We start from the raw sequence: 60,825 nt of genomic DNA, 5'->3' as shown, positions 1-60,825 counted from the left end.
AATAAACAGGAACTTTGTCTCAGAACAAAAGCCAAAAAGTGTTACAAAAGGTGAGGGGGGGCAGGGCTATAAAAATATCAATGGAAGTGTATATAGAAAATGTCCCCCCCCCAAAAAAAAGGAAAAATAAAAAGCCACCAGGAGAGAGAAAAAAAGAAAAAAGCAGAATCGGCAAATTATAATCCACTCAGACAGGCGCAAGTTAGACGTCTAAAATGGGTCCTTCCTCCATTGCAATATTTGTTAACTCTGCTGCGTACATCCACCGCAAATCCCAAACAGGCGTCTCGCGAAAGTTGAGAAGCCTGGTAGTTATCAACCAAGCGATCTCCGTGAATTGTAAACAATTCCTGCCGCTTTCTCTGTCGGTAAGGATTTAAGCTTTTCCTTCTCTCTGTTCTGCCCAGTGTATTTCGCTAATTTCCCTCCCGTCTGTGAAGAGCATTTCCATGCAAATTGATTAGATCGGGGGAGGCTGATGCCTAGCTTTGAAGCACTAGAAACAGACAGAGAACTCACAGTCTTTATGCTGATGATTCCGTTCCGTTCCTTTTGTCAGTCGCTCGAGCTGAAAAAGCTAGTCGAGAGGTGGAGAGAGTCGGCAGGAGAGATGCAGGATTTCATACAGCTGGTCGTCTCAAGCTTAGAGATTTACTTTCAGTTTTGGCTGCTGCCTGGGCCCCTGACACAAACTGCGGAGATCCGGAGAAATTATTCTCCACGGATCTGTAGGACCCTCTGGATGCCGTTCCCGGCTCCCGGGGCGACCACGAGCAAGGTTTGCGCACCTCGCTCAAGTCTGACAGGAGCTGCTGCCCCTGCCCCTCAGTTTGGTCTGAGAGACCATAAGATATGGTCTGCTACAGCGCCATCATTCCGAAGCTCTGGATCTGGGATTTGTATACTGTGCAAGAAGGATAAAACTTAGGTTGCTGACCAAAGGCCTCTGCAACTGAGAAGGCGGAACTGGTTAAGATTCCAGATGCCCCCATTTGTCCCCCCAAATTATGAATGTTCCATGAGATTTGGAGGTGGCCCAATAGGGGTCTGTACAGGAACCCTGAGTATCCCTGGCTGTGTCTCATCTTATCCTGGAGGAACCTTCTCTAACTTAAGTGGCTCTGCCTCTAGAGCAGGAATTAATGGCCACTGGAAGCTACAAAACATAACTTGTTTGAACATATTTGGGGCAATCTTGTTCCTGTCTATGTCCACTCATCAATCTCCCTGCCCCATTGTTTCGTTCATCCATCCAGAAGGAAAAGAAGACCGTGAAGATGATGTACATGTCCAAGAAGCTTCCTTTTTGGTACATCCCTGAACGCAAATGTCACATCCTGGAACTGCCATACGAGGGAAAAGAATGATCATCCTGTTTCCTGACGACATTGAAGATCATTGGCCTGGACCAGGTGATCTCCCCCGCCCCCCAAATATAAGATATTCTGCCTAAACAGTGATATATCAGAGATATGGGAAAATGCAGAAACAGAGAAGTGGGGCAATAGTTTTTTTTTTCTTTTTTTAATTCAGAAATGTAGGCAGAAAGTAGAGGACTCTTCCGTGAATCAGAAGAATGCTTCATCTGGCCCAATACTCCGTCCGTCCGTCCGTCCGTCCGTCCGTCCGTCCTTCCTTCCTTCCTTCCTTCCTTCCTTCCTTCCTTCCTTCCTTCCTTCCTTCCTTCCTTCCTTCCTTCCTTCATTCATTCATTCATTCATTCATTCATTCATTCAGCTCATTAACCGCCCCTCTATGTGTCCAAGCTCAGAGTGGTTTACAGCAGTGGTCCCCAATCCCCGGTCCAGAGACTGGGACTGGTCCGTAGATCGGTCGGTACCAGGCCGTGGCTCCTCCTCCCCGGCTGCTGCCTCAGAGGCTGCCCTGCCACTCTGCTGCCAGCTCACCTTTGGTGCTTTCCAGTGGCTGCCATGGCTGGGGTTCCCCCTTGGCGTGGCACAGCACAGCTGCTGCTGACAGTGCCCCCCAGCAGGCGGTGGGAAGTCAGGTGCACCGGCGGGAAAGCAAGTGGAACAGGGGCTCAGGTGGCAGCGATGTCCCTTGGCAAAAGTCTTCCCCCCCCCCCGGGCCTCAGTAAAATTGTCAAGTGTTGACTGGTCCCCAGTGATAAAAAGGTTGGGGACCACTGGTTTATAGCACATTTCAGAACAAATTTAAAATCAGAATATGAAAACTCTACAATAAACAATTAAAACTCAGTCCGGATCTTCTGCCTCAGTATATTGGAGTGTTATCAGTATTCTTTGGGGGGGGGGTGATTCGTCTCTGCAACCCACCCTCAGCCAAATGCTTGCTCCAGTTTGCAGGCCCTGCTGAACTTAACAGCTCCGTCAGGGCCTGTGTCTCTGCAAGTGAGGAATTTCACCATGCTGGGGCCAGGGCCAAAATTACCTGGTCAAGGCCAATTGCAATTTGAGAGGGCAGGGGCCACCAGCATATGCTCATCTGGAGATCTTAGAGTTGGTCTGGGGATGTATTGGGACAGGAGGTTTCTTAGATATGCAGTGTACTCTGATGGCTTGTGGAGGACCCAGATTTCTGAATTCTGCTGCTCAAGGCCCCTTTTCACTGAGTTCTTGTTTCTGAACAAATATGGTCAGCCACTGAGCTGTAGTCTCTGTGACAGCAGCCCCTTTCTGCAGTAGGACCCTAAAAGCTATTCTCCAAAATGATTCCCCACGCACATTAGTGCTTGTACCTTGCTAACTGAATGTGATTGTTTCTTTCATGACAGTACTGTTAGGGTTCTTGCGTGAGTGAGATCCTCTAGCAGATGAAAATCCTTAGAGTAGAAAAGGTTTTTGATAAGATCCACTAAGCATAACAGAACATAGAATGATAGGAACTGGAATCATTGAAAGAGATGAAGAGTGATCTCCCTGACATTTTACAGGTTAGGGGTTTAAGTGGGAATACCAGTTCACATCTAGAGGCCTTTGATCTTTAGCCTTGAAAGACATGAGACATCATGTCCCACTTCCCAAGCGCTGCCTGCAGGTGGCCTCTAGCCGCTCTCTTGTGAACCAAGGACACTAGGAGATAAGGCAGAGTTCTCACTACCAGATGGCCAAATGTAACCGCGGAATGAAAGAGAAACCAGGAATTCTAGAGGAAGGACGGTGAGTTAGGCTAATGGCCTAAAAACCTACTTAGCTGAACAGATGGAGGGGGGGCAGAACATGAAAAGTACTTGGTAATGAAGAAGAAGAGTTGGCTCTTATATGCCGTGTTTCTCTACCCAAAGGGGTCTCAAAGCGGTTTACAGTCGCCTTCACTTTCCACTCGTCACAACAGACATCCTGTGAGGTGGGTGAGGCTCAGAGAGCCCAGATATTACTGCTTGGTCAGAACAGCTTTATCAATGCTGTGGGGAGCCTAAGGTCACCCAGCTGGCTGCATGTGGGGGAGCGCGGAATCGAACCCGGATTGCCAGATTAGAATTCCGCACTCCTAACCACTATACCAAACTAGTGTAGCGATTTCCTCCCTCCCTCTCTCTCTCTCTCTCTCTCTCTCTCTCTCTCACTCATTGTACCTGGAGAATGAGCTCACTTTAGCAGGGCTCCAAGAATAGACAAAGCCAAAAAAGATTTCTTACTTCATTGATGTTCATTTGTATTTCCCGAAATTTAAGCAGGAAGAGATCTACAATCTACAGTCCAATTTTTCAGCTTTGGGTCTACTGGAAGCCTTTGTCTGGGTATGTCGGGATCCCATACCATTAAGTGTCCACAATTATTCACAAGACATTTATAGATGTGAATGAAGAAGGAACAGAATGTACAGCTGCAACTCCTGGAATAATTACATCTTGCAGTTTCAAAATGCCTACGGATTATTTCCTTACGTGGACTGAGAGAGAATGAAAATCTGAGAGAGAATGAAAATCTTTTACTCGCTGTGCAATCCTATGAAGTTAGTCCAAGTTTAAGTCCTACTGCTTTCAGTGCCTTAGGTGGAAGGAAGCCTGCCTTGGATTGTCTAGCAAAACCCTTGCTTTTGATGCCGCTTGGCTTCTCTTGTGCTTGTTTTGCTGATTCTGCTGGGATGTGTCACACCACTTCTGTGCTGAATGTTCATTGATGTAAATGAAGCCAAGTGGCGCCAAGGTATACATCAATAATTTTGGAGCAGTTCTTCCAGTGGTGAGAGCCAGCAGCCTTTTCTCTGGAGTTCCAGGTTTGATTCCCAACTCCTCCACAGGAAGCCTGCTGGGTGACGTTTGCATATTCCCAGTTCTCTCAGAGCTCTCTTAGCCTCACCTACCTCACCTAGGTGATTGTAAGCTGCTTGGATGCTCCTTAAAGTAGAGAAATATGAAGCAGAAAAAGCTCTTCAGAGTTGTTTCAAAAGTCAGAATACTATAACTATTTGTGCAGAAGGGATTATCTATGAAAGGGTAGAAGCAGCTTTGGACACACTTCCCCACTCATCGACAGAAAGGGCATGGTGTCATCTGCATACTGATGTGGTGTGGGTAGAACAGGATGGGGACTCATGTGGTTTACGATTCCCCAGAAAAATCACAAAATCTCCAGTTATCACCACTTTAAAATGCATCTTGTACAGATGTTTGAAAGAGGGAAGGGGGGCTCAGCCCCCCTTCAAAGTGCTATTCACAGCTGCCTTCTCAGCTGTAGACGGCAGTCACCACTACGCATCTGGTCATCTGACTGAGTGAACCTTCAGGGAACAAGTCAAGGAATTTACCTTCAATGAAAAGGTAGAAGAAATACTAGACTAATTTTCTACCCAATTCCAGGCACAGGGAACATTTATTTGTTCGGCCATTTATAATCCACCCTTCCTGCAAAGGAGCAATGGTGCCCCAAAGGATTACATCAAAGAAGTTTGGAGCAGTTCTTCCAGTGCTGGTCTTTCCTTAGACCTGATTATTACTATTTCTCAGGGTCAGCTGGTTCTGCCCCTGTCATTCAGTAGCGTTAAACTTGAAAATTGGAGGGCAAGGATTCCCAACCAGGGGTCTAAGGGAGCTTGAGGTGGGGGGCTCCATGACATTTCCCATCCTCTCTTAATGGACATGGCCACAAACAAGAGACCTGAACACTGAGTGAGTTCTCATTCTGTGCCAGGGAGGGAGCACAGCCTGCACACCTATTCCCACCTTATACCTACCCTATGCCCTCCCCGCTCCCTCCTTGAGACTTTCTGTAAACACAGGCCTTGATGTCAATTCCAGTGACATGCGATTTATGGGTGCTTGGCAGGGAGCTATGGCCAGTGGACATCCATTCCAAGGCTCCTTGAAACCAGGGGCTCCACCATGGTCAAAGGGCTGAAAAGGGCTGTTCTGGGGTCTTCTGGGAGCCAGCAACCTTTTCTCTTGAGTTTTGGGTTTGATTCCCAACTCCTCCACAGGAAGCATGTTGGGTGACCTTTGGATGTTCACAGTTCTCTCAGAGCTCTCTCGGCCTCACCTACCTGACAAGATGCCTATTGTGGGGAGAGGAAGGGAGAGGTGATAGTAAGCCGCTTGGATGCTGCTCACAGTAGAGAAATATGAAGTATAGAAACCTTTGTTTCAGAGTCATCTCAAAAGACAGGTAAGAGTCACATGCAGAAGGGAATACCTGTGAAAGGGTTAGAAGCACCTTTGGACAGAACAAAGCAAAATCAGAGTCCAGTAGCACCTTTAAGACCAACAAACATTTATTCCAGGCGTGAGCTTTCGCGCGCAAGCCCTCTTCCTCAGATTTAGTTCTTAGTCTTGAATCTAACCTTTGGACACACTTCCCCATTCCGTGCTGGGAAGGTGGGAGGCGACCCTCTTTGGAAAGGGCAGCAATTCTTCTTTCTTTGACTCGGAGAGGGAATTCCTCCTGGAGTCAAACCGGAGGCGCCTCTAGGCACGGACTGCCCCCCTGGCCGAACCTGAGCGAGGAGGGTGGTGCTTTCGCTGGGTTTTGTCCTTCCCGCCTGCGGCTGCCCGGCCCCGAGACGCGCTGTGCGGGGAGGCGCCTCCGCCTTGACCTCGCTGCAACTGCTCGGAGCCCGCACACCGGCGCCGCCATCCGGACAGGTAAGTCCGTCGCCTGCTGCTGCGCCCTGCAGTCCCGCCGAGGGGCTCCCTGCTTCGCGCCCGCCTGGCCTGGCCTGGCCTGGCGTGGGGCTCACCTGGGTGGCCGCAGCGAGGAGGGCGGAGCGGCACGTCGGGGGCGCGCTCGCCTTGGCAGCGGGGGGGGGGGGGGGAGGACCCGGGAGCGAAAGGGCTTTGGGGGCGGGGTGGTCGATGGAGACCTAGCTAGGCCGGGCACAAGGGGGGGGGGGATTTGGGGTGAGCTTTAACCCCCCCCCCGCCCCAAAACATAAAAGGTTAAATAAAAGAAGCAGTACAAAAACCTGCTTGTTGAATCGTTGGAAACCGATTCACAATGATGCGAGATAGAAAAAATAATGCAAAAAGCCTTTAAACATTCAAGGAAAAGTGAGAAAAAAGGAATCGTCTTTCTTTCTTTCTTTCTTTCTTTCTTTCTTTCTTTCTTTCTTTCTTTCTTTCTTTCTTTCTTTCTTTCTTTCTTTCTTTCTTTCTTTCTTTCTTTCTTTCTTTCTTTCCTTGCTCCAGTGCCCTGCCTGTCTCAAGGGACTCCGGAGTTTCACAAAGGCTCTGTAATGTACCTTGGCATGTATTCTTTTTTTTTTTTTGGGGGGGGGGTTGGCTGTTTTTCCATCTCTTTCATCTGCATACCATCAAACTTGCTAGCATTTCAATGGTGACTAGCCTCATTGGTCCCACTGTCTTCCTTTCTTTCCAGTGTGTCATCCGCAAAATCACCCCCAAAGCAAGAGACGCCGTAAGAAGAGCCAGCTGTGCTTGTGGATCCGGTAACTCTCTCCTCCTACTCCTCCTCCTCCTCCTCCTCCTTTTGCCATTTTTTGTTTCCTTTTCTTGGCAGGGTAGGGACTCCACCACAGGTGTGGGGGGAGGGGGGCTTCTTTTTGTCAAGAGCCGCAAAGGGAGAGGTGTCCTCCAACAGGGTCCATTCTTCTTCCAGTGAAAACTGGCCACCCAAGCCATGCCCTCACTTGGCGGAAGAGAATCTTTGCAATGCTGTGTAGCTAAAGGGGTAACCCATCTCAGCCAAGTCCTTCCCCTCTGACTTCCTCCTACGTGATCCCTTAGAATGGGCAGGGGCATTTCGGATTGTGTGTTGGAGACCCACAGACGGAGCATTCTCTGCAATGCAGGGGTTGGGTGGGGGCATTCCTTTTGAGGGGGGGGGGAGCTTTCCCCTTCTGCCAAACAGTTGGCTGACAGGGAAGCCACAGAAAAGCCCATTCTCACTTAAAATACTGCTCTGGCCGGGGGTTAGACAAGCCAAGCCATTCTCTGTTTCCCGCTTGCAGGTTGGCAACATGGAAGAGCTGGCAAAGGGACGTAGGCGTTTTGCCATCAATCTGTTCCGCAGGCTCATGGAAGTCAACCCAACAGGCAACATCATTATTTCCCCAGCCAGCATCTCTGCTGCCTTGACCATGCTCTCCGTAGGGGCCAGAGGAAACACAGCTGCACAACTTGCCAAGGTCAGCAACCTTCCCCTCCTCTCCCTTCCATATTTCTGGTGACATCTTCTTCTGGTGCTATCTGGCTGTTTTGTTACTGGGCACCGGCTGCTTGCCCTAAGTAAAACCACCCCTATCCTGTGAGGATGCTTTAAACTGTCATGTCAACATGAGAAGCTTTCCTTGCACTGGGTCCAGGTGTAGGTAGCTCTCAGCTAGGGATGCCAGCCTCCACGTGGGACTTGGGATCCCCTGGGAGTGTACCTCCTCTCCAGACTACAGAGATCAGTTTCTGGGAGAAAAGGGCTGTTCTTGGGGGTAGACAGCTTGGCATTGTACCCCTAAGCTCCCAAAGCCATCCCCAAGGATCCAGGAGTTTCTCAACCTGGATTTGGCAGCCCCTCCCTCCATACTCTCACACACACACACTTTCTCAACTGGGATTCTTGTCCCACAACTCACAGAGGCGTGACTCACAAAGGTGCTTCATGTTCTTGGGCAGGGTTCAGCCAAAGAGATCCAGCTAAGCAAGCAACTAACCAGTAGAAGTTAGTTAGCTCTTGATTAAGTGCTCATGATTAAGGGATGCATCTATCCTTGCCAAAGTTCCAAATGCAAACACTGTGGCTGTGTTCTTCTTGGGTCCTTATAACAAAGGTTGCATCAAAAGACTGCAGTCAACACATAGTCAGTCCAGGCAGGCCTCCTCAAAACTGCACCAGATGGAGCAAATGGAAAAGCTATTTTAACATGCTTTTAACATTACTGCTACCTTGTTTATCTCAGTCTACAAGCATTGGCTGTGATGTTAAAGAAACAGGATATGCGGTAAAGATTAGTTTTGCTATGATGCAAGAAATGCAGAATTCTGGAGAGTCCACTAAAAACACATATGGAATGGGCTTTTCAGTGTTTTTTGCAGCTGGAGTGTCGTCTGCGAAACAGGGAAATCTGCTTCTCAAGTGCATAAAAAGTGTGGAATGGGCCTCAGTCCAACATTTCCTTCAGTTCTCCATTTGGCCTTCACAGACATGGCTGCCCTGTGGTTTATTCACATTTCCCTCTTCATTCCTAAAGAGTTGGCTTCTCTTCTTTTTTATTTTCATTTATTTGTTTTATCTAATTTGTTTATTTATTTATTTATATTTTTATACCACCCTTCCATATGGCTCTGGCCAGTTTACATAAAACATCGTAAGGTAATTACATGGAACATCACAACAAATATAACAATCATAACATCTGTAACAGTGGACTTGCTGTTGTATAATAATTAGCTAAGGGCTAAGTGAGCAGAGAGTGAGTATGGCCTGTCCCGATTGGGCTTTGTGCATCCTAATTGGGCCCTGACTCAGATAGGTCAGGCCCACTCAGGACTTTAGCCCAATTATTGGGCCAGAGTTCTGACAGGGCCCACCCACCTAGCCCAGCCAAGGACAATCTGGCGACATCGCTGCCAGTTTGCCTCTGGCAACTGCAGGGAGAGGAGGTTGGTAGGGCTGCTGAGGGGGGATGAGAACAGAAGCTTGGACAGGCTGTGCCAGCCCTTTATACTTCAGGGCTCTCATAACTGCCGCTTCCAACAACTTCCCTCACTTTGCCTCACAACACTGACCAAACTGGCAGGTGAGTGCACTCCCTTCCCACTCCCTCCCTTCAGGCCTCCTGTGAAGAACCTTCTGACAGCCCCTAATTGAGGGGAGGGATGCATTTCCGAGAGCAATGCAGGGCTTGGGTGGGGGCATTCCTTTTGAGGGGGGGGGAGCTTTCCCCTTCTGCCAAACAGTTGGCTGACAGGGAAGCCACAGAAAAGCCCATTCTCACTTAAAATACTGCTCTGGTCGGGGGTTAGACAAGCCAAGCCATGTGTAATTTTTCTTCGCAACTCTCTGCAGATTTGAGGCCTACTGCGCAGCGTTATTCTGCAGATGAAACTGGATGCTGTTGCAGAGGTTCTTTTGTCTCCTGTTTCATCTGCACAACAACCCTGTGCAGTAGGACTCAAGTCTTTCCATTCAACAACAACAACCTGTGTGGGAGGCCTTAAATGTTTCTTCTGCACCACAACCTTGTCCAAAGTAGCCCTTTTTACCTGGGGAGCTGATCTTTATACTCTGCAGGTGAGCTATAATTCCAGGACCTCTCCAGGCCCCACCTGGAGGTTGGCTACCCCTGAGTTGGAAATATTCCTGGAGGTTTGGAGGTGGGACTTCAAAATCATACAATGCCTCATAGTCTGGCCTTCAAAGAGACATTTTTGCCCACACAGCTGATCATTATAACCTAGAGATGAGCAGCGATCTTGATACTAGACGCTTGCAGACTGCAGTTGGGAGGGAGTGGTGCGGTTTTGTCCCTCCTGGGCTAAGGGATATGGCCAGCCTTTACCAGCAGGAACTCAAAAGTTGAGCTGAACAATAAAAATAATGTAAAACGTATTAATTATTTATTATAGTGCACAGTTAAAAACAGAATAAAAACTTCTTAAAAATGATACATAAAAGCAATACATAGTTTCTATGTGTTGTTAGTTCGGTATAGTTTTTAAGAAGTTTTTATTCTGTTTTTAACTGTGTACTGTGCACTATAATAAATAATTAATAAGTTTAACATTATTTTTATTGTTCAGCTCAACTTTTGAGTTCCTACCTGTTACGGTTGGGTATTGTTCCTTTTTTGGTTTAGCACACTTTACCAGCAACTGTTTGTATTCTGGGGCGCAGGCAGACAGACCAGCATCAGTCCTGTGAGTCTGGAAAGTGCAGGAAGATCTAAATAAATATTTACAATCTGAAACTGTAAATAGTGAACAAGTAAATGGCTGGAGAGACATGGGGACTGAAGTGACATTTTTAAAGCTTGGCCTGTCAAATAAAAAACAGTATAAAAAACCTTACTAAGGTCAAGACTGCTGTGCACAGAGAGACCACCTCTTAGGGCTGCCAGCTTCCACGTGAGGCTCTCTACCTCCCGCATATGGAGTCTGCTATGGAGAGAGGAAGGGAAGACAATTGGAAACTTCTTTGAGACACCTGAGGACTGCTGGGTCACTACGGCCCATTCCCAGTTCTCTCACACCTCTCACAGCTCCACAGCCCTCACAGGTTGACTATTGTGGGGAGATGAAGGGAAAATATTTTTGTAAACCACTTTGAGACTCCTTTGGGTAGTAAACAACAGTGTACAAGACTCCAGTTCTTCTTCTTCTTCTAAGGAGCAGCTATGAAAGAAGGATGTGGGGACATAACATTTTATCAATAGTGAAAAAATGGAGACAGAAGGAGCAGGGTGGACACCTGTGTACTGTGACTACCCCATGTGTATTAGGGCAGGGGGACATTTCGATGTCTGTGACCTAATTAACACTAGAAGGGAAATGACACAGAAATGGGAGGAATTGGTTGCCATGTAATCTCCCCTAAGAAGAGTCTCCAGTCTGAATTTCCCTTCACATATCTAAAGACATGGCTCTGTAAAGCTCATCTGTAACCACTATGCCACAATTCCCAAAGGTCAGTCCTCTCACCCATTCAATGAACATTCCAAACCACAGGTTCTTGACACCCATCTCTCCACACCCATGCCCTCATTTGTCACCATGCCACCATAGCCTCCCCCACAACACACACATTCAACCCCATGCCCGTACAGACTGGACAGATCCTCCTCTTCCTTTTCCCACCGCCAGGCTCTAGCACCTGTTGTATTCCTGGATACAACGGGCTTTGCCCCTACTAACCTATAACATGTCAACTAGGATATAGCAACTTTACTGGAACCCTTTGATAGGTTATATTTAGTAATGTAAAGAGGGTGACAGGGGGAAACAGCGGATATTGTTCGATCGGTCAGCCTCAATCAAATGCCTGGTTGGAGGAGTTCACTTTCGCAGGCCCTGCAAAATTGTGGGAATTCCGGCAAGGCCCTGATCTCTTCAGGGAGCTTTTTACATTTATATCCTGCCACTCCCACTAATGTGGTTCGTGGAGGGTAACAGTTGTCGACTGGCATTAAAATTGCTCTAAAATAATAATAAAATCCATATAAACCACACCCTAGGCAGCTGAAAGTCCCACCTCCCCCTGGGGAGTTGCAGGTTACAGTGGATGAGCAATAAGATTGTGAGTGTCCTGCAAATTGCCTAACAGTGCCTAATCTAGAGAAATGGGTATGATTCCCCACTCCTCCATATGCAGCCAGGTGGATGACCTTGGGCCTATCACAGTCGTGTCAGAGCTGATCTCACATAGCAGTTCTGCCAGAGCTCTGAGCCCGACCTACCTCACAAGGTGGTCTGTTGTGGAAAGAAAAAGGGAAGGCGATGATAAAAACCCACTTTTCTTCCTCCTCCCTGGCAGATGCTTCATTTAGATGGTCTTGAGGACCTTCATTCACAGTCCCAAAAGCTCAATGCTGAGTTGAACAAAAGTGACACCCCCAATATATTGAAGGTTGCTACTCGGCTCTACGGGGAGAAGAGCTGCACCTTTCTGCAGGTAAGTTGATGTTGAGGGCATAAAAGAACTTTGGCTTTTGATAGGCCTGCAAGCTACATTCTGGGATAGTTCTTTGCAGTGAGAATCTGGGATTGAAAGTTGTTTGATCCCAAACCAAGCTCTGCTGTTCGAGCAAAGAGAAGTAAACAGGCAATGCAGATTGTTAAGAATGCTTTGGAGGATATTGGGGTTTTGCTGTTAAGGAGGCGGTGGCTTTTAGGATGTTGGGATTTTGGTACCAGTTGCCAATCAAATGATGGCCAAAAGTTTGCAGTCCCACAGATCTTAGTGAAGGGAGAGAAATTGTCCTTTATGGAGAGTCTTGGTGGGGGGGGGGGGGTCACATCCTGTGAAATACTGATATTGTTTCTGCTGATATTTCAGTGCTTATTATCCCCACTGAGAATTTCCCTGCAATGAGAGTTATTTTGGCCATTGAGGATTAATGCAAAGGAATGCAGTTCCTGCTGCCATCCAGAAATGTTATTGAGTCTGTAGTTCCTAGGTGCGAGGGGGACTGACACTATATATTTCTGGTGGTATCTTCTGCTGGTATCTGGCTTTTTTGTTACTTGGCACCCCCTGCTCACCCTAAGTAAAATTTTCCTTAGCCTGTGGGGATGCTTCAAACTGAACTGCTTAACTCCTATTTCTCCTCAGTCTTCTCTAGTGAGGAAAATAGTGATCAATGTGGCAAAAACATAACACAACACGGGGGATGGGAATGGTGGCCTAGAATCACTGTTGGAGCAGTCCACAAACACCTAGTTTCTTTAAAAGATCAAAGTTTTCTGGGCCAGATGCTGCATCCAAGGGTATTAAATGAACTTGCATATGTAATCTCTGAACCTCTATTATTTTTTTTATTTTTATTTTTTTAAATTTTATTTTTTATTATTGTATAAAGCATTTACAGAAAGTAAAGGGGGAAAAAAAGCGACCAGCTGATATGGTTTGCCATAACATACATATTCAGTTCCCATCACATATTAATCCTAATCTAGAAGTTTTTACCATCTTTCTTAACAAAATGATTGTTAATACATATGAGAATATGATCTGTTATAAGAATATATTCTATTATTATCTTAAGTGATATAAAGTCGGTCCCCTTCATATATTGGCCCTGACCTAAGAGTTACTGCTGCTATCTTGTTAGTACATATGTAGTATAGTTTGCCATCCTCTTTTAGCATACATATTGGCATACATATTCATTTCCCATCACATATTGATCCTGATCTAGAAGTTATTACCATCTTTCTTAGCAGAATAATTGTTGATACATATGGAAGTATAAAGTCAGTTCCCTTCATATATTGGTCCTGACCTAAAAGTTACTGCTGCTGTCTTTCCCACAGGAAACCAGGAGTATGCTCCACTGTTCATCACATCCTTCAGGTGGTCGCAGAAAGTGAAATTGTATTTTTTCCCATAGTAACGCCTGTTGATTTCTGATTGGCCTTCTGTCAGGGCCAGCAAAGTCTCTTGCTTGATTCTTGCTTGCAGTCGCCTTTAAGTAGGCTCTGTATACTTTGTCAATCCGGCTCTCTTCCTCTGGTCGCACAGAGATATCTCCTGATAGCTTCCTGCGTACTGTCGCCTTTGAATAGACTCTATTTATTTTGTTGATCCAAATCACTTCCTGCTCTGAATAGACTTCTAGGTTTTCGGTGCTTTCCTTCCTTAAATCTGTTTTCCCAAGTTCTTCCAAGGTGCTTTTGATTTTTACGTCCCTAGCTCTCTCCCCCTCCTGTTGCTTAACTTCCAGACATTGAATTCTCATTTGAAGTATTGTTGGCTGAGTTGTGTTTTCATCAGCTATTTTTTCCAAACCGTCGGTTCTGTCTAAAAGCTCTTTCTTGGTCTTTTGGATTTCCTTTTCGACCTTATTAACTGCTTTCAGTATCTTTGAGTTCCCTTCGCATAACAAATGAAGAAGCTGTGCCTTAGTTAATTTTTCCATAGTTCTAGACAGTCACAAACTATAAACAGAAAGTCTTGTGGGGTCTCGCGGGAGCACGAGCGATCCAAAATTATCAGTTTGTCGATCTCCGTATCAAGTCAGTGTCCTCCACTGAGCTCTCTCCAACAAAACTTTAAAGTCTCTCTTTTCTTTAAGCTCTCTCTTTGTTTGATTAGTGAGTGTAATTAGCTGGGAGCCTCCCGAAAGAATTCACTTGTAAATTGGTTGAGGAGGGGGGGAAGAGCTTGTAGGGGAAAAAAAGGAACAGCCAGAAAACTTACAGTCTTTACTGCTGTAGACTTCGGCTCCTGTCAGTCTGGTAAAAGATGATCTGGGAAGAATGTAGGGTCAGCTGGTCGTTTCAGGCTTAGAAAGTTATTTACGACAAGGGCGCCATCATGACCTTGAGCACATGCCGTGGTGATCCGGAGAGCTTGGTCTCCCTCCCTCTCCACGGATCTGTAGGACCCTCAGGATGCCGTTCCCGGTTCCTGGGGCAACCGGCGAGCAAGATTTGAGTATCCGCTCAGGTCTGCCAGGTGCGTTTGCTCCTGACCCTCAGCATGGCTTAAGAGCCAGGCAGAAGCCCAGCTGTTACGGCGCCATCTTCAGTCGTTCTCCCTCTGAACCTGTATTATTTTTGACACTTCTTGGAGAACAGGTGAGGTGCCAGATGATTGGAGGTGGGCAAATGTTGTCCCCATCTTCAAGAAAGGGAAAAAGTAGGATCCGGGTAACTATCGACCTGTCAACTTGATATCTGTAGCTGGCAAAAGTTTGGAACAAATAATCAAACAGTCAGTCCTTGAGTAGCTGGAACAGAGTGCTGTGATATCTTAAGACTCACAAGAACAAATCATGTCAGACCAGCCTTATCTCTGTTTTCAAGAAAATGACTACATTGCTGGATCAGGGGACTGATGTGGACATAGTTTATCTAGATTTCAGTAAAGCATTTGATAAGGTCCCACATGATATTCTTTTTTTTTTATAATGATTTTTTTTATTTTCATAAAGATAGAAATATAAGATGCAACACGAGTTATTGATACAAAAAGCAGTAAATAAAATATAATCATCATTTGAGAATATACGACCCCACATTGACTCCACAGTGATATAAACTTTTGCCCAGAACTCTAAGAGCCATAAGTCTAAGAGCCATCCACATTTCCACTACATTAAAAAAAAAGGCCTGTTTAGATATACAAAAGAAAAGTTATTATTAATCAACTTACTTGCGAGATCGTAGACCTCACGTTAGCTGCTTGATACAATCTAAGAGCTATCCTGGCAGATATTTCTAGGTTTAAGTTAGATGCTTAACATTAAACATTTCTTATAGAACAGTATGAGTTTTGGCCCTGTATCAATACCCTGATGAAGGGAGGGAAAAGTAGGGCTTTGCCTTAAAGGTAAAGGTAAAGGTATCCCCTGTGCAAGCACCGAGTCATGTCTGACCCTTGGGGTGATGCCCTCTAGCGTTTTCTTGGCAGACTCAATACGGGGTGGTTTGCCAGTGCCTTCCCCAGTCATTACCGTTTACCCCCCAGCAAGCTGGGTACTCATTTTACCGACCTTGGAAGGATGGAAGGCTGAGTCAACCTTGAGCCGGCTGCTGGGATTGAACTCCCAGCCTTATGGGCAAAGCTGTCAGACGGCTGCCTTACCACTCTGCGCCACAAGAGGCTCATAGGGCTTTGCCTTAAAGATGTACAAAGAAAAAAAATTACAAAAGGATTTCATAATTTCTCCTTATCCTTAATACAAATACATCTACAAACCATTTATACTTGACCCATTCTAAGAGCCATCCTGACAGGTATAAGTTGAGAGCTTTGCATTTTCTACAGATCACTATGAGCTTTGGCCCTATAACAATACACCAATAAAAAAAAAATAAGGGGGGAAAGCCCCGTTTTATATTTCCAACACTAACGATTATATTACCTATATGCCTACTAAGGAAAAGAAACAAGAGAGAAAAAAGGCACTGCTTCCCCTTTTTCATAAAAATAGCAATGTAGGATACAGTATATGATGTTAATACAGAGAATAATAAGATTTCCAGGTTTATATTAAATGCTTAACATTAAACATAAAACAAAAAGCTTTCCATCTTCTATAGCTTCTCATCCTTAATTCTGATACATCTACAAAACAATTTATACTTGACCCATTCTAAGAGCCATCCTGACAGGTATATTTTCAGATTTGAGTTGAGAGCTTAACATTAAACATTTTTTACAGGTCAGTGTAGGCTTTGATCCTAGGACAATGCAGTAATAGAAGAAAGAAATAATAAGGGGGGAGAACCCCATTTTATATTTCCAACACTAATGATTATATTACCTATATGCCTACAAAGGAAAAGAAACAAGAAACAAGAGAGAAATAGACACTGCTTCCCCTTTTTCATAAAAATAGAAATATAAATTACAGTATAACATTATACATAAAACAATATGAGCTTTCGGTCTTCTTAAGGGGGTCTCATCTCGAGGCTTGGTACATCTTGTCGTTCCCGTAGACTTATTTTCTGTCCCATTGGCCTTGGGCGTAGAAAGTGCAGCTGTTCCCGCAGAATATGCATCGATAAATCTTGAGGCCGTTGCACCTCCTGGACTCCAGTATCAATACAATTTTTTCCCCAAAGAGCTCCTTTATGTCGGTTACTTTCACTGCAGATCCATATTTCTTTTGATTGATTTTTGTACACTGTTGCTTTAAGATGGCTGTATGTCTTTTTAAAAAGGGTGTTCTTATCTGGGCTGCCGAACTCTGGCATCCCATTTTCCGTCTCCAGAATTTCAGATTTCTCTTCTACTGTTGGTTTTCCACCTTGTTTAGAGCTGTCATCAGCCCCTGTTATTGATCCATCATTCCTGTTAAAGACTTCTTCCTTGGCATCTTGGATCTCCTTGAAGATATGAGTTTCAGATTTCTCTTCTGCTGTTGGTTTTCCACCTTGTTTAAAGCTGTCATCAGCCACTGTTATTGATCCATCATTCCTATTGGAAACTTCTTCCTTGCCATCTTGGATCTCCTTGGAGATATTTTTGACCAATCCATCTAAAATACTTTGTAATCTTGGGTTTGTATCTCTATTAGATGAGCCAATCTTTTTAACATAGACATGTTTTTGACTTTAAAAAAAACCGGCCTCAAACAATTTTACAAGTGGCCAGTAGAGGTCCTCTGTTTTATCCTCTGGCATGTGACGTATTGAAGTCAGTTAAGGCAGATATTCTCATGTTGGCACAGAGTTCTCGTGAGATCTTTCCATTCACAGCTCTTATCTCTTATTTCCGAAAACCAAAACAATTACAATAAGAGCTTTTGCCAATTAATTCGAGTTAATTTGAGTCCTTCTTCTGCTTAGTTAAGAGAATTAGCCTGCCTCGTAACGAGGTGGCTTCAGGCAGAGCAGAGTAAGAGGAGGGGGGAAACAAAGGGCTTTGATGCAGGAAGAGAGACGGAGAGAAAAAAAAACAAAACGAGAGATACTTGCAGTAAATGATGTTTTGGAACTCAGCCGATGTCCTCCCCTCAGTTCAAAACGTTCATTTGTGGTAAATCATCGTGTAGGGTTGAAGCAGATACTTTAAGATTAAAGAAAGAAAAGAAAGTCCGAGATAGAAAATGGCAGTCGTCCTCTGGACCTGGAATGCTGACAGCCTATAATCCAGGGAGATATACTCCCTAAAGGATTGGAGACGGCCCCAAGAACTTCCTGGGTAGAAAGGTGAGGTGGGGTTTGCGTACCCCTCCTCTTTTCTGCCAATTGCTTGCACAATTGACCCCTGTCAGGCTTCAGAGATAGCAGAGCAGATGCCCTGCCACCCTCTCAGGATGACATCTTTAGCCACACCCCCCACATGATATTCTTGTTGACAAGTTGGTAAAATGCAGTATGGATCCTAATTCTGTCAGGTGGATCAATAACTGGTTTACAGTTCAGACCCAGAGGGTACTTGTTAATGGTTCAGCATTCTCTTGGAGAAGAGTGACAAGTGGAGTTCGCTAGATATTTGTCCTGGGGCCTGTGCTGTTCAACATATTTATAAATATTGGATGAGGGTTTAGAGGGGATACTTATTAAATTTGCAGATAATACTAAACTGGAAGGGGTAGCAAACACAACTGACGACAGAATCAGAATACAGGATGATCTTGATAGGCTCGAGAAGTGGGCTAAACTGAATAAAATGAAGTTCAAGAGGGACAAATGTGAAGTTCTGCATTTAGGTAAGAAAAACCAAATACACCAATATAGGATGGGGGAGACTTGTCTTGGCAGTAGCTTGTGCGAAAAGGATCTAGGAGTCTTAGTAGACCATACATTGAGTCAGCAGTGCGATTTGATGGCTAAAATGGCAAATGGAATTTTGGGCTGTATCAAACGGAGTATTGTGTCCAGATCACAGGAGGTGATGGTACCGCTGTACTCTGCTCTGTTTCGGCCTCACTTGGAGTACTGTGTTCAGTTTTGGGCACCCCAGTTGAAGAGGGATGTCCAGAAGAGGGCAACATGTCCAGAAGAGGGCAACAAAGATGGTGAGGGGTTTGGAGACCAAGCCATATGAAGAAATGTTGGGGGAACGTGGCCTGTTTAGCCTGGAGAGGAGACGACTGAGAGGGGATTTGATAACCATCTTCAAGTATTTAAAAGGCTGCCGTATAGAGGATGGAGCAGAGTTATTCTCGCTTGCCCCAGAGGGATGGACCAGAACCAATGAGATGAAATTAATTCAAAAGAAATTCCGTCTAAACATTAGGAAGAAGTTCCTGACAATTAGAGCAGTTTCTCAGTGGAACAGGCTTCCTCGGGAGGTGGTGGGTTCTCCATCTTTGGAAATTTTAAGCAGAGGCTGGATAGCTATCTGACAGAGAGGCTGATTATGTGAAGGGGGTGGCAGGTTACAGTAGATGAGGGATAGTGTTGTGATTGTCCTGCATAATGCAGGGGGTTGGATTAGATGACCCCCATGAGGTACCTTCCAACTCTGTTATTCTCTGATACAATGATTTCTCCAGGACTTTTTGATGAATCTTGAGAAACTATATGGAGCTGAGTTATCTGTCGTGGATTTTCAAAATGCTGCATCTGAAGCCCGCAAGCAGATTAACCAGTGGGTTGAAGAGCAAACTGAAGGTGAGATGGTCATAGACTTTCTGTCCTAACCTCTTGTCTTTCTGAGGGATCTCAGGTGAGTCTGTTCCTGGTTAGCATCTTGTGCCATTCTGTCCACTGTCCTTCATCGTTCTTAGGGAGAGGCAGAACCCAACCTCTCCCATGACAATTACTTGCTATGGCAGAACCATTAGATAACAACCAAGTTCCCCTTCCCAAGGACATGGCGTAATTCTTTCCTTTCCCCCAAGATTGAAAGGCCCTCTTCTTCTGAAGTGGACAAGTTGCTAGGTTCGGTCAGGGCGACCACCTGCCCCCTCGACCCCTGTCCTTCTTGGCTCCTCAAGGGAGGTGGCCAGAAGATAGGAGGCCAGCTCAGAGACATCATCAACTCCTCCCTGAGTATGGGAGAGTTTCCTAAGCGGCTCAAGGAGGCGGTGGTTCGCCCTCTCCTGAAGAAACCATTGCTGGACCCTGCTAACTACCGCCCAGTGTTGCACTTAGCGTTCCTGGGCAAGGTGGTGGAGAGGGCTGCAGTGGACCAGCTCCTGGCATTCTTGGAGGAAACTTCGGCACTCGATCCATATCAGTCTGGCTTCCACCCTGGCCACGGGGTGGAGACGGTTTTGGTCGCCCTGCTGGATGACCTCCGTTGCCAGCTGGATAGAGGCGGGTCACCTGTGTTGGTCCTTTTAGACCTATCGGCGGCCTTTGACATCGTGGACCACGAACTGTTGGTCCATCGCCTGGCCGGTACGGGGATACGGGGCACAGCCTTGTGCTGGATATGCTCCTTCCTCCAGAACCGGTCCCAGAGGATTTCTGTGGGGGAAGAGCTCTCGCAGCCCTATAGACTCCCTTGCAAAATAGCTCACAAATGCCTCGCAGCCGATTTCCAATTGTCTAGTGTTTTGTCGCCCCTCAAGGGCGGTGAGTGATCTAACTATCCTGAATAATTGGGCCTGGCGAGAGCTTGCGGACGCGATTTCCATGGCAAAAAACTCACGTTTAGCCACTTTCACCGCCATCTCATACGCCCTCATAAGCGTGCGATAAGATGTTCTTGTAGCCTCGTCATGAGTCTTCCGCCATACTCGCTCCAGTCGTCTCACTTCCCTTTTCTTCTCCCGGAGCACCCCCGTGTACCAGGGGGCCCGTTTGAGTCGAGGGCAGAGAGGACATTTAGGGGCGATCTTATCTATGGTGGCCATCAGGTGGGACTGCCAGTCCCCCACCATGGCCGCAAGTGAGTCGCCAGGAGGCATCGGGTCCCGCAGAGCATTCTGGAAACTGAGCGGATCCATGAGTCTCTGCGGGCGGGCAAAAATTCCCCCCCTCCCCTCAACTGGGGAGGGGGTGGTATCTTGAGCCAGGCCCGCAGGGCATAGGGGTGTGACCACGGCACAGCCAAAGCTGTATCCAGATCCACCTCTATCCCGGCGCCAAAAATCAAGTTGAGCGTGTGGCCAGCGTAATGGGTGGGCCCAGCAACAAATTGCGAGAGCCCCAGTGTTGCCATGGATGACAACAGGTCCCCGCCAAATCCTGAAGAGGGCGCATCCGCGTGGACGTTGAAGTCACCCGGGATTAGAAGCCTGAGGAACTGCAACGCCCAGGCGGCTGCCGCCTCCAGCAGGAGGGGCAGGGCATCTGGCGGGGCGTTGGGCGGGCGATATACCAGCCAGATAGCCAAGCTCTCGACCAAGCCCAACTCAATACCGACACACTTCACCCCACCGATTTCTGGCCCCAGGAGCAGGAGAGCCCTGTAGGAGAGAGCCTCCCGGACCAAGATTGCCACCCCCCCTCCTCTCTTGTGGGTCTGGGATTGGTGAAGAACGGAGTAACCTGCTGGGGCCAGTTCTCTCAAGGCCAGGGTGCGGGGTCCCTCAGGGTGCGGTCCTCTCCCCCACATTGTTTAACATCTTTATGCGCCCTCTGGCCCAGCTGGTACGGAGCTTTGGGCTGGGTTGCCATCAGTACACCCAGCTCTATCTCCTAATGGACGGCAACCCGGACTCTCCCCCGGAACCATTTGCCAGATGTTTGGGAGCAATGTCTGAATGGTTTGAGCAGAGTCACCTGAAACTCAACCCCTCCAAGACGGAGGTCCTGTGGCTGGGGGGAAGGGGGCGGGAACAGGCAGCGCGTCTACCCACCCTAGCACTGGTGCAACCTACCATCGTGCCCCAAGCTAGGAATTTGGGTGTGACCATTGATGCCTCCCTGACTATGGAGGCTCAGGTCAAGAGACTAGCGGGCCAGGCATTTTTCTATCTTTGCCAGGCCCGGCTACTAGCGCCCTACCTGTCCTCTGACCTCTTGGCCACAGTGATCCATGCGACAGTCACCTCCAGAATAGATTTCTGTAACTCACTCTACACAGGCCTATCCTTGTCCCTCACCCGGAAGCTACAGCTGGTGCAAAATGCAGCTGCCAGGGTCCTCACTGGAACATCTTGGAGGGCCCACATCCGGCCGGTGCTGAGGCAACTGCATTGGCTGCCAATTGCTGCCCAGATCCGATTCAAGGTTTTGGTTTTAACCTTCAAGGCCATACGCAGGTTGGGACCCAAATACCTGAGGGACTGCCTACTGCTCTATGCCCCCCGCAGGGCCTTACGCTCTGCGGGTGAGAACCTGTTGGTTGTCCCCGGCCTGAAGGAAGCACGCCTAGTCTCGACCAGGGCCAGGGCCTTTTCGGTCCTGGCCCCCACCTGGTGGAATGAGCTCCCGGGTGATCTGTGGGACCTGCGGGATTTGTCAGCTTTCCGCAGGGCTTTTAAAACGGAGCTCTTCCACCAGGTCTATGGTTGAGGCTGGGGTCAGCGAATCAGGGACATCGCCCCCCCCCCCCCCAGGAGTTGGAGTGTACGCTACTCCCCTATCCTTTCCTCTTCACCTCTTTTATAATTGGGGGAGGGATGGGATTTTTAGCCGTCATGCTAGTAGATTGATGTTTTAATGGGAATTTTAATGGAGTTAGTTGTTGTGACCCACCTCGAGCCTGTCGGGAGAGGCGGGAAATAAATCTAAAAATAATAATAATAATTGATGGTTGTGTCTTTCACTTGGCTAGGCTCGCAGTTGTTGGCCCCATTACCATGCTTCAGGCAAGCTTTGGGATAGAGAGCAGACTGCATGAATATTTGTGGGGCTACTGTTTACTTCATTCGTTTAAAAGTTTCTTTTTTAAAAAAACCCTCATAGTTAAAAAATTGCATAACAGTTCTCTGGGAAAGGACAAGGTTTCCTGGGAGTTAGCAGCAGCAAGACAAGTATACCTAACTGTCTTAGCTAGCTGTTGTCTGTACTCATTCTTCTTATGTCCAACTGTAGTTCTTTTTTTTTTTTGCAAGATTTTTATTTTATTTTCCAAGATTAAAGATGATACAATACAAGTAATCTACATTATTAATACAGAAAAAAGAAGGTTATGCTCTTCATTTGATACATTTAATTCCCCGTTTCAATCCCCTTTTAAATTATTTTCTTAAATAATTCAGATAAGGGCCCCATTGTTCTTGAAAGGCCTCTTCTGTTCTTCCGTTGACTATCAGTGTCAGTTTAGCCATCTTGGCAAAGTCAGCTAATTTATTCAACCAGTCTTCTATCAAAGGTAGTTCTTGCGTTTTCCATTTCTTGGCCAATTCTAGTCTTGCTGCTGTCGTCGCGTAGAAGAATAAACTTTGTGTGTGGGTTGGGAGGCACTGCGGAGGTACACTTAATAACAGATTCAGCTTTCATAGGAAATCTAAGACCCCACATTTTCTGCAAAATAGTATGTATTTTTGCCCAAAACTTATAAACTTTTTCACATCTCCACCACATATGAAAGAAAGAACCTATTTTATCATCACATTTCCAGCATTTGTTATCACAGTTTTTAGCAATTTTGACGATCACTTTTGGTGTCACATACCACCTGTAAAACATTTTATACCAATTTTCTTTAAATTTTTGACTATTAGTATACTTAGGTATTCTAGACCATACTAGCTCCCATTGTTCCATTGTGACATTTGTCTCAATATTTTGCATCCATTTAATCATACATGGCTTAACCCGTTCTGTTTCTGTCTCATACCTTAATAGCAGTTTGTATATTTGGCCCTGCAAGTGTTGCTTGTCTTGGATTACTAAGTTTTCAAATTCTGGTATTGGAGCCTCTAGATTTAACGGTTGCTGAAACTCTGCTTTGAATCTAGATAATAATTGGTTATACTCTAACCATTGGATTTCTACTCCTTCCTTTATTGTTTGCATATCCTTAAACTTGCCGGTCTTTGATATTAAGTCTTTGTACTGGAGACAAGTCAGCCTTTTATGTTGAGATTTACCAAAATATGCCTCAATTGGCGATTTCAATATTGATGGTGCTGGAGATAGTCTTTTATTGTATCTTGACCATGCGTTCAAAAGTCCACTAATCCAGATGTTTGCTACTACGTTTTGTTTTTGTTTTCCTGCTGGCCATAGTCTTTCATGGAAGCTGTTACCCATGGTTTTTCTTTCAAATACCAGTTCTCTTGAATGCGGTTCCCGTATCCAGTCCACTATATATGTAAGTGCTGCTGCGTCTTTGTATAGTTTTAGATTAGGAAGAACTTGACCTCCTCTCTCCTTCACATCTTGAAGTATTTTAAAAGCAACTCTTGGCCTTCTTCCACTCCAGATAAATTTATTGATCACTGATTGCCATTTTCTCAGCGTTTTCTCCTATTGGTAACATTTGGAACAAAAAAGTTAAATTTAGGCAACAAGTTCATCTTGACCGTGGCCATTCGAGCCGACCAGGACAGTTTCAACTCATTCCATCTTTTATATCCAGTATGTATAATCTTCCATAGTCTTTCATAGTTGCCAGTGAAGAGTTCTCTCCAACTGTAGTTCTGAAGGCAAAACCGGGGGGAGGGGGAAGTGTGCTCAAGAAGCAGGAACTCTGCTGTTGAGCCAATCAGGGTACTGGAGGAGATAATTTGAAAACCACCAGGACGTTCCAATCCAATCTATGCCAAATATGCATTCCTCCATCACCCTCTGCAGGACCTTGGATTCTGACCAATCATACAGATCTTGCTTAGGTCAGCAGGTTGGGCTGAACACAGTAATCCAACTGTACGGCACAGTGACGATAGCCAGCCCTGCCATTAAGCCACCAGCCCACACTCAACTCTCATGCACTGATTTTCGTTTTACTTGTTTCGTCATTGGTTTCCTTGTAAGCTACCTTGGGCCTCCTTTGCAGGAAATGTGGATTAGAAATGGCCAAACAAATCAATGTTCCAGATGCCTTATGTGTTGGGTAGAAAATTACTCCATTATTTCTTCTGCCTTTTCATTCAAGGTAAAATCCTTGACTTGTTACCTGAAGGCATGGTCAGTGAGATGACCAGACTCATTCTGGTGAATGCCGTCTACTTCAACGGCAGCTGGGAGGAGCCATTTGAAGTGGGGATGACCGAGGAAATGCCGTTCCAACTCAATAAGGTAACCGCAGCACTTAGTTTCACCTTTCCTCTTACACCCATCTGTACAAGATGCATTTTAAGGTGGCATCCTCCAACAGGTGCACCAGCTTGCGATTACATTCCAGGTCAGGTTTAGGGTGTTGGTTTTAACCTTTAAGGCCATATGCAGTCTGGGCCCAGTGTACCTCTCCAAATATGTCCTCAGAAGAGCCTTTCGCTCAGCCAGTACAAACAGGCTAGTAATTCCTGGCCACAAAGAAATCTGGCTGGTCTTGACCAGACCTTCTTGGCCTTGGCTGGTGCCTGGAGGAATGAGCTCCCAGAAAGCATCAGGGCCCTGTCAGAGCACAATACATTTTGCAGAGCCTGCAAAACAGAGCTCTTCCACCAGGCCTGTGATTGAGGCAAGTAAAACCACCACTAACAACATCGTACTGGCTGCCTCCCTCCTGTACCCACACGCCCACCATCAGTTCGGGGATTACATCTCTGGGTGGACTTTGTGCTTTAGAAATAATTCTAAAATGTTGAATTGTGATGACAAAAATACTGTTTTTCTACATGTTGTTCAGCGCCCTGAGTCCACTTCAGCAGAGAGGGCAGTCTAGAAAGTCAAAGAAATAAATATAAAAAGACATTTATGATTTGGCTAATTTCCCATCACATCAAGAGTAACACCAAATAAGGACCCCTCCTGCCATTTTCAAAATGCACAGCATAATACTGTATATGGTTATTAAAATGTTAAAACCATCTAAATATAACACTGATTATTCCTGCATTAGGTTCTTTGGAGCCAGAGTTCAATTTAAATGCTTTTTGACCCAAAGGATGGATGAATTTTGATGGAGCCAATGAATGTATCCATGCCGATGGAGGCTGGCAGCCGAAATGTCTCTCTTGTTAAACACCGAGAGTTCCGTTTTTTGATTCTTCAAGCAATAAATCCACAACCCAAATTGCTTTTGTATTAATAATGATGAGCTTATTTATACCCAACACATTTTCTGTTGTATTTAGCTTCGAACTCTGTAGACCATGTTCCTTTTATATTTTTAATCGACCAAACCGATATTTTGGTGGCTGAAAAATATTATGCTGCCCTAGATTTCAGTTAGTCCACACAGAGTGCATGCAAGAGAATAAAGTGAAAAGGTTAAATCAGAATTGCTTTTGCTACTCAGATAACAAAATGCAGCTTCACATAGCCTATCAACTATGCCTATATGCTCTAAATCAGTGTTATTTACCTTTTATCCCAGGCTTTCCCAACCAGGGTTCGTGAAACTTTGGGGTTTCTCAACAGCCATGGAAGGGTTTCCCAAATGGGTGGGAGTTATTTATTTTTAAAATATATGTTTAGAATGTGTTAAACATTTCTTGTCAACCTCCTCCCCAAATGGCCAGTGATGGCATGGAGGGGTTGTCCACAGCTCTGCTTCCCAACCGTATTCTGCCCCACTTCTGGGGTCTGAAGAAAGTTTCAGGGGATTCTGAATGGTGAAAAAATTGAGACAGGTTGCTAATCCACTTTCATCCACCACCACCCCCCCCCCTCCCAGGCTGCAAGAGAAAAATCAGGACTCAAAAGCAGAGCTCCAGGCTTGATGTGAGATTTATACATGATTGTCAGTTTTGAAGTTTAGCTTCATTTGACTCTAGCAGGATCTCTGAAAGAGCTTAAGAATTGGTTCAATGAGACGCTGTGTCTTCAGGCAGTCACCCCAACCCTTGGTGTTACGGTTGATTCCCGTGTGCTTTTAAAAGCCTGGATCTGGGATTTTTATACTGTGCGAGAAGGAAAAAAACTTTGGTTGCTGACCAGAGGCCATTGCAAGTGGAAAGGTGGAACTGGTTAAAATTCCAGATATGCCCATTTGTTCCCCAAATTATGAATGTTCCCTGAAGTTTGGAGTTGGCCCTCTAGGGGGGCTGTACAGGAACCCTGAGTATCCCTGGGCTGTGTCTCATCTTAGGCTGGAGGAACTTTCTCTAATTTAAGTGGCTCTGTGACTAGAGGAGGAATTAATGGCCACTGGAAACTACAAAGCATAACTTGTTTGAACATATTTTGGGCAATATTGTTCCTATCTATGTCCATTCATCAGTGGTGCATATGCAATCTCCCTGACCCATTTTTCTTCATTCCCCCATCCAGAAGGAAAAGAAGACTGTGAAGATGATGTACATGTCCAAGAAGCTTCCTTTTCGGTACATCCCTGAATGCAAATTGAGCGTCCTGGAAGTGCCGTACAAGGGGAAAGAACTTAGTATGATTGTCCTGCTGCCGGACGACATTGAAGATAACTCCACTGGCCTAGAACAGGTGATCTCCCACCCACCAAAAAAAAACATCTGTCCCTTTTAATAAATCAGTAAGGTGGGCTGTGTCCATGATCAAAACTCCTGGATTGGCCCCTTGGCCCCGGACTGACAAGCGGAGGGGCCAATCGGAAGGCGCTTCGCGCCTTCTAATTGGGCCCTCACCAGGACAGACTACAGTTCCAGCCAGTTGGGAGGTGCAAAGCCAAAGTTCTGACAGGGCCAAAGTTCTGACAGGGCCCGCCCACACAGCCCAGCCAGGGGCAATCTGGAGACATAGCTGCTAGTCTGCCCCTGACCACCACAGGGAGAAGAGGTCAATAGGGCTGCCAAGGGGGATGAGAACGGAGGTTTGGACAAGCTGCACCAGCCCTTTTTGCCCCAGGGCTGTCCTTACTATCATGTCCAACTGTGAATTGCCTCAGAACCCTGACAGAGATGGCAGGAGGCTGGAGAGTGTTCTCCCTCCCCCTCCCTTCAGGCCTGCTGGGAAGGAGCCTCTGACAGCCCCTGACTGAGGGGAGGGAGGTATTTTCCTTGAGAGAGCAACACAGGGGAGCCTGAGGACCTTCCTTTTTTTTTGGGGGGGGGTGGACAGACATGGGAACTGGCCTGGCAAATTTAAAGAAACAGTATAAAAAACCTTACTAAGGTCAAGATTGCTGTGCACAGAGAGTCTTCCTCTTAGGGTTGCCAGCTTCCATGTGAGGCTCGCTACCCCACCTCCCTCATGGGGAGTCTGCTATGGGGAGAAGACGGGAAGACGATTGGAAAACGCTTTGAGACACCTGAGGCCTGCTGGGTCACTGCGGCCCATTCCCAGTTCTCTCAGAACTCTCACAACCCCACATACCTCACAGGTTGACTATTGTGGGGAGACGAAGGGAAAAGGTGTTTGTAAACCGCTTTGAGACTCCTTTCGGTAGTAAGCAATAGGGTACAAAAATCCATTATTCTTCTAAGGAGCAACCATGAAAGAAGCATGTCTCCACATAACATTTTATCAACAGTGAAAAAATGGAGAAGAAGGAACAGAGTGGACACCTGTGTACTGTGACTACGCCATGTGTATTAAGGCAGAGGGGCATTTCGGTGTCTGTGGCCTAATTCACACAAGAAGGCACTTCTAAGCTCTAGCATCCATAGTATTCTTGGATACAACGGGCTTTGCCCCTAGTATAAAATATTTTGCTTAAATAGTGATATATCACAGGTATGGAAAAATGCAGAAACAGAGAAGCAGGCAATACAATATTTTGATTTTAATTTAGAAATTTAGGCAGGAAGGAGGAGAGCCTTCAATGGTTCAAAATATTACTTCATCTGGCCCAGTATTCCATTCCATTCATTCATTCATTACCCCTCTCTGTATCCTGGCTGAGGGCGGTGTATAACATGTTTTACAACAAAGTTAAAATCTGAATACAAAACTATGCAATAAATGATTAAAACTCGGTCCCGATGTTCTGCCTCAATATAGCTGGGTGATATGGGTATTCTTGCGGGGGGGGGATTCATCTCTGTGACCTACTCTCAGCTAAATACCTGTTCAGAAGAGCTCTGGCATGCAGGTCTTACTGAACTTTGATAGCTCATTCAGGGCTTGTGTCTCTGCAGGCAAGGAATTCCACCAGGCTGGGGCAGGGCCAAAAAGGACCTGATTGAGTCCAGTTGCACTTTGAGAGGGCAGGGACCACCAGCACATTCACATCTGGAGATCTTGTCTGGGGGTATATTGCAAGAGACAGTCCCTTAGATACGCTGTGTACTCTGATAGTTTCTGGAGGACTCAGAGAGGACTCTCCAAATTCTTCTGCTCAAGGCCCCTTTTCACTAACCTGTCCTGTCTGAAGCAATATGGTTGGACACTGAGCTGTAGCATCTGTGACAGCCACCCCAGTAGGACCCCATGAGCTCTTCTCCATAAGCTCTTTTCAGGTTTTTTGCTAACTGAGTGTAAATGTATGTCTCATGGCAATACTTTGGAATGATTTCCTGGTTTTCCCTGTGTCTGTCTCTAATTGTAGCTGGAGAAGGATCTCACTGTAGAAAACCTCCAAGAGTGGATAGACCCAAGAAAGATGTCCGTCAGTGATGTTCACGTGTACTTCCCGAAACTTAAGCTCCAAGAGACTTACGATCTGAAGCCATATTTATCAGCATTAGGAGTGCTGGATGTCTTTGACAGCTGCAAGGCCAACTTGTCAGGGATGTCGGGATATTGTGAGCTCCACTTGTCCAAAATTGTTCACACATCATTTATAGAAGTGAATGAAGGAGGTACAGAAGCTGCAGCAGCAACTACTAGAAGACCAATGGTTTACAGACTGCAACAATTGGAAACAATTGTCTTATTTAACCGTCCCTTTATGTTTTTAATCACTAAAAGCACAGAAAGATATTTAATTTTCATCGGAAGAGTTGCTTCTCCATGAAATGTGAAACAACAGGCAGAATAATAGGTGAGAACTCCACAAATAGGTATCCTTACCCTGCTTGAGAGAGAATGAAGATCTTTTACTTGCTATGCAACCCTATGCAGTTAGTCCAAGTTTAAGTCCTAGTGCTTGCAGTGGCTTAGGTGGAAGGAAGTCTGCCTCGCATTGCCCAGCAAAAGCCTTGCTTTCAATGCAGCTTGGCTTCTCTTGTGCTTGTTTTGCTGATTCTGCTCAAATGTTATAACACTGTGTCACATGACTTCTGCACTGAATGCTTCCTGGAAAATGGAGCAAGGGATTAGTTGCTTGAATTAAAGGGATGTTGCCCCAATGGTGGACATGAACAATTTTTGGAGCAGTTGTTCCAGTGGTGGTTTTCCTTAAAGCTGATTGTGAGTATTTCTCAGTATCAGCTGGTTTTGCTCCCATAATTCAGTACCGTTAAACCTGAAATCTGGTGCTGCTAAGCTCTTCAGTGGCCTTTAATCCAGAAAACTGGGTTTGATTCATGAAGCCTGAATCCTGCTGGGTGACCTTGAGCCAGTCACATTTCTCTCAGAGCCCTTTAAGCCCCACCTATCTCACAAGATGCTTGTTGTGGGGAAAGGAAAGGATGATTGGTAGCTGCCATGATAACTCCGTAAGGTAGAGAAGCATGAAGTATAGAACTCTTCAGAGTTATTTTGAAAGACAAGAATGAATAATATAACAATTAGGGCCTAAGAAAATACCTATGAAGGGTTGAAGTACCTTTGGAAACACTACACCACTCAGTGCTGGGAAGGTGGGAGCTACTGTCTTTGAATAGGGCAACAGTATTTTCTTTGCTATCAACATAAATATGGTATTTAACTCCTTGGGCCGTTCCGCATTCGTCCAAAATAGCACAATGGTTACTAATTGAAATCGCTACAGTTTTGCCGTTATGCACAACGTCGTTGACAATCTGCAACACTCCTGAAACCGATCCGCAAAAAGCGCTTCGTTGTAGCGCTTTCAGGGAAATCCCAAAAAGTGGAATCACCCTCCGGAAAGTGCTCCACTCCTGCAACCAATCTGCAACACTAGCAGGAAAGTTCTGTGTGTTACCATTGTTGCGGTTTCTGCAAAGTCCCTCCCTGCAAAGTCCCTGGCTCTCTCCTCTGATCTTCTGGCGAAGCGATCGCCATTTTTTTTTCTCCAAGCGAGCGGAGATAACGCACCGGCGAACCTTTGTTTACCCAGTGAGGCTTCCCCGGCTGCAGTCCCTCTGTTTAAAGTCACCAAGCACAAGCATCATAGAGGCCCGTTTGCTGGTTTATTTTCACTTTATTTTTCACACTGTTTTCGGCTGAAAATCGCACCCATGAGGGGGGGGGGTTTCACTCGGGGGGAGCGTGGCAATGATGAAACGGCAGCTCAAACATCACCTGCTAGCTGAATGGGTCTCTCCGTTGCAACGAATCAACGCATATTCATTGCAACGGGTGGTTTAAAAAAAAAAACTTTAAAGGGAAAGGGGCTGTTTGGGAGCATGCTAACGGCCGCCCATTGGCTGCTTGATGGCCAGGGGCGGGACACAGCTCAGCAATAGCGCTTCCTTTCTAGCGATTTTTGCCGAGACCGGAAGCCTGTGGGAAACGATAGAAACGCAACTGGATTCCACTACAAAGGCAGGTATGCATAACGACGAATTCCACTATTTTAAATGGCGATTTTTCGTTCAGCAAACAATTTGCTACATGGATCCCGGTGCGGAATGGCCCCTTATTTTCACAATGAAATAATTCAATGAAACTTTTCCATTTGACGCAGTCACTCTGGTCCAGTCTAATTCAGGTACAAAGGCGTTGGAGAAGCCTTGGGGGTCTAGTTAGTATTCCTCTATCATTATTTTCCTGGGAAGAGTTTCATGGCAAAGCTATTCCTGGTTCATTTTAAATATGGCTCACAAAGAAAGATTTGACCTCGAATTAATCTTTTTATCAATATATGTTTTTTCCTCTTTAACCTCAACTGACTTCAATGAATATAGACGATCCTAGTCTCCATAGATAGAAGAGAGCAATTACACGAATCCACTTAAATATATGATCCCCAAAGTAAGCATGTCACATTCGGTAAGCCCCTTGGAAGAAGAAGCAGCTCCTTGTAAGCTGCCTTGGGCCTCCTTTGCAGAAAACATGGATTATGAATGGCCAAACAAATCAATGTTTCATATGCCTTAAGTGTTGGGCAGAAAATTAATCTATTTTAATTCCAGGTAAAATCCTTGACCTGTTACCTGATGGCACAGTCAGTGAGATGACCAGACTCATTCTGGTGAATGCCATCTACTTCAACGGCAGCTGGGAAGAGCCCTTTGAAGTGGGGCTGACCAAGGAGATGCCGTTCCAACTCAATAAGGTAACGACAGGGCTTAGTTCCACCTTCCCTCTTTCACCTGTCTGTACAAGATGTGTTTTTAAGGTGGTGATAACTGGAGAGTTTGTGAATTTAGTGGGGAATCCTAAACCACACAAGTCTCCATGCTGTTCTACCCACACCACATCAGTATGCAGATGGCACCATGCTCTTTCTGTCAATGAACGGCCAGCTGAGTTCTCCACCCCCGCCCCCCATGTCGCTGACTTGGGGTCTAGAGACTGATGAAATAGCTCAGGCAAGGCCCACTGAAGCTGAACCCTTCAAAGGCGGAGGTCTGGTGGCTGGGAAAGAAGAGGCCTGACAAAGAAATGCACCTCCCCAATCTTGACAGTGTGGAAATCACTATGGCACAGACTCTCAGGAATCTGGGAGTGACCTTGGATTCCTCGTTAATGATGGAGGCCTGGGTCACGAAGGTAGCTCAGCTGGCAAATTTCCATATTCACTAGCACCCTATCTGGCCCTGGACCAGAGGAAGAAGAAGAAGAGTTGGTTCTTATATGCCACTTTTCCCTACCTGAAGGAGGCTCAAAGCGGCTTACAGTCGCCTTCCCTTTCCTCTCCCCACAACAGACACCCTGTGAGGTGGTGAGGCTGAGAGAGCACTGATATCACTGCCCGGTCAGAACAGTTTTATCAGTGCCGTAGTACGCCCAAGGTCACCCAGCTGTCTGTACGTGGGGGAGTGCAGAACTGAACCCGGCATGCCAGATTTGAAGTCCACACTCCTAACCACTACACCAAACTGGCTCACCAATCAGTCACAGTAATCCAATTGTCACTCACTTTCAGTCTGGAGTTCTGTAACTCGCTCTATGCAGATCTTTCCTTAGCCCTGATCCAGAAAATTGGTGCAGAATGCAGTAGCCCAAGTCGTGACCATGGTGGGCTGACATCCAGCTGTCCTCCAACAGGCGTGCCAGTTTCCAATTGCATTCCAAGTCAGGTTTAGCGTGCCGGTTTTAATTTTTAAGGCCATACGCAGTCTGGACCGAGTCCCCAGGAGTGCCTTGTGCTCAGCAGGTACAAACAGGCTAGTAGTCCCTGGCCACAAAGAAATCTGGTCAGCCTTCAACAGACCTTCCTTGGCATTGGCTGGTGCCTGGTGGAATGAGCTCCCAGAAAACACCAGGGCCCTGTCAGAGCTCAATAAGGGCATCTCCAAACATGGTTAAAAATAGCATTACACCAGCTGAGTGGACTAATGCTACATACAATCATGCCTCCCGGCCCCTCCTCACTTTTTTGCTGTCTCGTTCTTCTCTGCTGCTATTTAATGCTTCTCTCCCTCCACAACAGCTGCTGGAAATGGCGAAAGAGAGCAATACATTTTATAAGTGATTCTCTTCCGCCTGTCAATCATGCCAGGTAGCAAATCCCCTTTCTCCATGCTTTAAAAGGCCTGTGATGCCCGCTAATTTTTAAAAAATCAATAGCTCTCAGTTGAAACACCTATGCATCTAATCATAGATGAATGGTGCTTCTTTATTGCCACTGCTTATGGAATCATGAGTTTTGCTTCTTTTAAAAATAAATATCATTCCTGATTGGGGGGGGGGGAAGCTGAAAGAAGCATGCTGTGTGCTACAATTTTGGGGGGAAATTTATTTTGCCTTTGCCTGCACTGTGGAATGCCTATTCGTTGCTCCAGGCTGTTCTTTATATATATAAAAAAAAAAAAGTCCTTTCCCCGGAGGAGGGAAAGGGACATGTGTGCAAGGATGGGACATTGGAGGTAGAGATAGTGCTTCTTCACCTCCATACACTTTTTTTTTGCTGGTGGCCTTCTGGTTGCTCTCCGGTAAATAACACTAATGTTGGTGAATCCACTTTTTGGGATTCACCAACTAGCGCTTTAAGATGGAAGATGTCGCTGGCTGTTTATTGCTCAGATGCTACATGTTGGTGATGTCATATGGAGGGGCCAGAATATAATGACAATGAAAGGTAAGTATTTCACTATTTTTAAAGTGTGCGGAACCAGAGCTCTTCCACCAGGCCTGTGGCTGAGGTGAGTAAAACCACCACTAACAACATCATACTAGCCTCCCTCCTGTACCCGCATGCCCACCCTGGGTTTGGGGATGACATCTCTGGGTGTACTTTGTGCTTTAGAAATGATTTAATAATGCTGAATTGTGATTTCAAGAGTATTGTTTTTCCACATGTTGTTCACCTCCCTGAGTCCATTTCAGCAGAGAGGGCAGCCTAGAAAGTCAAAGGAATAAATAGAAAAAAACATTTGTGAATGAAAGCCTCCTTTTATACACAGATCTCTTGGGCTGGACTGAGGCCATGATTTTGGTATTTTATGCTGCTCACCAAATAAGCACCTCGCCTGCCATTTTCAATCTGCTTATATTTTTAACCAAAATGCAAAGCATAATACTGTATATGGCGCCCTGAGTCCACTTCAGCAGAGAGGGCAGTCTAGAAAGTCAAAGAAATAAATATAAAAAGACATTTATGATTTGGCTAATTTCTCATCACATCAAGAGTAACACCAAATAAGGACCCCTCCTGCCATTTTCAAAATGCACAGCATAATACTGTATATGGTTATTAAAATGTTAAAACCATCTAAATATAACACTGATTATTCTTGCATTAGGTTCTTTGGAGTCAGAGTTCAGTTTAAATGCTTTTTGACCCAAAGCATGAATGAATTTTGATGAAGCCAATGAATGTATTCATGCCGATGCAGGCTGGCAGCCGAAAGGTCTATCCTGTTAAACACCGAGAGTTCCATTTTTTGATGCTTCAGGCAATAAATCCATAACCGAAATTGCTTTTGCATTAATATTTATAAGTTTATTTATATCCCGACATACTATTTTCTATTGTATTTAGCTTGAAACTGTGTAGACCTTATTCTTTTTACATTTTTAATCGACAAACCAATATTTAGGTAGGTGAAAATTATTATGCTGCCCTAGATTTCTGTTAGTCCACACATAGTGCGTGCAAGAGAATAAAGTGGAAAGGTTAAATCAAAATTGCTTTTACTACTAAGATAACAAAATGCAGCTTCACATATGCTATCAATTATGCCTATAAGCTCTAGATCAGTGTTACTTAACTTTTATCCCCGGCTTTCTCAAGCAGGGTTTTGTGAACAGCCCTAGAAGGGTTTCCCAAATGGGTGGGGATTTTTTTAAAGCATAAATCTGCGATTTTATCCTCAGAGTGGTGGGAGAAGTATAAAACTTTGGTTGCTGACCAAAGACCACTACAATTGAGAAGGCAGAACTGCTTATAATTCCAGATATGTCCATTTGTCTCCATTATGGAGACATGTCCATTATGACTGCTCCCTGAGGTTTGGAGGTGGCCCACTTGGGGGCTGTACAGGAACCCTGAGTATCCCTGGGCTGTGTCTCATCTTAGGCTGGAGGAACCTTCTGTAACTTCAGTGGCTCTGCCACTAGAAAAGGAGTTAATGGCCACTGGAAGCTACAAAGCATAACTTGTTTTAACATATTTTGAGCAAAATTGTTCCTGTCTATGTCCACTCATCAATGGTACACATGCAATCTCCCTGACCCATTTTTCTTCATTCCCCCATCCAGAAGGAAAAGAAGACCGTGAGGATGATGTACATGTCCAAGAAGCTTCCTTTCCGGTACATCCCTGAATGCAAATTGAGTGTCCTGGAACTGCTGTACAAGGGGAAAGGATTTAGTATGATTGTCCTGCTGCCTGATGACATTGGCCTGGAAGAGGTGATCTCCCCACCCCCCAAAAAAATCTGTAATAGCTTGCACTGTGTAAATAAAAGTGTAAGGGGTAGGTGGGCGGACATTGGACGCACGTACCGATTGGCCTGAAGTCTGGACAGGCCTTGCCCCCCCAGCTCAGTCAAGGGCAGTCTGGCAACATCGCAGCCAGTTTGTCCCTGTCCACTGACAGAGACAGATGCACATGGGCCGCCCAGATGGTGGGGGGCAATTATTATTATTATTATTATTATTATTATTATTATTATTATTATTATTATTAGATTTATAGCCCGCCACTCCCTTGCGGCTCGTGGCGGGTAACAATATTGCAATTCCCCGTTAAAACCCCATAAAACAATAATAACATTGCCAATATTGCCGGCATGGCAAGAATGGCAGCTCAACTACCCCCCCTCCCTCCCACTACTAGCGGGTGGAGAGGAGGTCCTGATGATGTTTTGCTTCGGGTCCAGAACCCGAGTCCCCGGGGGAGGCATAGATCTATTATCAGCCCCGGCCTCAACCATAAACCTGGCGGAAGAGCTCCGTCTTGCAGGCCCTGCGGAATGTTGAAAGATCCCGCAGGGCCCGCAGCTCTCCCGGGAGCTCATTCCACCAGGTCGGGGCCAGGACCGAAAAGGCCCTGGCCCTGGTCGAGGCCAGGCGTGCTTCCCTAGGGCCGGGAACGACCAACAGGTTTTCACCCGCAGAGCGCAAGGCCCTGCGAGGGGCATAGGGCGATAGGCGGTCCCTCAGGTATGTGGGTCCAACTCGCGTAAAGCCTTGAAGGTTAGAACCAGAACCTTGAACCGGATCCGGGAAGCAATTGGCAACCAGTGCAGCTGCCTCAGCACTGGCTGGATGTGGGCCCTCCAAGATGTGCCAGTAAGGACCCTAGCAGCTGCGTTTTGCACTAGCTGAAGTTTCCAGATCAAGGACTAGGGAAGGCCCGCGTAGAGCGAGTTACAGAAATCTATTCTGGAGGTGACCGTTGCATGGATCACTGTGGCTAAGTGTTCGGGGGACAGGTAGGGTGCTAATAGTCGGGCCTGGCGAAGGTGGAAAAACGCCTGGCTCGCTACTTTTTTGACCTGTGCCTCCAAAGTCAGGGAGGCATCAATGGCCACACCCAAGTTCCTGGCCTGGGACGTGATGGTGAGTTGCGTCCCTGCCAGAGTGGGTAAGTGCGCTTCCTGGTCCTGCCCCCTACGTCCCAGCCACAGGACCTCCGTCTTGGAGGGGTTGAGTTTCAGACGACTCTGCTCGAACCATTCTGTCACTGCTTCCAAACATCTGGCGAATGGTTCCGGGGGGGAGTCTGGGTGGCCGTCCATGAGGAGATAGAGCTGGGTGTCATCAGCGTACTGGTGGCAACCCAGTCCAAAACTCCGTACCAGCTGGGCCAGAGGGCGCATAAAGATGTTGAATAATGTGGGGGAGAGGACCGTACCCTGAGGGACCCCACAAGGGAGTCTATAGGAACGCGAGAACTCATCTCCCACTGCAACCCTCTGGGTCCGGTCCTGGAGAAAGGAGCGTATCCAGCGTAATGCTGTGCACCGTATCCCCGTGCCGGCAAGGCGGTGGACCAACAGCTTGTGGTCCACGATGTCAAAAGCGGCCGACAGGTCCAGAAGAACCAGCACTGCCGACCCGCCCTTATCCAGCTGGCGACGGAGGTCATCCAACAGGGCGACCAGCACCGTCTCCACCCCGTGGCCAGGTCGAAAGCCAGACTGATATGGATCGAATGCCGAAGTTTCTTCCAAGAATGCCAGGAGCTGGTCTGCCACGGCCCTTTCAACCATCTTGCCCAGGAACGCCAAGTGCGACACTGGGCGATAGCTGGCGGGGTCCCACGGATCCAGCGTAGATTTCTTCAGGAGAGGGTGAACCACTGCCCCCTTCAGCTGCTCAGGGAACTCCCCGGACTCCAGGGAGAGGTTGATAATGTCCCTGAGCTGGCCTCCTATCTTCTGGCCGCCTCCTTTGAGGAGCCATGATGGACAGGGGTCAAGGGGGCAAGTGGTCGCCCTAACTGAGCCTAGCAACTTGTCCACTTCGGATAAAGAGAGCCGTCTGAAGCCATCAAACGTCACCTCCAAAGGCGGTCAACAGGCCTCCAGTTCATTTACTGTATTAACTGTGGCGGGAAGATCGTGGCGGAGAGACGAGATTTTGTCCGCAAAATAGCTCGCAAATACCTCACGGCCGAGTTCCAATTTGCTATTATTTTGGCGCCCCTCAAGGGCGGTAAGGGATCTAACTACCCTAAATAATTGGGCCGGGCGAAAGCTTGCGGACGCGATTTCCGTGGCAAAAAATTCACGTTTTGCCACTTTCACCGCCATCTCATACGCCCTCATAAGCGTGCGATAAGATGTTCTCGTAGCTTCGTCGCGAGTCTTCCGCCACACTCGCTCCAGTCGTCTCACTTCCCTTTTCTTCTCCCGTAGCTCCCCGGTGTACCAGGGAGCCCGTTTGAGTCGAGGGCAGAGAGGACGTTTAGGGGCGATCTCATCTATAGCAGCTGTCAGGCGGGACTGCCAGTCCGCCACCAAAGCTGCTAGGGAGTCACCAGGAGGCATCGGGTCCCGCAGAGCATTCCGGAATCCAATTGGATCCATAAGTCTCCGCGGGCGGGCTAGAATGCGCCCGCCGCCCAACTGGGGGGGGGGTGGTATCCTGAGCCGGGCCCGCAGGGCATAGTGGTCTGACCACGGCACAGCTAAAGCTGTATCCAGATCCACCTCTATCCCAGCGCCGAAAATCAAGTCGAGTGTGTGGCCGGCATGATGGGTGGGCCCGGCAACAAATTGCGAAAGCCGCTGACTCGCCTTCCCTCACCCAGGTCTCGGTCACGCAAGCAAGGTCCGCCTTCGACTCCGCGATGAAGTGTTGCAGAGTCGAGGCCTTGTTCTTAATCGACCTTGCGTTGCACAAGACCAATGTTGGACCCTTTACCCTAGCCTCCACCCTCACATTCCTGGGGATGGGACGGAGGTTAGAAGGGGATCGAGCACACCCAGGGCGCCGGCCGTGTCTCCATGGCCGGGTCCTATACGGGACACCAGTGCTTCCACCTCTTCTTTTGTCCAACCTCCTTCCCCGGCCATAGCGCCCCTGGCCAGTGATCGTTGGAATCCCGACCCCAGTGCGAGCCCCCCCCCTTATTTGGACCTTTCTCTCCATGTTCCCGCACCCCAGAGAGAACAAACCACTAACCTCCTGCATACTTCTTCCCCCCCGCTTAGCTGCACTAACCCACCCTAGCCCGCCCTTCCCTAGTACTACTCCCACCCAGCCCTCCCCTCCCGTCCACCCTAATCTAAGTAGCAGCTGGCGAGGCAGGAGCTACACTCTAGGGGTGAGATCCCGCCTATAAGGGGTTCTCTCTAGCCCTTCCAGTTCGCTCCTTTAACACCACTGGTCTTGCCCTAACTTCTATTTCTCTCTGGGTAAAAATCCCTATCCACTAACCCCCCCCCCCTAATATCGAAGAATGGCCAGTCCAGGCAACCACAAAAAAATACAGTTGGCAGGTGTTCTTCGCTTGGCCACCAGATGGTGCAGAGGCGGTTCTCAGCTGGACCAAGTCCTTGTAGTTCTTCTGGCCGCCACTAGGTGGTGTCCAAAGGAGCCAACTCTTCACTCCCAGTTCAGATCTTAAAGTGGAAGCGTTCTCGCCTTCGTTCTCCTCCATTTATCTGGCGGTGGGGATTTGGCCTCCGGACCACAGCTCCAACTCTCCCAGCACAGTCGACAGCAGCAACAGCAGCGGCAGGTGCAAGAGAGGGCCAGGCTCACGGAGAGCTGGCAACAAGCCAATCACAGCAATCCCAGTGCCCGCTACCTCAGTGGGCTAGGCCTGCCTGGTCTGCAGTCTGCAGCTCCAAGCATCAACCTGTAGCCCAAGGTAGTAAATACCGGCAGCAGTAACAGAAGGACGAAGCAACACCGGCAGCAGGAACAGAAAGAAGAAACGACGACTTCTCCACAATGACCAAGGTAGGCTCAAGTAAAACAGCGTCCTGATGTTTCAACAAACAGAGAAAGTTCTCTGTGTCGCAGACCGCAGAGCAATAAGGCCATAACCAGCAGCTGCAGATAACTGCAATTAGCAAAATTCACTGTGTGGTAGCAGCCAAGGTCAAAAAGATATTTTGCTGCTTTCAAACAGCTGCAAAAAGATTTTTAGAGGCTTTGTAGGGACTTATCGGAGGAGCGTTAATTAGTTGCTCTTACTCCGCCGCCAGGAGTTGACACCAGGGTGCCCTTGGCCGCTGTCAGGAGAGGTCAGTGGTACTCCCGGGGTGGTGGGGAAAACGGACCCTTAGACAGCCCTTTTCGCTCCATGTCTTAACTGTCATATCCAACAACTTCCCTCATTAAGCTGTCCTGTCTTATGGCAACCCCAGTAGAGCCCCATAAGCTCTCCTCCATAAGCTCTTTTCAGGTGCACATTAGGGTTTATCATTTTTGCTAACTGAGTGTAAATGTTTGTCTCTTGACAATAATTCGGAATGATGTCCTGGTTCTCTCTCTCTCTGTCTCTAATTGTAGCTGGAGAAGGGGCTCACCGGAGAACAGCTCCAAGAGTGGACAGACCCAAGAAAGATGTCCGTCAGTGATGTTCACGTGCACATACCGACATTTGAGCTCGACCAGACCTTCGATCTGAACTCATATTTATCAGCGTTAGGACTGTGGGATGTCTTTGACAGCTCCAAGGCTGACTTGTCAGGGATGTCGGTATATCCTGAGCTCCACTTGTCCAAAATTGTTCACACATCATTTATAGAAGTGAACGAAAGAGGTACAAAAGCTGCAGCAGCAACTGCTAGAATACCAATGTTTTCCAGTCTGTGTAGGGGAAAAGTTTTCAATATTAACCATCCCTTTATGATTATCCTCCGTGACATAGATTCAGGTAATATACGTATCCTCGGAAGTGTTGCTTCTCCATGAAACGTGAAACAAAAGGCAGAACCATAAAGGAGAACTCCCCAATTAGTTATCCTTACCCTGCTTGAGAGAGAATGAAGATCTTTTACTCAATGTACAATCCTGTGCAGCTAGACTAAGTTTCATTCCTACTGCTGTCGGTGGCTTAGGTGGAAGGAAGCCTGCCTTGGCTTGATTTCAATACCGCTTGGCTTCCCTTGTGCTTGTTTTGCTGATTCTGCACGGATGTTTTAACACTGTGTCCCACCACTTCTGCATTGAATGCTTCCTGGAATATGGAGCAAGGCATTAGTTATTTGAAATGAAGGGATGTTGCCCCAAAGGTGGACACGAACGATTTTTGGAGCAGTTGTTCCATTAGTGGTCTTTCCCTAAAGCTTATTGTGAGGCCCATTCTGCACAAGGACCAATGTTGCCAATTGGTTCCTGAAAGCAGAAACGCTATTTTTAAAAGTGCTATTCGGCCCTATGCATACCTGCATTTGTAGTGGAATCCAGTAGCGTTTCAATCATTTCCCACAAGTTTCCAGTCTTGCAAAAATCACTAGAAAGGAAACTATTTTTTCTGTGCTTTGTCCCGCCCGTGGCCGTCAATCAAACGAACAGCCAATGGGCGGCCGTTATCATGCTCCCGAAAAGCCCCTTTCCCTTTAAGCACAGTTTTTTTTAAAAAAGAAAAACACACGTTGCAACGAATATGCCTTGATTCCTTGATTCCTCCTAACGTAGAGACCTATCTAGCTGGCAGCTGGCAGCTGGCGTGTGAGCTGACGATTCATCGTTACCATGCTCCCCCAAGTGAAAAAAAAATCCCCCCCCCCGTACATGTGAGTGATTTTTGGCCGAAAATGAAGGGAAATTGCAAATGGGGCTGTGTTGTGCTTGGTGACTTAGGGGAGCTTTAAAGCATTTCTGTGGAGGGACTGTAGCTGGAGAAGCCTCACTGAGTGAATGAAGCCTCGCCAGTTCGTTGCTTTCTGCTTGCTCCGAGAAAAAAAAATGGCCATCGCTTCGCCGGAAGTTCTTGGCTGGAACTGCAACAATGTTAACGCACAGGTCTTTTTCGCTACTGTTGCAGATTGTTTGCAAGAGTGTAGCACTTTTCGGAGGGTCAATCCACTTTTCTGGATTTCCCTTTAAGCGCTACAACAAATCGCTTTTTGCTGATCGGTTTCAGGAGTGTGGCAGATTGTGTGTTACGTCGTGCGTAACTGCAAATTAGTAGCATTTACAGTTTGCCACACTCCTGCTCAATTTGCCACACTCAGCAGTGGAATAGGCTGCCTAAGGAGGTGGTGAACTCCCCCTCACTGGCAGTCTTCAAGCAAAGGCTGGATACACACTTTTCTTGGATGTTTTAGGATGGTTATGGCTGATCCTGCATTGAGCAGGGGGTTGGACTAGATGGCCTGTATAGCCCCTTCCAATTCTATGATTCTATGATTCTACATTTAACTTGTGCGGAATGGGCCTGAGTATTTCTCAGGATCAGCTATTTTTGATCCTATAATTCAGTACCGTTAAACCTGAAAACTGGTGCTGCTAGACTCTTCAGGGAGCCAGCAGCCTTTAATCCGGAGAACTGGGTTTAATTCACGACTCGTCAACATGAAGCCTGCTGGGTGACCTTGAGCCAGTCACATTTCTCAGAGCTCTCTAAGCCCCACATACCTCATAAGATGGCTGTTGTGGGAAGAGGAAGGGAAAGATGATTGGTAGCTGCTATGATATTCCTTAAAGTAGAGAAACGTGAAGTATAGAAAGCTCTTCAGAGTCATTTTGAAAGACAAGAATGAATAATGTAACCATTTATGCCTTAAAAAAATACCTATGGAAGGGTAGAAGCATCTTAGGACACATTTCACCATTGAGTGCTAGGAAGGTGGGAGGCTACCATCTTTGAATAGGGCAACATTACTTCTTTCTTTGATATCAACAGGACACATCTGGTGCACTTCGTTTCGCCATACTTCTGCTTCTTCACTGGATTCAAGAAATCAAATAAAAATAAAAACAAAGTCTGAATGGTGCCCAAAGAAAGAATCTCATAACTTAAGTGTCCTAGAAGAATTCTTCATATTTTTTCAAATACTCCTGGTTCATTTTAGACATGGCACACAAAGAAAGAGATTAGACAGTCCTAACCTCCATGTTATCTTTTTATTAAGGCATAACTCTTTTCATCTTTAGACTCAAGTTAAAAGTATATAGGAAATCCTATTCTATGTAGATAAAAGAGAGTAATTACATGAATCCACTTAAATATATTATTCCCAAAGCAAGCAGGTCACAATCAGGGAGTCCCTTGGAAGAAGAAGCAGCTCACAGTCCATTCAGACTTCCATATTTAGAGGTCTTCCAAACTTCTTTTCAGCAGCAGCCAGCTGTCCCTCTTGGCAGGGCTCATGATTAGGTTACAAAGTTCAAACACCTTACAGAGGCCTCTGTACACCTGTACCTTCTCATCCGTAAAGCACACTATGGGAGCGGTAAGAATAAAGGAATAAGGGCATTGTGGGAGGAGAAAGGGGCGGGGCGGGGCAAGTCTGGTATAAAACCTCAAAGGGGCCAATTGTCAGTTCAAGTGTCAGTCCAGGATGCGGCTCCCGATTGGCCCCTTGGCCTGTCCCAGACATCAGCGGGCCAACCGGGTGAGCGGGCCGACCGGGTGAGGCTTTGGAGCAGGGAAAGGTGCTACGAAGTATTTGTAAAAATATGAAGAATTCTTCCAGGAGACTTAAGTTATGAGGTTCTTTCTTTGGGAACCATTCAGACATTGTTTTTATTTTTATTTAGTTTCTAGAATCGAGTGAAGAAGCAGAAGTGTGGCAAAATGAAGTGTACCAGATCTCCATGTGCACTCCAGGGTGATATTTAAGATATTTATGTTTCCTTTACAAATTGAAGATTGTTCTAAAAAGGTTGCTGAATGTGTATGAATGTGTATGAATGTGTATTATATACAGCTCTCTTACTCAGGGGGTCCCGGGTGTAGTCTGCACAGGGCTTTTTACCCATTGGTGTAGTGAGTTTCTGGTTCTCTCTGTCCCTAATTGTAGCTGGAGAACGAGCTCACTTTAGCAGGGCTCCAAGAGTAGATAGAGCTCCAAGAGTAGCCCCGGCAAACCTGTCCCCGGGGCGCAGAGAACGCTTCAGAAGCCATCAGGGTGGTTGGGGGGGGTGGTTGCCAGCCTTCTCTGTGCCCCGGGAGTAGGCTCGCCGTGGCGAGCCTGTTCCCGGGATGCAGAGAAGGCTTCAGAAGCCTTCAGGGTGGGTAGGTGCCCGGCCGCAGCCCTTCTCCCACCTCCGGAACCAGCCTCCCAACGACGAGGCTGCTCCCGGGGACAAGAGAATGCCCTGGGACAGTGCCAGGACACCCCAGGTCACCCACCACTATCCGCGCCGCCCCCCCCCCGGGAAACCTTCCCCCTGCAAAGGCTTCCCCGGGGACGGGGGCCTAGCACCCATTTATTTAGATATAAAATGGGCTTTATTTCTAGTCTTATATAAACTCTCTGTTGATACATTGTGTGGCACCCCTGGAAATCCCACGGGAGGGTCTCCCTACTTTGCTGTCCTGGGCGTGGGGCACACCTGGAGGACTGCATCAAGGGGAGTGAATGGTCACATCAGGGCCATCCTTGCCTTTGACCAGGGGAGGGGGCGAACTAGGAGAGAACTGCAAAGTGTATGCCTCAGGGTGGGGTGGGGGGCTCTTACCGCAAATGGGGTCCTGTTCCATTCCTAGGTGTGGTCAGTGGATGAAAATGTAGCAAGGGTGTGTCCAAAGGGGATTTGGGAGGAGTTTAGCCCCTCAAAAAAGATTAAATAAAAGAAAAAACAAAAAACTACATATTGAATCAACCTATTGACAATGATATGAGAGAGAAAAAGAGTTTGAAAATTCAAGGAAAAGTGAAAGACAACGAATGATGAACTTGCACGAAGGTTCTGGAATGAAAAGTAAACTTCCTTAAAAATCCTGTGCAGGCGCCTGAAATCTTTGGTGTGCATCTTGATTTTGATTTCATTTATTCAATTTGTTACCCACCACTCATGGCATGCTGGCTCGTGGTGTGTTCCATGACAATCCAAATACAATAAAACACAATTAAAACCCCACTTAAAATCCCAACAACTTTCCAGAAAAATACAGTTCAACTTGGCAGGAAAATAGATATAAGCCTTCCATATACCAGCCAGGATGGCGAGAGAGTACGACAGCTAGCCACATCAGCTTGACATCAAGTCTTCCTAAGGGGAGCCCCATCCGATCTTCCTCTGGCACTGGCTTCAACTGCAGACTGGCCTCATTCTGCATAAAGCAAATTCCTGCAGTAGACCAGGAGGGTTGCAATAGAACAGGGTTGATTCTGTGCTTACTTTGTTTATTCCGTTGTGGATCCAAATGAATTCAGATTGATTTGAACTTGAGTCTTCCTTTATCCCCCCCATTGAAACAGAAAGTATTCTGCACTGGATTTTGGAAGTTCAGAATGGAGAGGAGACAAACGCAGCAGCCGCCTCTTTCTTTTCTTGAATGGGGGGTGGTGGTGGAGACAACAGAGCGGGGGGGACGGGGGACCAAAAGGCAAAACTCTGCTGAGAGAAGTTAGGGCTTCTGGAGCGTCGTCATTTAAAGACAAGCCTTGCAACCAGGAACCGGGAAGACTTTGAACTGATGCCCTGGCCAATCAAGGAAGACTGATTTGCTACAGATTTGGAGGCAGAGGCAGAGTTAATTTGGTTTTTGAAATATCAAGGCTTATATCCACTCCAGGATATTGCAGGGGAAAGGTAGAGTCATCACAAATTAATCATGCTTGTTGCAGAGGGAATATGTAATGTGCCCAAAATCAAAATGTAAATCGAATTCTGTGTAGACCATATCTAGATGCTTAGGAATGATTCGTTTTAAAAGAAATTTCAATGTAATATTTTTGTCATAGATATTTTGCTGAGTGTTCCTGGATTGATTAGACAGGGCTCTGTCTTTAGCACAGGGACTCTTGGTCTATTGTCAGAGCAGGTTCCTGCCTTCCCAGCAGCACAGGTGGCCCTTCTCCAGAGTCCCAGGACAGCTCTTCCAGCAAATTTTCCTTTGTTTCCCACTTGCAGGTTGGCAACATGGAGCCCCTGGCAAGTGTGAATGCACATTTTGCTCTTGATCTCTACCAAAAGTTCAGGGAAGCCCACTTGAAGGGGAACATTACCTCTACTGGCAGGCCAGGTGTTTTTCCATCTTCGCAAAGCCAGGCTACTCGCACCCTACCTGTCCCCCGAACACCTGGCCGCTGTGATCCACCTCCAGATTAGATTTCTGGAACTCACTCTATGCGGGCCTACCCTTGTCCTTAATCTGTAAACTCCAGCTAGTGCAAAATGCAGCTGCCAGGGTCCTCACCGGCACACCTTGGAGGGCCCACATCCAGCCTGTGCTGAGGCGGCTGCACTGGTTACCAATTGCCGTCCGGATCCGGTTCAAGGTTTTGGTTCTAACCATTAAGGCTTTACACGGACCTGCCTGAGGGACCACCTAACACCCTATGCCCCCCCCCCCCCGCAGGGCTCTGCGCTCTGCGAGTGAGAATCTTCTGGTCATTCCCGGCCCTAGGGAAGCATGCCTAGCCTCAACCAGGGCCAGGGCCTTTTCGGTCCTGGCCCCCACCTGGTGGAACAAGCTCCCGGGAGAGCTGCGGGCCCTGCGGGGCCTTTCAACATTCCGCAGGGCCTGCAAGATGGAGCTCTTCTGCCAGGTCTATGGTTGAGGCTGGGGCTGCTGTGGTACATCGACTGCTCTCCTCCAGGCTTCTTCTTGAACAGCGTTGACCTCCTTCTCCTCCACCCCCACCTTTTAGGGAGGGGGGTAGGAAGGGGATCTTATTATTGCACCGTCATGTTGTGATGGTTTTAAGTCTTTTAATGGGCATTTTAATGAGGTTTTAAGACACTGTAACCTGCCACAAGCCATTTGGGAGTGGTGGGAAATAAATTGAAATAATAATAATAATAAGGGAGCCGCTCCTCCCTCAAAAGGCTTAGATGTTATACAGAAATGGTCTATGTGCCAGAAGGTATTCATAGTACTGAAGTTCGGGACTTGGCTTCAGAGGGAGTGCCTTGCGTATTCTTGCATCAAAATGGCAATATAGCTAACAGAGTGAGTCCTCCTTGTGTCTGGGTTGAAAGGGCAGCTGCTGATCAACTGAAAGCAAACCCAGAAGAAACTTCAACCCCAGATCAGTTCCAGTCAGCTTCTGACCTGGCCATGGGGCACAGATGACACCCAGCTCTGTCTATCAGTGAGGGACCAACTAAATACCCCACGTGAACCCTTGAGCTTCAGGAGCCGTGACGGAATTCCTCCAGCAGAGTTGGCTGGAACTGAATCCCGCGGAGAGGGAGGTCCCCTGGAAGGAAGCGTGACTAGCCACCCTGGACGGGGTGCAGATGACAGTTGCACCTGCTGCCAGGAATTTGGGGATGATCCTCAGCTCCTCCGTTACGATGGAGACTCAGCTCACTAGAGAGGCACAGCAGGCATTTTCCCACCTACACCAAGCAAGGCTACTAGCACCCTATGGGGCCCTGGAGCACCTGTCCCCAGTGATCCGCATGACAGTCACCTCCAGGCTGGATGGCTGTACGTGGGTCTTCCCCTGATGCTGCTCTGGAAATTACAGCTGGAGCTCCTCAGGTCCTTACGAGGACCCCGTGGAGGGCCCATAATCAACCTGCCCTCCAGGAGCTGCAATGGCTCCAGTTTAGTTCTGGGTCAGGTTCTAAAATTTGATAAACATTTCATGGATGATATAACCATATATGTTTATGTCAACCTCCTCCCCCTCCCCAAATGACCAGTCATTGTCCTGGAGGGGGTGGGAAGGGGAGAGGCCCCCTGTAGGCATGTCCACATCTATGTTTCCCAAGCATATTCTGCATGGTGGAACAACTTCTGGGGTTTCTCAGCTGAGGTAGGTTGATAACCCATTTTCATCAACTGTCCTCCCAAGGAGCAAGTAAAAAATGGACTCCAAACTTGATGTCGGATGTATTCATGATAGTCAGGTTTTAAGTTTAGCTTCATTTGAATCTAGTAGGACCCCCTGAAAGAGCTAAGAATTGCTTCAACAAGACGCTGTGTCATCTTGTGTCACCCCAACCCTTGGTGTTCTGGTTGATACCCGTGTGGTTTTTAGTGGCCTGGATCTGGGATTTTGATACTGTGCAAGAAGGATAAAACTTAGGTTGCTGACCAAAGGCCTCTGCAACTGAGAAGGCGGAACTGGTTAAGATTCCAGATGCCCCCATTTGTCCCCCCAAATCATGAATGCACCCTGAGGTTTGGAGGTGGCTGTATAGGAACCCTGAGTATCCCTGGGCTGTAAGTTGCCTTACGCTGGAGGAACCTTCTCTAACTTAAGTGGCTCTGCCTCTAGAGGAGGAATTAATGGCCACTGGAAGCTACAAAACATAACTTGTTTGAACATATTTGGGGCAATCCTGTTCCTGTCTATGTCCACTCATCAATCTCCCTGCCCCATTGTTTCATTCATCCATCCAGAAGGAAAAGAAGACCGTGAAGATGATGTACATGTCCAAGAAGCTTCCTTTTCGGTACATCCCTGAACGCAAATGTCACATCCCGGAACTGCCATACAAGGGAAAAGAATGATCATCCTGTTTCCTGATGACATTGAAGATCATTGGCCTGGACCAGGTGATCTCCCCCCGTCCCCCAAATATAAGATATTCTGCCTAAATAGTGATATATCAGAGATATGGGAAAATGCAGAAACAGAGAAGTAGGGCAATAGTTTTTTTTTCTTTTTTTAATTCAGAAATGTAGGCAGAAAGTAGAGGACTCTTCCGTGAATCAGAAGAATGCTTCATCTGGCCCAATACTCTCCGTCCGTCCGTCCGTCCGTCCGTCCTTCCTTCCTTCCTTCCTTCCTTCCTTCCTTCCTTCCTTCCTTCATTCCTTCATTCATTCATTCATTCATTCATTCATTCATTCATTCAGCTCATTAACTCTATGTGTCCAAGTTCAGAGTGGTTTACAGCAGTGGTCCCCAATCCCCGGTCCGGAGACTGGGACTGGTCTGTGGATCGGTCGGTACCAGGCCGTGGCTCCTCCTCCCCGGCTGCTGCCTCAGAGGCTGCCCTGCCACTCTGCTGCCAGCTCACCTTTGGTGCTTTCCAGTGGCTGCCATGGCTGGGGTTCCCCCTTGGCGTGGCACAGCACAGCTGCTGCTGGCAGCGCCCCCCAGCGGGCGGTGGGAAATCAGGTGCACCGGCGGGAAAGCAAGTGGAGCAGGGGCTCAGGTGGCAGCGATGTCCCTTGGCAAAAGTCTTCCCCCCCCCCCGGGCCTCAGTAAAATTGTCAAGTGTTGACTGGTCCCCAGTGATTAAAAGGTTGGGAACCACTGGTTTATAGCACATTTCACAACAAATTTAAAATCAGAATATGAAAACTCTACAATAAACTATTAAAACTCAGTCCGGATGTTCTGCCTCAGTATATTGGAGTGTTATCAGTATTCTTGGGGGGGAGTGATTCGTCTCTGCAACCCACCCTCAGCCAAATGCTTGCTCCAGTTTGCAGGCCCTGCTGAACTTAACAGCTCCGTCAGGGCCTGTGTCTCTGCAAGTGAGGAATTTCACCATGCTGGGGCCAGGGCCAAAATTACCTTGTCAAGGCCAGTTGCAATTTGAGAGGGCAGGGGCCACCAGCATATGCTCATCTGGAGATCTTAGAGTTGGTCTGGGGATGTATTGGGACAGGAGGTTTCTTAGATATGCAGTGTACTCTGATGGCTTTTGGAGGATCCAGATTTCTGAATTCTGATGCTCAAGGCCCCTTTTCACTGAGTTCTTGTTTCTGAACAAATATGGTCAGCCACTGAGCTGTAGTCTCTGTGACAGCAGCCCCTTTCTGCAGTAGGACCCTAAAAGCTATTCTCCAAAATGATTCCCCACGCACATTAGTGCTTGTACCTTGCTAACTGAATGTGATTGTTTCTTTCATGACAGTACTGTTAGGGTTCTTGCGTGAGTGAGATCCTCTAGCAGATGAAAATCCATAGAGTAGAAAAGGTTTTTGATAAGATCCACTAGCCTTTCCATCATGGTGGTCTCCTATATTAGCAAAAACCTTCTCGCAAATTAACAATACAGGCCAAATCCCCCCTGGATGGAAACTTAGCATTGTTGTGCCCATTTACAAAAAAGGGGACAAATCAGCTCCAAATAACTATAGGCCTATTAGTTTGTTGGACATAGCAGCAAAACTGTACAGTAAGTACTTACTGATTAAGCTGGAGGAATGGGCAGATGAAAATCATATTTTATACCCACATCAAGCTGGATTCAGAAAGGGCTTTAGTACTATTGACCAATGTCAGATACTTCAGCAACTGGTCTGTTCAGGGATAAATGGCCCTAAGAAAGTGTTGTACGTTGCATTCGTTGACTTGGCCGCAGCTTTTGATTCTATAGACAGGCAGCGCTTATGGCAAAAATTAGCAGACTTGAACATTGATAGGCGGCTCCTATTTCTGCTGCGGGAGTTGCACTTTGACACCTATGCTCAAATTAGAGTGGGAATTTCTGGCTCTCTAACCAACAAAATTCCAACATGCAAGGGCGTCAAGCAGGGATGTGTGTTGGCTCCCCTGCTGTTTAATTTATACATTAACAACATTGTAGAAAGACTCTCTGGCCCACAATTTGTTTCTCCTATACTAGGAGGTCAAAAAATATCTATTTTACTTTACGCAGATGACATGGCCCTAATTTCCCTCACAAAAATTGGGATGCAAAGACTACTACAACAACTTGGTGCTTATTGTAAAGAAGAAGGTCTTAAAATAAACTACGATAAGACAAAAGTAATGGTCTTTAGAAAAAGGGCCAAAAAGTTCTCTTGGAGCATATCTGGAAATTCTGTTAGCCAGTGCAACTCATTTAAATATCTGGGTATCACATTTAGTGAGAGGCTGAATTGGAAACTTCATCTGGACACCATTAGAGCCTCTGCAACACGCCTAGTGGGCACTATTCTGAAGTTTTATTATATAACAGGAGGCTTCCTCATCGATCCAGCCCTCAAATTATACAAGTGCAAGGTTATCCCCCATCTTTTGTATGGAGTAGAGGTCTGGGGATGGAAGGAAAACTTCATACCTAGGCTAGAATCTGTTCAAAATATATTCTTAAGGCGAATTCTAGCCCTACCTAGGGGAACTCCGGCTGTTTTGATGAGGGCAGAAACAGGTCTGCCTTCTCTTAGTGCCCGAGTACATTTGGCAATTTTAAAACAGTGGAAAAACCTTAGGTTAGCCAACATAAACAAATTTAGTCATCAGTCCTTTAATATAATGTTATCTAAGGATCCAGCACGGCATTGCCTTATTAATAGCCTTATTGCACGCTACTCCATCTCCGATGACCTCCTAAATCCTTCAGCTAATAACTCTCACCTTAGAGACTGGATCTTCAAAAGTGATGCCCAGTTAGACAGAATGCAAATTTTGGAAATTAAGACAGCAACATGGTTTAAGCGGTTTAAATATGACCATCGTAGATCCTCTTATCTAATGAAGATCACTAACCATAATCTCAGAGTAGCTTTTACATCACTTCGATTCGAAACGATGCCTACAGAGGTACTGGCGGGTCAATGTATCTGTACGCCAAAAAACCAGCGTTTCTGTATTTGTGGTGCACAAGCTCTGGAGGATTTACCCCACTACATCTTTGACTGCTTACTTTATGCTCAACCCAGAGCCAAATTCCTCAATGAGACCTTACGGGGTTCTAACCTTCACTCCGTTGCTGAAAAGATAATCTATCTTTTATCTGACCAGGTTGATGATGTAACATATAAAACCGCCCTATTTGCCTTGGCTGCAAGGAAAATAAGGGCCAATGTTACAACCACTAAGGCAGCCTCTTAACACTCTTGCACTTTGTATGCTGTTTCAGTTTTTTGGTCTTAAATTTTATATTTTTATACAGTTCCTTTTATTCTATTTTACTGTTTGTAAATTTGTATTTTATATTTTGTAAAGGCCTATGGCTATATACAAATAAATGTATCTTATCAGATAAGATCCACTAAGCATAACAGAACATAGAATGATAGGAACTGGAATCATTGAAAGAGATGAAGAGTGATCTCCCTGACATTTTACAGGTTAGGGGTTTAAGTGGGAATACCAGTTCACATCTAGAGGCCTTTGATCTTTAGCCTTGAAAGACATGAGACATCATGTCCCACTTCCCAAGCGCTGCCTGCAGGTGGCCTCTAGCCGCTCTCTTGTGAACCAAGGACACTAGGAGATAAGGCAGAGTTCTCACTACCAGATGGCCAAATGTAACCGCGGAATGAAAGAGAAACCAGGAATTCCAGAGGAAGGACGGTGAGTTAGGCTAATGGCCTAAAAACCTACTTAGCTGAACAGATGGAGGGGGGGCAGAACATGAAAAGTACTTGGTAATGAAGAAGAAGAGTTGGCTCTTATATGCCGTGTTTCTCTACCCGAAGGGGTCTCAAAGCGGTTTACAGTCGCCTTCACTTTCCACTCGTCACAACAGACATCCTGTGAGGTGGGTGAGGCTCAGAGAGCCCAGATATTACTGCTTGGTCAGAACAGCTTTATCAATGCTGTGGGGAGCCTAAGGTTACCCAGCTGGCTGCATGTGGGGGAGCGCGGAATCGAACCCGGATTGCCAGATTAGAATTCCGCACTCCCCAACAGTCCAATTTTTCAGCTTTGGGTCTACTGGAAGCCTTTGTCTGGGTATGTCGGGATCCCATACCATTGTCCACAATTGTTCACAAGACATTTATAGATGTGAATGAAGAAGGAACAGAATGTACAGCTGCAACTCCTGGAATAATTACATCTTGCAGTTTCAAAATGCCTACGGATTATTTCCTTACGTGGACTGAGAGAGAATGAAAATCTGAGAGAGAATGAAAATCTTTTACTCGCTGTGCAGTCCTATGAAGTTAGTCCAAGTTTAAGTCCTACTGCTTTCAGTGCCTTAGGTGGAAGGAAGCCTGCCTCGGGTTGCCTAGCAAAACCCTTGCTTTTGATGCAGCTTGGCTTCTCTTGTGCTTGTTTTGCTGATTCTGCTGGGATGTGTCACACCACTTCTGTGCTGAATGTTCCCTGTGAAAGGCAGCCAGGGATTAATTGATGTAAATGAAGCCAAGTGGCGCCAAGGTATACATCAATAATTTTGGAGCAGTTCTTCCAGTGGTGAGAGCCAGCAGCCTTTTCTCTGGAGTTCCAGGTTTGATTCCCAACTCCTCCACAGGTGACGTTTGCATGTTCCCAGTTCTCTCAGAGCTCTCTTAGCCTCACCTACCTCACCTAGGTGATTGTAAGCCGCTTGGATGCTCCTTAAAGTATAGAAATATGAAGCAGAAAAAGCTCTTCAGAGTTGTTTCAAAAGTCAGAATACTATAACTATTTGTGCAGAAGGGATTATCTATGAAAAGGTAGAAGCAGCTTTGGACACACTTCACCACCCATCGACAGAAAGGGCATAGTGTCATCTGCATACTGATGTGGTGTGGGTAGAACAGGATGGGGACTCATGTGGTTTACGATTCCCCAGAAAAATCACAAACTCTCCAGTTATCACTTTAAAATGCATCTTGTACAGATGTTTGAAAGAGGGAAGGGGGGCTCAGCCCCACTTCAAAGTGCTCTTCACAGCTGCCTTCTCAGCTGTAGACGGCAGTCACCACTACGCATCTGGTCATCTGACTGAGTGAGCCTTCAGGGAACAAGTCAAGGATTTTACCTTTAATGAAAAGGTAGAAGAAATACTAATTTTCTGCCCAATTCTAGGCACAGGGAACATTTATTTGTTTGGCCATTTATAATCCACTCTTCCTGCAAAGGAGCAATGATGCACCAAAGGATTACATCAAAGAAGTTTGGAGCAGTTCTTCCAGTGCTGGTCTTTCCTTAGACCTGATTATTATTGCTCAGGATCAGCTGGTTCTGCCCCTGTCATTCAGTAACGTTAAACTTGAAAATTCATGCTGGGAGGGCAGGGATTCCCAACCAGGGGTCTGTGGGAGCTGGGAGCTGTGACATTTCACCTCCTGTCTTAATGCACGGCCACAAACAAGAGACCTGAACACTGAGTGAGTTCTCTTTCTGTGCCAGGGAGGGGGCAGAGCCTGGACACCTATTCCCACCTTATACCTGTCCTATGCCCTTCCCGCTCCTTCCTTGAGACTGTCTGTAAACACAGGCCATGATGTCAGTTCTAGTGACATGCGATTTATGGGTGCTTGAGAGGGAGCTGTGGTCAGTTGATATCCGTTCCAAGGCTCCTTGAAACCAGGGGCTCCACCAGGGTCAAAAGGCTGGAAAAGGCTGTTCTGGGGTCTTCTGGGAGCCAGCAGCCTTTTCTTTGGAGTTTTGGGTTTGATTCCCAACTGCTTCACAGGAAGCATGTTCGCTGACCTTTGGATGCTCACAGTTCTCTCAGAGCTCTCTCAGCCTCACCTACCTGACAAGATGCCTGTTGTGGGGAGAGGAAGGGAGAGGAGATTGTAAGCCGCTTGGATGCTGCTCACAGTAGAGAAATATGATGTATAGAAACCTTCTCTTCAGGGTCATGTTGAAAGACAGTTAAGAATCACATGCAGGAGGGAATACCTGGGAAAGGGTTAGAAGCACCTTTGGACACAACAAAGCAAATTCAGAGTCCGGTGGCACTTTTAAGACCAACAAAGATTTATTCCAGGAGTGAGCTTTCACGTGCAAGCACTCTTCCTCAGACTAAGTAGTTCTTAGTCTTGAATCTAACCTTTGGACACACTTCCCCATTCCGTGCTGGGAAGGTGGGAGGCGACCCTCTTTGATGGGCAGACGTTCTCCTTTCTTTGGTATCAATAGAATTTTGGTATTTAACTCCCAACGCAGAGGTGGCACCTGGACTCGGAGTGGGGATTCTTCCTAGAGCCAAGCCCCGGAGGCGCTTCCTAGGCACGGCCCCCCCTGGCCGACCCCGAGCGAGGAGGGGACGAGCTTTCCCTGGGGCTTTGCCCGCTCTAATCCCTCCCTCCCTCCTTCCCGCCTGCGGCTGCCCGGCCCCCGAGACGCGGTGTGCAGGGAGGCGCCTCCGCCTTGACCTCGCTGCACCTGCTCGGAGCCCGCACACCGGCGCCGCCTTCCGGACAGGTAAGTCCGTCGCCTGCTGCTGCGCCCTGCTGTCCCGCCGAGGGGCTCCCTGCTTCGCGCCCGCGTGGGCTGGCCTGGCCTGGCGTGGGGCTCACCTGGGTGGCCGCAGCGAGGGGGGCGCAGCGGGGTGGTCGTTGGAGACCTAGCTAGGCCGGGCACAAGGGGGGGGGATTTGGGGTGAGTTCTAACCCCCCCATATAAAAGGTTAAATAAAAGAAGCAGTACAAAAAGCTGCTCGTCTAATCGCTGGAAACCGATTCAGAATGGTGCGAGAAAGAAAAAATAATGCAAAAAGTGTTTGTCCATTCAAGGAAAAGTGAGAAAGAAGAAATCGTTTTTTCTTTCTTTCTTTCACCCTGCCTGTCTCAAGGGACTCCGGAGTTTCACAAAGGCTCTGTAATGTACCTTGTCGTGTATTCTTTCTTTCTTCCTTCCTTCCTTCCTTCCTTCCTTCCTTCCTTCCTTCCTTCCTTCCTTCCTTCCTTCCTTCCTTCCTTCCTTCCTTCCTTTCTTGCCTGTCTCAAGGGACTCCGGAGTTTCAGGAAGGCTCTGTAACGTACCTTGGCATATATTCTTTTGGGGCGGGTTGGCTGTTTTTCCATCTCTTTCATCTGCATACCATCAAACTTGCTTGCATTTCCAAGGTGACGGCATTGCTCTGAGGACAGCCTCACCGGTCCCACCATCTTCCTTTCTTTCCAGTGTGTCATCCGCAAAATCACCCCCAAAGCAAGAGACGCCATAAGAAGAGCCAGCTGTGCTTGTGGACCTGGTAACTCTGTCCTCCTCCTCCTCCTCTGGCCATTTTTCATTTCCTTTTCTTGGCAGGGTAGGGACTCCACCACAGGTGCGGGGGGAGGGGGGCTTCTTTTTGCCAAGAGCCGCAAAGGGAGAGGTGTCCTCCAACAGGGTCCATTCTTCTTCCAGTGAAAACTGGCCACCCAAGGCCGGCCCTCACTTGGCGGAAGAGGACCTTTGCAATGCTGTGTAGCTAAAGGGATAACCCATCTCAGCCAAGTCCTTCCCCTCTGACTTCCTCCTATGTGATCCCTTAGAATGGGCAGAGGTTTTTTGGATTGTGTGTTGGAGACCCACAGACGGAGCATTCTCTGTTTCCCGCTTGCAGGTTGGCAACATGGAAGAGCCGGCAAAGCAAAGTGAGCGTTTCGCCATCGATCTGTTCCACAGGTTTGTGGAAGCCAACCCAACAGGCAACTTCATTTTTTCTCCAGTCAGCATCTTCGCAGCCTTGTCCATGCTCTCCGTAGGGGCCAGAGGGAACACAGCCACACAACTCACCAAGGTCAGCAACCCCTCCCCCCTCCCTTATTTCTGGTGGTATCTTCTTCTGCTGCTATCTGGCTGTTTTGTTACTTGGCCCTAATAAAACCTCCCGTATCCTGTGAGGATGCTTTAAACTGTCACATCCACAAGACAATCTTTCCTTGCACTGGGTGCAGCTGTAGGTAGCTCTCAGCTAGGGATGCCAGCCTCTAGGTGGGACTTGGGATCCCCTGGGAGTGTACCTCATCTCCAGAGATCAGTTTCTGGGAGAAAAGGGCTGTTTTGGGGTAGACAGCTTGGCATTGTACTCCTAAGCTCCCAAAACCATCCCCAAAGGTCCAGGAGTTTCTCAACCTGGATTTGGCAGCCCCTCCCACCACAGTCTCACGCACACACATTTTCAACAGGGATTCTTGTCCCACAACTCACAGAGGCGTGACTCACAAAGGTGCTTTATGTTCTTGGGCAGGGTTCAGCCAAAGAGATCCAGCTAAGCAAGGAACTAACCAGTAGAAGCAAGCTCTTGATTAAGTGCTCATGATTAAGGGATGCATCTATCCTTGCAAAAGTTCCAGATGCAAATGCTGTGGCTTTGTTCTTCCTGGGTCCTTATAGCAAAGGTTGCATCAAAAGACTGCAGTCAACACATAGCCAGTCCAGGCAGGCCTCCTCAAAACTGCAGACTCAGCAAATAGAAAAGCCATCTTAACATGCTTTTAACATTACTGCTACCTTGTTTATCTCAGTCTACAAGTATCAGGCTGTGATCTTGAAGGAAACAGGATATGTACTAAAGGTTCATTTTGCTGTGAGGCAGGAAACGCAGAATTTGGGAGACTCAACTAAAATCACAGATGGAATGGGCTTTTCAGTGTTTTTTGCAGCTGGAGTGTCCTCTGCGAAATAAGGAAATCTACTTCTTAATTGCATAAAAAGTGTGGAATGGGCCTAGGTCCAACATTCCCTTCAGTTCAGTTCTCTAGTTGGCCTTCACAGACATGGCTGCCCTGTGGTTTATTCATATCTCCCATCTTCACTCCTAAAGAGTTGGCTTCTCTTCTTTTTTATTTATTTATTTATTTATTTTATCTTATTCATTTAGATTTTTATACCGCCCTTCCATATGGCTCTGGGCGGTTTACATAAAACATAAAGTGGCAATTACATTTACATCACAAAAAATATAACAGTTATAACATAACCTGTAACTAGGATATTTCAACAGAACATTGTTCAACAAAGATAGCAACTTTAATGGAACCCTTAAGTAGTCATGTAAGGAGGTTGTCGGGGGAGCAGCGGATGCTGTTCGCTCAGTCGGCCTCAAGCAAATACCTGGTGAAAGCCCCACCTCCCCCTGAGGAGTGGCAGATTACAGTGGATGAGTGATAGGATTGTGAGTGTCCTGCAAATTGCCTAAAAGTGCCTATTCTGGAGAACCGGGTTTGATTTCCCACTCCTCCATATGCAGCCAGCTGGGTGACCTTGGACCAATCACAGTCCTAGAATCAGAGAATACTAGAGTTGGAAGGGACATCATGGGTCATCTAATCCAACCCCCTGCACTATGCAGGGCACTCACATCCCAATCGTTCATCTACTATAACGCGCCACCCCTTTGCCTTCACAGAATCAGCCTCTCTGTCAGATGGCTATCCAGCCTCTGTTTAAAAATTTCCAAAGATGGAGAAACCACCACCTCCCGAGGAAGCCTGTTCCACTGAGAAACCACTCTGTCAGGATCTTCTTCCTGATGTTTAGATGGAATTTCTTTTGAATTAATTTCATCCCATTGGTTCTGGTCTGTCCCTGCGGGGCCAACACTGCTCCATCCTCTATATGGCAGTCTTTTAAATACTTGAAGATGGTAATCAGATCCCCTCTCAGTCATCTCCTCCCTAGGCTAAACAGACCAAGCTCCCCCAACCTTTCTTCATACGTCTTGGTCTCCAAACCCCTCACCATATTTGTTGCCCTCCTCTGGACACGCTCCAGTTTGTCTACATCCTTCTTCAACTGGGATGCCCAGAATTGAACACAGTACTCCAAGTGAGGCTGAACCAGAGCAGAATAAATCATCTCCTGTGATCTGGACACGATACTCCATTTGATAGAGCCCAAAATCCCATTTGCCTTTTTAATGTATGGTCTACTAAGACTCCGAGATCCTTTTCACACATGCTACTGCCAAGACTAGTCTCCCCCATCTTATATTGGTGTATTTGGTTTTTCCTACTTAAATGCAGAACTTTACATTTGTCCCTATTGAACTTCATTTTATTCATTTTAACCCACTTCTCGAGTCTATGAAGTTCATCCTGTATTCTAATTCTGTCTTCAGTTGTATTTGCTACCCTTCCCAGTTTAGTATCATCTGCAAATGTAATAAGTATCCCCTCTAAACCCTTATCCAAATCATTTATAAATATGTTTAACACTTACCTCACAAGGTGTCTGTTGTGGGAAGAGAAAGGGAAGGTGATGATAAAAACACACTCTTCTTCCTCCCCCCTCACAGATGCTTCATTTTGATGGTGTCGATGACTTTCATTCACATTTACAAAAGCTCAATGCTGAGTTGAACAAGAGTGATGCCCCCAATATATTGAAGGTTGCCAATAGGCTCTACGGGGAGAAGAGCTGCACCTTTCTGCAGGTAAGCTGATGTTGAGGGCATAAAAGAACTTTGGCTTTTGACTGGCCTACAAGCAGCATCCTGAGATGGTTCTTTGCAGTGAGAATCTGGGATTTAAAGTTCTTTGATCTCTGCTGTTTGACCAAAGAAAAATGAACAGGCAATGTACATTGTTAAGAATGCTTTGTAAGATGTTGGGTTTTTGGTGTCAAAGAGACAGTGTCTTTTACAATGTTGGGATTTTGGTGCCAGTTGCCAATCAGATGATGCCCAAACGTTTGCAGTCCCACAGATTGTAGTGAAAGGAGAGAAATTGTCCTTTATGGGGAGTCTTGTGGGGGGGGGGGTGCCACATCCTTTGAAATTGTTTCAGTGCTTATTCTCCCTGATGAGAACTTCCCTGCAATGCGAGTTATTTTGGCCATTGAGGATTAATGCAAAGGAATGCAGTTCCTGCTGGCATCCAGAAATGTGATTAATTCAGTCTTTAGTTTCTAGGGGCGAGGGTGACTGACACTGTATATTGAAACAGATCCTTCATGATTTCTCCAGGACTTTTTGACTAACATTCAGAATCTATATGGCGCTGAGTTATCTGCCGTGGATTTTCAAAATGCTGCATCTGAAGCCCGCCAGCAGATTAACCAGTGGGTTGAAGAGCAAACTGGAGGTGAGACGGTCATAGACTTTCTGTCCTAACCTCTTGTCTTTCTGAGGGATCTCAGGTGAGTCTGTTCCTGGGCAGAGTCTGCACTTACTTTCTTTATTCCATTGTCAATCCTGTTGAATTCAGATTGCTTTGAACTTGGATCTTCCTCTCCCCCCCCATTGGAACAGGAAAGTCTTCTGCACGTGGTTAGGGTAATTCAGAAGGGCGGGGGAGTCAAGCCTCTTTCTTTCTTTTCTTGAAGGGGGGGGGGTGGAAGAGGAGCCAGGCAGGGAGCCTCTTTCTTTTCTTGGAGGGGTGGGGGAGAGGATCAAAAAAGGCAGAGGAGGGAGGAAAAATCCAGGACTGACAGAAGTTGAGAGAAATTAGGGGCTTCTCCTTTAAGCCAAGCGTGTCACATGACCAGGTGTAGCCTATCAGAGGTTCTCTACCACGGAGCTTTCTTTCCCAATCAGGATATTGAGGATTAAAAACACTCTAAGATATCGCACAATAAAGGTAGGGTTACTCCGGATCAATCCTTCTTGCTGCCGAAGGAAAATTTAAATCGCCCCAAATCCAAACGGAAATCGCATTCTGTATAGAGGGCAGGGACTGAATCGATCTGGGGTTGGAATAAAAGCTCAGTGCAGTTTACACCCTGGTTAGCATCTTGTGCCATTTTGTTTGCTGTCCTTCATCGTTCTTAGGGAGAGGCGGAACCCAACCTCTCCCATGACAATTACTTGCAATGGCAGAACCATTATATAAGAACCAAGTTCCCCTTCCCATGGACATGGCGTAATTCTTCAGAGGATTTGTCACCTCGCTAGGCTAGCAGTTGTTGGCCCGTTACCATGCTTCAGGCAAGCGGTGTGCTTTGGGATAGAGAGAGCAGACTGCATGAATATTTGTGGGGCCATTGCTTGTGTAATTGTTTTAAAAGATTCTCTTTTTTTAAAAAAAACATACTTAGAAAATTGTGGAGGAATTCTTGGGGGAGGGACGAGGTTTCCGGGTGACAACCTGGGAGTTAGCAGCAGCAAGACAAATAACTATGTACCCAACTGTCTAGCTAGCTGTTGTCTGTCATCATTCTTTGGCTGTCCTATGACAGCCAGTGCACTCAAGAAGCAGGAAGTCTGTCGTTGAGCCAATCAGGGCACTGAAGAAGATAATCTGAAAACCATCAGGAAATTCCCATCCAATCTATGCGAAATATGCATTCCTCCAGCACCTCCTGCTGGACACTGGATTCTGACCCATCAGGCACACTGCAGATCTTGGGCTGAACACAGTAAGCCAATTATACAACACAGTGACAATAGCCAGCCCTGCCTTGCATTAAGTCACCAGCCCACACTCAACTGTTTTTCATTTTACTTGTTTCGTCATTGGTTTCCTTGTAAGCTGACTTGGGCCTCCTTTGCAGGAAACGTGGATTATGAATGGCCAAACAAATCAATGTTCCATATGCCTTAAGTGTTGGGCAGAAAATTAGTCTATTATTTCTTCTGCCTTTTCATTCCAGGTAAAATCTGTGACTTGTTATCTGAAGGCACGATCAGTGAGATGACCACACTCGTTC

The 60,825-nt window shown here is 46.7% G+C and overlaps 3 protein-coding genes across 4 annotated transcripts in view; all 3 read left to right on the top strand.

The window, feature by feature from the left end:
- Positions 1 to 226: 226 nt before the first annotated feature.
- LOC143845165 (leukocyte elastase inhibitor-like) lies at positions 227 to 29,691 on the top strand. Of its 2 annotated transcripts, XM_077353312.1 has the most exons (9): positions 227 to 368; positions 1,257 to 1,412; positions 6,795 to 6,864; positions 7,387 to 7,563; positions 11,901 to 12,038; positions 19,042 to 19,159; positions 24,486 to 24,628; positions 26,768 to 26,935; positions 28,959 to 29,691. In XM_077353312.1, exons 4-9 carry the CDS (start codon positions 7,396 to 7,398, stop codon positions 29,364 to 29,366), a joined length of 1,143 nt encoding a protein of 380 aa, XP_077209427.1. In that variant the 5' UTR covers positions 227 to 368; positions 1,257 to 1,412; positions 6,795 to 6,864; positions 7,387 to 7,395; the 3' UTR covers positions 29,367 to 29,691. The 2 variants fall into 2 exon arrangements, with proteins under 2 accessions (XP_077209427.1, XP_077209426.1); XM_077353311.1 differs by lacking the exons at positions 227 to 368; positions 1,257 to 1,412 and adding an exon at positions 5,813 to 6,061.
- Positions 29,692 to 31,456: 1,765 nt separating this feature from the next.
- On the top strand, positions 31,457 to 41,150 carry LOC143844166 (leukocyte elastase inhibitor-like). Its single transcript, XM_077351164.1, has 4 exons — positions 31,457 to 31,499; positions 31,612 to 31,754; positions 35,345 to 35,497; positions 40,058 to 41,150. Exons 1-4 carry the CDS (start codon positions 31,457 to 31,459, stop codon positions 40,460 to 40,462), a joined length of 744 nt encoding a protein of 247 aa, XP_077207279.1. The 3' UTR covers positions 40,463 to 41,150.
- Positions 41,151 to 55,371: 14,221 nt separating this feature from the next.
- The window catches only part of LOC143844165 (uncharacterized), a 48,637-nt gene continuing 43,183 nt past the window's right edge, over positions 55,372 to 60,825 (top strand). The window contains exons 1-5 of the mRNA XM_077351162.1: positions 55,372 to 55,444; positions 55,799 to 55,975; positions 58,475 to 58,612; positions 59,144 to 59,261; positions 60,769 to 60,821. Coding sequence (XP_077207277.1) covers positions 55,808 to 55,975; positions 58,475 to 58,612; positions 59,144 to 59,261; positions 60,769 to 60,821 — 477 coding nt within the window. The 5' untranslated portion in view covers positions 55,372 to 55,444; positions 55,799 to 55,807. The remainder of the gene's footprint in view (positions 55,445 to 55,798; positions 55,976 to 58,474; positions 58,613 to 59,143; positions 59,262 to 60,768; positions 60,822 to 60,825) is intronic.

This window comes from Paroedura picta, chromosome 9 (assembly GCF_049243985.1).
Source record: "Paroedura picta isolate Pp20150507F chromosome 9, Ppicta_v3.0, whole genome shotgun sequence".
Lineage (NCBI taxonomy): Eukaryota > Metazoa > Chordata > Lepidosauria > Squamata > Gekkonidae > Paroedura > Paroedura picta.
The sequence above is the reverse complement of the archived record's forward strand: the minus strand, read 5'-3'. Positions and strand labels throughout refer to the sequence as shown.

Coding starts and splice junctions, on each gene's coding strand:
- LOC143845165 (XM_077353312.1), top strand. CDS start 7,396: ATGGAAGAGCTGGCAAAGGGACGTAGGCGTTTTGCCATCAATCTGTTC. Junction 7,564..11,900: donor CAGCTGCACAACTTGCCAAG/GTCAGCAACCTT, acceptor CCTCCCTGGCAG/ATGCTTCATTTAGATGGTCT. Junction 19,160..24,485: donor GGTTGAAGAGCAAACTGAAG/GTGAGATGGTCA, acceptor TTTTCATTCAAG/GTAAAATCCTTGACTTGTTA.
- LOC143844166 (XM_077351164.1), top strand. CDS start 31,457: ATGTCACATTCGGTAAGCCCCTTGGAAGAAGAAGCAGCTCCTT. Junction 31,755..35,344: donor TGCCGTTCCAACTCAATAAG/GTAACGACAGGG, acceptor TCCCCCATCCAG/AAGGAAAAGAAGACCGTGAG. Junction 35,498..40,057: donor ATGACATTGGCCTGGAAGAG/GTGATCTCCCCA, acceptor CTCTAATTGTAG/CTGGAGAAGGGGCTCACCGG.